This window comes from Brienomyrus brachyistius, chromosome 9 (genome assembly GCF_023856365.1).
Source record: "Brienomyrus brachyistius isolate T26 chromosome 9, BBRACH_0.4, whole genome shotgun sequence".
Classification (NCBI taxonomy): domain Eukaryota; kingdom Metazoa; phylum Chordata; class Actinopteri; order Osteoglossiformes; family Mormyridae; genus Brienomyrus; species Brienomyrus brachyistius.
In genome coordinates, this window is record NC_064541.1 from 5,627,011 (window position 1) to 5,699,099 (window position 72,089).

General features: G+C 39.7%; 1 protein-coding gene across 3 annotated transcripts; it reads right to left on the bottom strand.

The window, feature by feature from the left end:
- Positions 1-15,439: 15,439 nt before the first annotated feature.
- On the bottom strand, positions 15,440-31,417 carry irx2a (iroquois homeobox 2a). Of its 3 annotated transcripts, none has more exons than XM_049025907.1 (5): positions 30,959-31,417; positions 29,443-29,845; positions 28,466-29,164; positions 27,958-28,021; positions 15,440-17,489 (listed from the first exon to the last, which is right to left on the bottom strand). In XM_049025907.1, exons 1-4 carry the CDS (start codon positions 31,193-31,195, stop codon positions 27,972-27,974), a joined length of 1,389 nt encoding a protein of 462 aa, XP_048881864.1. In that variant the 5' UTR covers positions 31,196-31,417; the 3' UTR covers positions 15,440-17,489; positions 27,958-27,971. The 3 variants fall into 3 exon arrangements, with proteins under 3 accessions (XP_048881864.1, XP_048881863.1, XP_048881862.1); XM_049025906.1 differs by lacking the exon at positions 15,440-17,489 and adding an exon at positions 26,948-27,567 and having other exon boundaries at positions 30,959-31,416; XM_049025905.1 differs by lacking the exon at positions 15,440-17,489 and having other exon boundaries at positions 26,948-28,021.
- Positions 31,418-72,089: the final 40,672 nt, after the last annotated feature.

Consider the following 72,089-nt stretch of genomic DNA (forward strand, 5'->3'; position numbering starts at 1 on the left):
AACAACAAGGGCTATTTACAATTGCACAGGGGGCACGCTGAGACATGCGCCCCGCCGGTGCTACAATAGAGAGAGAGCAATTCACCCATTTTTGCAATGGGGAAGGAAACACACACAGTAACACACACAGACACACACACAGAGCCAGGGGCCCAGAGCTGTGAGACTATAGTACTACACACTTCTCCACCCAACTATGATGAATGTATCTCTTTGTTTGTTGCTTGTTTGTATGTTTTGCATACATACTTCCTGCCAAACAGCTCACAAAATATAATTGTTACAGAGGTATCACTAATTAAAAAGGAAAAAAAAATGCTTGGATATCTTCCTAAAAAGTTTTTTTTTTTTTATTACAGTTCATTACAGCTAGATTTCCTTTGTTTACAGTTTATTGTAGTTTTTTTTATTGTAGTTGCCTTTTCGCACAGGAGTCTTGTAAAATACTTTAAAATACTTTATATTATTCAGCATTCTTTATTAGTTATCACAGTCAATGTGTTGATTGATCTAAACCTTACTATTGGGTTAGCCATGACAGACTCTAGAGCCCATCCCTGCATTAAGCGGCCTATTCTAGGCCCTTCGTATAAGCTTAATGGTGGAGTTCTTGCCATGTTCAGCCTGCCCTGTAGATTACATCAGTATTTCAGCTGTTCACCCAAAGAAAGAGCCTTCTTGTCAGATACCCCAGAGCACATTAGGGTTGTCCCATAACTAGTGACAGCTACAAAGTCACTCTACAGAGTGTAAAACTGCTGGTGAAATAAAGCTGGTGAAATGAAATTGATTTTGATCTTAGCTATTGCTAGGCTAGGGCATCATTCTCACCCCACCCATCCCTCTGACTCCCCCACTTCATTTTATTAAAGGTATGAAGGTGATGATTTAGTGGGATATGATGAAGGTGGGACTATGGGTACCTCTTCGGAGCTGATGGCCATCTTAATGCGTTATGATAGCACCCAGCCCCCTCACAGGAGCTAATCTGCTAGGCCATGTAGCCCTGAGGATAAAGCAGGACAGCGGGGCTACATAGCGCAGCGTGTTCGCGGGAAATCCAATTATTCTTTTGAAGCTTTGAATTCAAAAGTGGATTCGGAAAGTCCTAAAGCAATTACGGGCTCCGCTGAAGAAAGACGTGGGCCAGTTCGGAAAAGGCCGCTAGCTAAATGCTGTATTGTTTTTTTTATTTATTTTTTTCACCCTCTTGCTCTTTAATACGTCCTCTATCCTCTTAGCGCGGCGACCTAGACACTTACCCTGGAAATACGTTCAGTCTCCACCAACCGATTATTTATTCTAAATGCCTCGGTTGGGGAGGAGACCCAAAATGTCGATGATGAAACTTAACGTGCAAATTCACTATTTTTTTTTTTGCTTAACTATTTGATGTTTGAAGTCAAGCTGATATGATCTAATATTGCATGAAAAATACTTAAAAGTAGATATCTTATCCGAAGGTCAAGTTCATTTTGTTCTAATGCACATTGGTGCTCATTTTAGCTGACTGGGACGCCAGGCCTGACGTTAGGCTATTTTCTGCCTCATATTACCATACGATGATTATTATTGTGACATTTAATGAGATAAATTTAGCTAAATTAAATTTCACTGCTATGCTTCCAGTTTCCAACAAGCCATAGCACATTAAGGGCAGCGCTTAATGATTTTAGAACATCATGAGGTATTCAGTGGTACTCATTTCGTTTCGAGAAAGTGTTGTTAGGCAATATATTTTAACCACGTGAGCCTCCGCACTGTGTACGGATCGCACTGCTATTTAGCTGTTGTGGGCTCTACCTGCAGAGAACTGCAGAGGACGCGGCATTAGCAGGTTTAGCGACAAACGAGCATCAATCTCTATCCCCTTCCCGGCAAGACACCCAGTTGTTCGCTGTGCCTCGATCGACACCGGCGGCGTTAATTCGGGGCCTGCCATTAGGCAAAAGACAGATTTAATTTGAAATTAAGACACTTCTAATAGTTCTCAATGTACCCGGAGACACCCAGAAATCATAATTAAATATACTCAGGTATTAGTGCCCCTGGCGTGGTACACATGATGTCATCTTGGGGAATCTTGCCTTTTATTGTTCAAGTCTGTTCCCTCTCATTTGTTGTGTCATTTTTAACATTCTGTCATTGCAGATGATGGACGCTCCCTGTCGTTATGAACTGGAAAGCCGTCGTTCTCCGCATGCATCTGTGTGAGCAAAAATGCGCACAAGCAGGTATGAGTCGCATGCATTGTAAGAGGAGCGGATGAAATTAAGCAACGCTGTATTTGTAAACACTCATGAAACCCTCGCATTAGTTTAGTCCTTGAATTTGTTTAATTTATTTTGTTAGTCTCCTCTCAGAAACACAGTAGGCTTGTTGTTATTTGAAATAACAAGCTTTAATATAACAAGAGAAAAGCTAGCTAGATATGATGAAATGTGTCCAAATATCATCCATCCATCTTCTATAACAGCTCATCCACTAGATGGTACCCTGGAGTCTATCCCAGAGTACACAGGACATGAGGCTGGGGACATCCTGGACGGGATGCAGGTTTTGTCAAAAAACCTACACAAATCTATAAGTTCTACTCATGCATGGCTCGGCAATAATAAATTAAAAAGCCATTTAAAATGTAGGCAAACCTGTGCAAATGCAGTTAACTTTTGATTAAAATACCACTTGCAGCATTAGAATAGACATCGCCAAAGAGGCTGCATTTATCACGACGGCCTGCTCAGTAATGCGGGGAAGGAAATAAACCATCCGCCGAACTTGACACTTTATGTGACACATTAGTCCCGAATCACATTTGCCTATCTTTTTGCCTCGTAACCACCCCCACCTAAAAAAGAAAAAAAAAGGAAAAAACGAAAAAAATGCATTTGTTACATCATACAATAAATCAACATGACAGATCTGAATTAAACACGATGGAATGAAGACACGGCTTCTTTCAGGTCCAGGTGTGTCTTTCATTCTTATCTTGCTGTAATCTGTCTTTACATTGACATGAAAAGCTTGCTGCGAGACATTGGTTGATTGCGTGTCATAAAGATCTCCTATACATTTATGAAGTACTCCTGCTCTGTGTCACTGGGCGCTGGACAGAGCGGCTTTACTTTGACTAAGCCTCTGAATACCAAGTTTTACAAAACAAGGGATCAGTAACTCTTGCAAACACACCCACTTCACATTGTTTTGAGTGATATGTCTGAGAACAACTTCAACTGCTAGCATTTCTCTTTGTGTGCGTGCCATATTTTTTTTTTTTTTTTCGGTCGTAAAGGTTTCTCTTTCACATCTGTGTGCGTTTTCACACAGTTCAGGTCCTTGCCATCACTTTACATCTTGGCTGCTTTACAGGGCTACTAATGTCACTGATCTGTGTAAGACCTCAATTTTCTACTGGGCATATTTTCAAAAACGATTTTGCGATCATGCTATACATTTCAGTACATTCAATACAAAAGATTTTCTGGATTTGTCTTTTTGTTAGATTTTTTTTTCCATCGAGTATAGGGTTTGGCCTCGTGATCCAACAATTGCATGTTTTATGAAAATGAAATTCATATATATTTGTATAATTCGTAGCTTGCTTTTTATCGCTTTTTATTTTTATTTAACGATAATTACAGGTGTCCACGTCCATTTTGTGTCTGTAGCTAATTACCAGCAGATTATAGTTACCACATAGTAGTGCAAGTTGTAATGAGGTCTTTAACACCGTGGTCCACTAATTTTTAAGCATCAAATGGATTCAGAAGTTTACCAAACAGGTCAAAGCAAAGGCAACGCCGGACAGCCGCCACCCTGCTCCCGCAGCTGCATGTTGAGCTGGGAGCACTGACCGCTGTGAGAATCATAAACCTCTCAGTTTGATGATCAACTGAGCAGCAAATTAATTAATCATCATTTTATGCCTCATCAAGCGCTTTGCTGAGCCACGCGACGGGGGCCATCCTAATTAACCAATGGCGGAGGCAATTGTTTTGTTTAGCTAGGTGCGCGCTCCGCAAACAGGGGAAGGCTTGACAGGCTAATAAATACGTCATCCATCTGTGTCAGTTGCTGTAATGTCTCTCCACCTGTAAAGTGGCAGGGATCTCTGCTCAGAGGGATGGGGAGTCACCTACAACCAAAGGGGTCAGAAACACGCTTCGCTGTGTCCACAAATAATCTGCTGCTCCTGCAAGATTTTCTCTGCCGCACTATTTTTTTTCCCCCCTCCTTCGCCCACTGCTTCGCTCAGGTAGTGGTAGCACAGTGGGGGGGGGAGGGTTCATGTTCCTCAGCAGACTGAATAATAAGCCTTTTGAAAGCCAGCAGACAGGAGGTTTACGCCATGGCTATGTGCGCTGGGATCGCTAAATGACTAAATGCGGTGGGGGCAGAGTTCAAGCGACTAATACCCACCCAACGATTATGTCATCCGATGCCTCATTCAGATAACTGTCAGCTTTCTTACTGTAAATGACTACAAAGGCATAGACGAACACGATGTCACTCATGTATCAGCTGCCCTGAATGTGTGTCTGATTTTAAATTTAGACTATGACATCGATGACATCCTGTAAGTCATGTAAAAGAATTTCCTTCAGAAAAGCTGCTCCCAAATGACTAATTTACCACCACAAGTAGCAAAATAGAAAGAATGCATTTTAATATGCCTAGCCTGTTTTGTCATACAATAATTACACTTCAAAATACTTTACACTTCAAATTATCACTTATTACACTTGACATGTTGGACATTGATAGCATTGGACATTATGTTACTCTGTTCAAAAGGCAGTTCAAAGTAAACTAACTAGGACGTGTAGCAAGTCCTTTTCCTGGAGTTGATCAGCGTGACACTTGACTAATCAACTGAGTGGGACGCTCGAGGGGAGGTGTGCATCTGCAGAACTTGAGAAAAAAAAATACCAAGAAATATAATGAGGGAGAATTTTAGAGTGACCCTCTCTTGCACCATTGATATCCGTGCGAATTAAAATGGGAATATAAGGCAAAAAAACGAACATATCACCTCACCGCTTTAGCTGGACCTAAGAGTCTTTTAGAACTGACAAAAAAATAAAAAACGTCTACGAGCCGTAACATTGTCAGTACAAATTTTTCTGCCCATGACAGAAAAATGACATTTTGTACTTCATCCAGAAGGGTCCTGGAGCCATGCTAGAGGCAGGCTGGGATAAGCAGATGCTGGGGCCTGATGTGAGAGCCGCTTGCTTGCTTCTCCAGAGAGCCTGGGGGTAGCACCAACAATCACATGTGCAGGGAGTTGGGCTGCAGCAGTAACCTTGCCCGCCACTCTACTATGGTATGCACTTTGCCGTAAATATAAATGTCAGTCTTTATCAAATGTGGCAAGCTGAATATCTAATTCTAGTGATGTGTAGCATGTCATTTAAGCCATGTATAATCATTTCAGTTATATATATATCTGTTTTTTATTATTTGTTCAGAGAAAAGTCTATATATTTTTCCCCATTGCAAAAGGCCTGAAATCCCCCTTGTTCATTAAACTGAATAAAATAATCTTCTTCTTTTGCAGGACCGCAAAAAGTCAATAGGAGAGCACTGGAGGACTTCAGTATGCTACGTACTAGCATATTAGCATTTCTACAGGTATTCTTTTAAAATAATTCATTAGTGACTGGAATAATTCATTTATTTATTTGACTGCTTTGGATGTGCGATAATAATTGCATTGAACCTGTAAATCTTTTACCAAAAATAAAATAAGTTCCACTATAGAAATAGTCTTCTTAAATGACGTTAGAATATATAATGCAAGCAATATTTAGATTAAACAACAAGAAAACAAATACATAGATCGATAAAAGAATGCAAGGTAGTCTTTGGACTGTGTTTGGAGGGAGTGATAGTGAGGATATCAGGGAGAGAGTGCTTTATACGGATTAGGTGGCTACGCTTTCCTGCATCACACATTCAGGTATATATGCAAATTAAAAATCTCAGTTAACACAGGCCACTCCGATTCACGTCTGAGGAAATATGCTGAACCCATTTTCATTGCATGCAATATTTATTACCTGTTCACTAAAAATAATGACCTATGTTGTTTACAATCCATCCATCTTTAAACTGATAATCCTGGGCAGGGTTAGCAGTGAATACGTTATTATTATTATTATTATTATTATTATTATTATTATTATTATTATTACTCCTGTTATTGTTATATTGTTGTTCATTATTATTGCTGTTATATATAGTGTATAACATTTATTACACAGAGTATAGTGTGTGTATGTATACACTATTTAGCAACTGCAAAATAATCTGACTGTCTGTGTCATAACAATTGACCCTGCTATTTCCCTTCAGGGACCACCCATTTGAAGGGTCAAAGAGCAGATTGGTCTCCTCACACATCAATCACTGGTCTCCTCTTTTAAAAAAGCTGGGGGGGGGGGGGGGGGGCTTGGAACTATTCCCCTGACACGCAGAGCATTGTGGTTACTGTGTCTGTGCGCAGGGACGAATGTCCCCTAAGGCTCATGATAAGAGGCAGGGCTTCTGAGGGCCCCAAATAAGGCAGCGGGGCCAGCTGAGCCCTGTACCTACACACTCCATCATGGACAGACTCTCTCTCCGTAACAAAGGCGTGGCAGGAAAAGGCTATGCTTATCACATTATTGTTATTACCACCGGACAATGTGCTCTGCTGATCAAATATCAAAGGAAAAATACAGGGCACCTTAGGACTGTATAGAGACATATGATTTCTACACACACACACATTATTCGTACTATTAGTTCTATTATATTACTACTAGTTTAATTATACTTTATGTTAATTTAAATGTTAAAACTATATTGTGGTTTAAGTAGAATGCAGCTTTAAATATTTCTTAGTTTTTTTCTAACTAAGAAATTGATCATTGGTTCAAATGACACCCAGCAGTTGTGAAGCTCTTTGATTGGCTAGATGTGGTTGCTATTATTTTATCTGATTTGAGACAGTGGACAATAAGTGTATATGTACAGGTGGTCTACTTCAGATATGATGGACAGAGACCTATCTATCCATCCATCCAAACTGTTTATACTGGTCACAGTCCGCATAAGGCACAAGGCTTACACTCTGGACAGGTTCAGTCCATTACAGGCCACTAACCCAATTTCTCGATTCCAGTTAGCTTAACTGCAGGTCTTTAGAAACACATGTAACCCAGAGAGAAGATGCACACTGGTTTTCTGTCAATTTGAGTCATATTTTTCTTCTTCCAAATATGCAACTTCATTATACTTTACATATTTGGATTGACATCAATTAGAATAATGTATTACAACATGGCACCATTGCATTGTGTCTTTTGTAAGGTTGCAAATTTTTTTATTTTTTTTGGAAAACAATAATAATATGGAAATTGATGGTAAGTGAAATTGATATGAAGGCTTGCATGGTATAACTTCCCGAATTTTCAGTTTAAACAAATAAATGGATTAAAAATATGAATAGACATTACTAGCATGCATGCCCTGTCCGACTGAAATTTAATTATTGCATAATTAATACATATTGTCTAGGCTGTAAACTTGCAATGGAGTTTGGAGTAAATCTCAAAACAGCTGGTCAGCAGTAGACCAATGGGGTGCAACATGAACTATTAGAACGGTGGTTATCAACTTGATAAGTTGACTCTGGGTTTGCGTTTGCACGTTCACACAGAAGGAGCCTTGTCGGCATTGTAAGCTAAGGATGCAAACTACGAGACACCCTTTGATAAGCAGGAGGTAGCTAATACCCTCCCCAGCTGGAAAGCTTTATCGTCAGCACCCCACCACCAGCAAATTTAATCCGCCCCTGGCAAGTGGCTGCAAAAGCAGCCAACATTTCATTTCTTTTGTATCAGATTGAAAAGAATCAGTGGTATCAGCCATCAAACTATTTAATCAAAGGGCGGGTCTTATACAGGCTATATTATTTGGTGAAAGGGCGGTTTGTATGTATATATTTTCGGTGAAAGGGTGGGCCTGTTTTAATCCAAACACCTACACTCCAAGCTGGTTAGGCATGCAGTGTAAATTACCATTTATACCCTGTTGAAAACTAAACTACGATTTTTAGTACGCAAAACTCTGAAGTAAGCGTCAAGCAACATTGCTAAGCCACTAAATTCACTTCACAGTACTTCCCTAAACTGCGTAGAACTAAAGCCGAGTAACATTTACAACATAAATTCGGGTGCCTGTGACAGGGGTGTGGGGATGGTGCCCTCACATGGTCTGGAGGACAAACAGCCGCTAGTTGACAGACTATGGACCAGTACGACTGAGGAGCTACCTGCAGTCAGGCAGCCTTCGACAGAGAAACTGTGGGTATATCTGTAAGGAAGTCACTCTTACAGATAACAACAGGCTGAGGCCCCGTTGGATGGCTGAGGGGTCAGGGGGAATACGATATAGGAATAAGCCTGCTATGGAAGTACCAGCGGAAAGAGATGAGTTCAAGGCCTGGATTTGGAGTACTGCAAAGTAAAGAGTTTTCACTGTAGTACTGCTTACCAACATTTTCTTGCAGTACACTTGATTAATCCCTACTATAGACCAACAAAATAGTAACCCCCCCCCCCCCCCCCTGCCCCACCTCCGACCAGCCTTTGAAAACACCCTAGAACAGTGTTTCCCAACCTGATCCTTGGGGACGCCCAGACAGCCAATATTTTTGCTCCCTCCCAGCTTTGGATAGGACTGTCTGGGGACCCGAGGACCAGGTTGGGAAACAATGTTCTAGGGCATCTCGCAGAGCATGACACCTGCCCATCATTAGGCTAACGAGTAGTATGAATGCCCTTTACAGCTACACACATTCCCTGACACCGACGCAAAAACAAAAACAAAAAAAACCCAGGACTTCAACTTCCACACCTAACTTTTGCTTACAGCACCTGCTTCCCAGTGGGGGTTTGAGGACATAACCCTGTCAACCTAGAAGCATAGGGGGGGCCTGAGGGGTCACTGCTACTTGACTTACATTGGCTTGTACAAAGTAGTATGAATTTCACAGAGTCCCTCCTTAATATGGAATCCACTAACTTCCATTGCAATGCAACAGGATACATCTGGATATATCTTGGGCCTGATACTTTACCGGATACCTAAATGGCTGTTTTGTAGCATTCTATTGAGGATAATGTATCTGGCAATGCGAAACAATCAGGTACCACTTAGAAGTAGGTTTATTTGTGCTTTTATTATGAATGACAGTTTTACAAGACACAAGTGAGAACAACTCCTCCCATATCCTTTTTATGTTTCAGTTATAGCCTGAAGAATTTTCTCAAAATTTCCTGTGAAATGTATCCTTGCCATCTGGCCTTATCTTCCCATCAAATATCCTACGGAGGCTTGAAGGTGGGAGGTTATGTGAAAAGTATGAAGCTGTGTTAGACACAATCAAACTATCCTAATACCCTCAGCAGTGATTTGTCAAAATGAATTGTGGTCAAGAATGCTCTTAATAACTCTGGATGAAAGTCATCATGTCTCACAAAGACCTTTCCCTTTCTTCAAGATAACGCGTAAACTGGTCTGAATTCCGCCAAAGGCACATCTCGGCAGTACGAACCAGGTGCCGCTCTCATTTGCCATGATTTAATCGACCTGTTCTTGGATAAACCCAGAGTCAAAGTAGACTGGCTTCCTACTTTGTAATGAGAGTATAGCTATTCTGAGAATATCGCAAAGCAGACCTTGACTATCAACTGAAGCCAACAGACGAAAACAGCCAATGGATTTAGAGGAAGTGAATTCTAAAGAGTATGTTTAACTAAGTACTGTTTTAATTTGCTGCGACACTCTTGAACCTAAATCTTGCTATGCCGTGATGGATAATGGAAAGGATCTAAGTTGTGACCAGAAGTCACAAAAGAGGTTAAAGCACCAGGAAGAGGAGATCTAGGACAGTGCTGAATTGTTTCATTACCGATGGTGTAACATTGCAATACTGCCCAAGGGCTCGTACCACGCCCTGTGTGCCTGTCCAAGCTGTTCTACACCTTCACACCAAACAAAATGTTCTGGGAGCTTGTAAATTCGTCTGATTTTTAATTTTCTATCTGTTTGTAAATTCCCCTTCACTTTTCTTTCTGGGAACATCATGCTACAGTATTACAAAAAGAGACACTCGGCCTGAAATGAAAAGAATTTCAACCATCAATTTCAACCACCTGAAATTTATGTTTTTTAACATGCATATTGTAACACCTTTTCTTGGACAGATTTAATATGCTTATGCTGAGTGTATTTTAGGTAATTTGTGCATGAATATCGAACAAAAACAATAGAAAAATATTTCCTTGAGGTCATAAAACAAACAGGATATCATCTAGAGAACCAGAAATTCAGGCATGTCCACTGAAACCAAGGTGACTGTGAATTACCACCCAGGTGTTTTCCGTAATGCATAACGAAACTTCATTTAATAGTCAAATCTGAAAGATTTATTGTTGGGGCAAAAAAGTTAAATTAAAAAATATATATAACTGACTATCAAGTTGTATCGTTTTGATGAGAATCATTACTTTGTTTTATTTTTTTCTCACAATCATTAAATTAAAAAAGATTCAAGAAAAAAAAACCCAGATAAATAAACAAAGATAAAACAAGCATAAGGGAACAAAGGGGAGTTGCTCAGTGCGATTTCGTCTCATTGTGATTTGGCATGTGAGCGAAACACCACAGGAGGCTTCTCCTCATCAGCATTTTTCCTGCTGACTACGCTGCAGACTCTGTAACATGTCGTCCTCCTGGTTGGTTAAGCCAATTTGAGGTTGCAAAGTATTCCATCCTTTTAATGTCAGATGAGTGTCTTGATGTGTGGCTGAACAGTTGAACATTCACGGCATGTGAGCCACGAAGGTAAACAGTAACAGAGTAAATTTCACTTTTTTGTTCTCTGTAATATTTAGAGATTTCGTACGATTCTTACCCCAGTGTGTGAGAAATTCACGTTCGATCCAGAGCAGGAGGTTTTCTACCTGTGACCCATAACAGCCCCCTACCCCCCCCCCCCCAGGGAAGAAAGGTATCATAAACTGATGAAATGTCAGAATAATACAGTAATTATGACAAATATTCCAGGGGGCATCCCTTTCTACTTGGAGCTAAAAATGATAAACCGGGTCCTCAATTAGCTCCCTTAGTTGAAAACCCCAGGTCTAGGGTACAACAGCAGGTTCACTCTCACAACTTGTAAATCTTTTGCTTAGAAGTCATGTTAAGTTCAGTTTGTTAAATTATATCTTATTCCCAGGTGAATTCTTGCCTGTCGCTACTCATACAATGTGTGTCTGACGCAGCATAGATAGCTGTATCACGCACGGGTCATTCTGACATATTTAACCTTCGTTTAGCGTTTAGTATTTTTTATATTACTGCTCATACATACTGCTCATATTTTATATTACTGCTCATACAATGTGTGTATTGCAGCATAGACACAGATATGTATCGCGCATGTGTGAAAAATGTAGCCTCATGCCTAGCATTTAGCATTCTTCTTAGCTTCGGCCCACAGCATACTCATCTTCATCCTAAGAGGCACTGAGCGTGCATCAAAAGTATCTGTCAGTCTCAAACTGCTTCGTAGCTCGACATCAAAGCCCAGGCTGGCCCTGTGAAGTAAGCCTGGTTTACAAGGACCAGGGCCAGTTAGTGACAGCGAGATACCCAATGCACCCCCCCCCCCCCCCCCCCCCAGACATACTTTGGGTACTTAAAACTCTGTGTTACCACCAAGTCCCTGCAGATGCTGCAAACTAATTCCCAGCCTGGGTTGAGATTGGAGGGTCCTGCCGTGGAGATGCGACTTAAAGGAGAGGATTTAACGGCTATTTCGAGTCCTGCATCTGTACAGCACTCAAGTCCTTCAGAGCCCAGATATGGCAAGCGTTACACCACTGGATCGGCATCGTTTCTTACAGGGTTCTCCTGGCTTATTTATTTATTTGTTAGTTTATTAAGAATGCTTCTGTACTGAAAAACTACTCTGTTTAGGATATGACATGTCGTTATTAAAAATGCTTATATGTTTAAAAAAAAAAAACAATTAAACAAAAAAAAAATGAATGTAAGATCTGTAATCGTATACGTGTTAACACATCAGTGAAATATGAGCCTGCGCCGCAGTACAATATGAATTAATGGCACAAAATCCACAGTAAAATAAGGAAGGCTTATTTTCTTCTTTGTGAAGACTTGTCTGAGTATACGTGACCAACCTGCAGTTAATGGGGCATTCAGAAGTAATGACGCTGAAATCCTGAAGAATGAGGAAAAAGTATGATGACATATTTCTTTGTTACAGTAAAACGATCCACTGAACAATTAGTGACAGGCTGGTGTTCTTTGTGTATTCCAAAGGTATCCTTCTGGTGCAGCAAATGCTAAATCTCATACACCTAACATCACATGTCACATGTTACTTACAACAACAACACTACTATACTACTACTACTACTACTACTACTACTACTACTACTATTATTATTATTATTATTATTATTATTATTATTATTAGTAGTAGTAGTAGTAGTAGTAGTAGTAGTAGTAGTAGTAGTAGTAGTAGTACTGTAGTATCATCAACTGTCCGCTTCAGTTCAAATTGTTTCTTGTTGAAAATGGGGGGTGGGGGGGGGCTTTCTTTTAAGAGATGGACATAGTTTCCGATAGAGACCAAGAAGCCAAATTCTTCTTATTTATTGTTTCTCAGGCTCGTCACAAAGAACAGTAAACGCTGCACTTCATTTTCATAGCTGTGCTGCAATTCACCACCGCAATAACAAGGCAAGGACAATGATGCTTTGTGACTTACATATGTCAGTGTTGTCAGGCGGCTTTTGGAAGGCATGCTAATTAATTACATTCTGCTTTATTTATTTTGCTGAAAGAAGAGTCATACCGAATTCCATTCCTTGTCAAAATGCACGAGAAGAAAAATGAAAAAACAAAACCAGCACTTTGTCATTTTGCCACCACTGCATTATAACATCGTAACTGTCTGCTTGACAAAACTGACTTTGGAATGTTAGGGTGGCTATATAGCTGGAGGAGTTGAGTTGAAATAAAAAAAATCACGCCTAAATTAATATCTCAACTCATAATACATTTCTAATACTGAGTAAGACACCTGCATTTTTTGACCTTGCTTGCTAATTAGAACATTACAAACACCGAGAGCAGAAAATAAACCTGATTGAACCTCATTGGCAAACCGCCTCACTCCACTGCACCAGCTACGTCTGAATTGTTTGCTTTCGGCAAAACAAGAGCACTACCTGCTACCTTTCCAACAACAAAGGCGGGTAAAGAGATTGCAGTCAGGTGATGTCACTCAGATAAAATTGTACTGACAAGCTTTTAATTAAAGTTCTCCCACACATATTTCTTCTTGTCCCCGGGAGGTATTATGCATTATATGAGGCACCAGTAGTGAGTAAAATGGCAGTGTTTTATTTTCGCTCACTGCTGACAGTAACAGGACACTTTGTTAAACAATCTGTTCACCTCCTTTACTGGTACTGTCTGGCTTTTGGGAAACGGCCATATATGTTGAGCTGTTTATGGTGATAATTGAACACATCGGGTGTTAAAAGGTGTTTTAAGGAACACGGAAAGAAGAATTGATTATCTGGGGCTGTGCTGACTGAAGACTGGGCCTGACTAGCGTGTCCTAACAGGTGTACGGGACTGAGGCCAAGAGTAGCTCAGCTACAAATATTAGAATGCAGGGAATAATTCCTGGCAACTCATCTTTAACCGCTGGCATTCACTAAACGGTATGATGCAATAAGATCGGGATTATAAAGGTGAACAACAATCCTAATAATAATATGAAAATTGATGGTAGGTGAAATTGATATGGAGGCTTGCATGGTATTGACCGTAACTGTATTCTACAAACATTCTTCTGTTTTCCCATATGTTTGCCATCATTTATCTAAGGCAGACATGGCTGCATAGTTCTCATGCATTGATGTCATACTTGCAGTAGATGACTGTGCAGCACTTTGTGTTTCTGGTAAGAAGCTGCTGTTCAAATTTGTGCATTCAAAATCCCAGAAAGTACTCGCAAGCCAAAGTACTCAGATACTCATAAGAGAATAGCCCATTACTGCCAGCAACAAATAGATCTTGTTAAGTGCCCTAAGAGACATCCATCCATCCATTTTCTATACCTACTTGTCCTATAGAGGGTCATTGGCATCCAGGTCCTATGACTAAAGCTAGGGGCACAGTCAAGGAGGAAAATAACCCAGGATGCAGAGCCAACTCACCACAAAGCACACAAAGCCATTATATATAAAAATCGTTGACTGCAATCAAAACCAATGCCAAAAGTCATGTATTTAGTTTGGCTACTTATGGTTAAGGTTAGGGCTGGGCAGGGGTTACGGTCATCATGTTGGGATTAGGGTTATGCCAGTAGAAATGAATGGAGAGTGTGAGTTGTGTGTATGTGTGTAAGGGTGTGCCCTGTAAGAGACTGGCATCCTGTCCAGCATGTGTCCCTGCCTCAGCCCCTTCCCCCCACCCACTCCCCATGTGCCAACAGCCACACAACCCCGACCAGGATAAGTGGCTGGACCATACACTACATGGATAAAGTGTTACATGCTGCCGATGCTAATTTCCCTACAAACAAACATACTCACTTATGACATCTTTGGTCGTCATATTAATGTTTATTCATATGATGAGTAATTGAAAAATATATAAACATCTTGGTATAGAAAAAATGATCATGCTTATTGACACTCGTACATTTTGTCTTACTTTTGGCTAATGAATTCTTCATTATTTTCCACGAAAAATGTATTCCCAGTAAATGTTCATACTTAAGGTCTTCAAATGTTTTTAATAGACAAAATCATATAAAGAATATCATTTACATATATTCATTATTATCAATCTTCTTTAATTTAATGCATTGTTTTGGCTGATAACATCATGTGTTAATAGTAAAATACTCCGCTGACAATACTTTTTAATGCACTTTAACTGTAATCTTAAACAATTTAAATTTGTAACCAATAATTTCACTTTCACCTGTAGTACAGAGGGGGCAGTAAAAGACAAGAATTTAGGTTTTTGGTGAGAATATTATCTAGACTTTGGCAATGCTTTTCTGTCATGCATTCAATAGCAAACTCTGAGATACAAGCTAAATGTTACATATGTATCAGTCATATTTCTTTTCATTTTCCAAAGAATCAGTATTATTTAGCTGGAGTCAATGCATGACATTGCCATATGATCTCATCGGTTAACCGCTTTGATTAAAAGAGTCTGTGTGCATTGACACACAAAACATGAACAACCTCACCAGCATCAATCATTCTCGGAAAAACCCCTTTCTCTCAGCTAGTCGTGTTCTTATGTCAGACACAGAGGAAGACGTCAGTTAAGTTCTCATGTTGTCAATTTAATATTTTTAGCATGAATAAACACAATATATGTATCGCTTTTACAGGACACTCTGAAAAATAAAACTCACAAATCATTAATTTTTAAAATATATGATTCCATTTATTTACAAAGGCATTGACAGTCTAAATTCTGCTCTTTCTGTCTCTCAATACATTCTAATTCAGTATGTCCATTGTATAAAATACTTTTAGATAAAGATTACGGATGGATAACCAACCTAAGAATACAAACATGAATGAACTTGGTACTTAGTACCTGCAACTTCTGCAGATAATAGAACTAATCGTGTTTTGTTATTCTTGTGTATGTTTACAATGGCAGGGCTTCAAAAAAGAAAAAACATCTGTAATAATTTGTAAAGCAGAACCCTAAGCCTAAAATCCTGTTTTGACCACAACTGATAATTCTAGTTAAACCACTGAGTCAATATTTTATCACATGAATGCAACAAACAGACGTGAATACACTTGCGACTTTAATCCCTTTTCAAACATCTCCTCCTTTGTTACCTACTCTGATTCAGTATAACATCAAATTTATGCAGAAAACAAACACGAAACAATGTATATGCCTGGGAAAAAAAGAAAGAGTAATTAATAATTTAGTCACCCACACCCAGTAGCGTTCTTTTGAAGTACAATTAATTAATCCAAAGCGTCAACATGCATCAGCATTATCTGAAGATAAATATCACATTCCTCTTGTTTTCTTTTTATTAAAATTTTAAATAAAAATGGTAATGCATGTTGAAAAGTAGCCATTAAGGAATATGATTTTGTCGTTCCTGTGAAGGCGAGCAGCAAAGCTACTTGCTCTTGCCGTCAGATCAACGGCCCTCAAGAAGTGAGGAGTGTAATTACTTGGCTGAATTGTGCTGAGCACGGCTAAGCATCGCTGAGGATTAGGTTTCCCGCCTTTCGCCACCTCGTCCTCGGCCAAGCGGCGGGAAACAGCTGGCCTCGATTTCTTGAGCGCCGTTAATGAATCGCGGTCTCTGCCATTGGGGGGGGGGGGGGGGGGGGGGGGGGGGGGGGAGTAGCCATTAAGTGAAATGAAGCTAATATTCCCGGTCAAGATAGCAAGGAGAGATCGTCCAGGAAATTGTGCTTGGCTCAAAAAAGTCGTTTCCCATCCCTAGTTTACAGCACGATTTGAAGAGTGTTTACTTATATGCGCACGAGGCAAATAACATTATTAACATTTAGAATAAACAGAATGGTAACAGTATAGATAGGGACTGAAAGCAGTATCATGGCCTACAGCAACATGTATATCGTTGTCTGTACCTGAAATGGAATTTCCATTCTATTAACTTCTTACATTAATAAATTACAGTTATACTGACATGAATTCGGAAGGGCATGTTGGCGAAAGGTATTAGCTTTGCATCCAGGAGGTTTAATGTTGCTTTACCCTGGAAGAAAAAGTCCAGGTTTTGCATAGTTATATGTTATATCTATTTATAGTTTTAATTGTAACTTAACTGTAAGGAAAGGGGTGGAGCATTGACAGGGTTAAGTGCTTCTCTTTCACCTGCAGTCATTTTCGCTAACGATAGAGACACTTTTGTTACTGGTGGACCAGACCACACATTCCCTCATTGTATTCAGGGCGGGTTTATTATTTCAATGTTCCCACCCAAAAAGTCACTTCTGCCCCTCTTAGTGTAGTGACTGTTTGTGGCCAACAGGGGGGCCCCGAAAATGCAGGGGCCTGATGCAAATGCGTGGTTTGAGTGGTGGCGAACACAGCCACGGTCTGAGCCCCATATTTTCCATGCTAAGACTGACGTCTTTCATTCCTTCTTCCCTGTGTCATGTTACATACATTACATAGGTCCGCCATCTCGTCCAAGACGCATCATTACTTCATTGGTCAGGCTTGACATTCCTGAGTGTGGGTTCCAAGCACATTTACAGTGTCGATGCTGCGCTTTACACCGGCTTCCGTGCTGTTGCCTCCTACCGAGATGGGACTCCCCCTATCACAGAAGTCACGGTGTCTTTATTAGGTGCGTCCAATACCTGGATAAGGGGGAGAACAGCACCACATATTAATAACTGCTTGTATATACTGTATCTCCTCCCTACGCTACACAGTGTTTTTGAAATGCACCTTTAATTTGAGCGGTGTCTGTTGTACGAAAAGCACGGTAACCTTTAGCCGCTGTGAGTGACCTGCAGTGTGGGATGATATGCTTCAAGATTCAAGCCTCTTTCATTGTCACATACATAGTCATACAAAGTACAACACAGTGAAATGCATCCTGAACCGCTCCTTTTGACTGTGCGAGTGAAAAATCCAATTATGTAAACTAGTTCAAATGCAAAAAGCTAAAATGCAAGCTTCTGAAATAGGACAATTCTTCTGTGTACATTTGAATATGTCTCACTGAATTTCAGAGCACCTTTGATAGACAGACAGACAACTAGATAGACAGACAGACAACTAGATAGATAGACAGATAGACAGATAGACAGATAGATAGATAGACAGATAGATAAAAAGTAAAATAGATAGATATCCTATTCATTTAACTTGATTTTTGATTGCTTTGATATCAGTTTGTAATGTTATACTGCAGCTCAATACCCAAGATTGGAGATGACATGTGTTTAAGGACTGGGAGGGGCTACAGAAAGGATTGATTACTATCATACTACTGTACTAATGTGTATCGTACTAATGTGTTACATTCCTGTACTTGGACCTGCACGAGTGGTACATAAAAGTTTCAATTTAATTTGCAAACTCTACATAGAGAGAGAGAAGGGATCTGAGCCAGCAGGTCCTGAACATGAGCATCACTGGTACCCAGTAAGCTGCCCTGATACTTCCTACATGAGACCTTCAGCTGTCTTACTTCCCTGACACTTTTACGACAGACCCAGGATCATCCTAAAGGAGTCAGTCATAGTAACATTTTCCCGCAATTAATTATATTGTGCATCAATTAACACTGTCAAGGGAAAACAAAGATCTGAGCTCCGTTATTATTTGCAATAAAATATATTCTGAGGGATTAACCATCATCATGAGCTGGCGCCCCGTCCTGGTTTATTCCCTGACTTATGCCTGTTGCTGCCAGGATAGGCTCCGGACCCCCGAAACCCTGCATCGGAATGGGTGGATGGATGGATGGAGGAAAGGATGGATGGAGCTTTATTATTGGAGGACAAACATTCATCATAATAACATCGGAAGTATATTTCTCTATCTGAACTATTTTAATAACATGCAGTCTGTTGGAAGGTGACCTATTTTTATAAAAGTCTATTTGAATTTATAGTATATAAAGTGTACATCATATGAAAATATTATGTAATAAACATGATTTACACTTACAGGTGATATAGTTATTAGGCTTCATATTTCTCTTAGAACATAGTTATTTTATTCAAACTTCTGACTGAAATATTATATATGTTATAATATCAAATATTATAGACCCATATGTTACATATCATACAGAAATAACAGCAGACAATAAGTTGCCTCTCGCTACTTGATCGGTTGTACTGGAGAATGACCTTTAGCTTACTCTGCAAGACTGCTGATGTATAGTTTTTGCTTTGTTTGTTTGCTTGTCTCCAGCTATGCTTATTTTATGTCAGAAGCACCGCAAATGGGGCGGAAACCCCTGGATGATTCAGGAGGCCCAGACAGGGACCCCGGAACATGCCAGCAGTGTGACTGATAGCTCTGCCAGCTTCGGTTTTATTTGCGGAGTGAAGCGATGCTTTTCTTCGGCTTTCTTTGTTTCAAGTCAAAGTCAAAGCCAACTTCATTGTCATTGTACGCAGAGCAGCACATAGCAATAGTACTGAAACAGACATTACAATGGAATAAATAAGATAACATTTAAAAAATGGTGCCACAATTACTATCCTAAGTAAGGTGCAATAATCATATATGTAGCAATCTATGTATGAGTTGCAAAAGCCTATGTACTTCTACTAGCCTACACCACTCCATGTTCCCCGGCTACTGTAAGTCTCGCCTTTTCTGCTGATTTGTATATTTCCCTTTAACTAGGTTCTTACTTAGCTTGAAAGATGTCATGATGTTCTTAGTCTAATGCTGCTCACACTCGAACCCGGGCCTTCGTTGGCGGCTCAGGCTTGCCGCACTTACGCCTAGTTGACTCCTCTTCGGCAGTATGTTTGTAATGTGTCGTTTGCCACACTTGTGCATTGCTTTAGACAAAAGCATCTGCTAAATTTAAAGACAAAATAATCACTCTATTAAAGCAGGTGAGATTGCGGGCTACTCAATAACGGGCATGTCAAGTTATTACCGTAATAGTTTTACCTGAAAGTTGAGGCCTAGCTTGACATTTGGACTGTGAGAGGAATCAGAGTTTGAGCATAATTATTTTTCTGGATCTATAGAGTACTATCTCGTGCACTCCCAAACGTCATATGCTTCCAATTTACAAGTATAGATCAAGAGTTGAGTAGTGGCTCAGAGACGTCTTTTATTTACATCTTATTTTAGATGTTTCTTTTCGTCTGGATCCTGTTTAGGTGCTCCACAAAGTACCCAGCCAGATGTCTCTACGTTTCCTGTGGTGTAATAGGCTACCATTTGCAATACACAACGTAACTCCTGTAGAAGTACTACAGAAAGATATTTTAAACATAGAGTAATCCCTGTACAATTAGCTGGTAGTACTTTTGTCAACATATAGCAAAGGCAAGCAGAAGTTGTACTTCAGAATGCTGAATGAAAGTCTTTAGGACATTATTCATTCTTTCGAGCAAATCTCACAGTCCACTGTCTTCAGTATAATTTCCATGTAGAATTTCTCTATGTCTTTGGCTGTTGGTATTTCATTAAAAAGTAATAATAATAACAATACACAGAGATTTTACAGTGGTACAGATTTTATAGGTGAAATAGTATTTGTACTATTATAAAAATGTACTATGTAGTGATACATAAGTTGAAGAGAAGAATAACTATTATATTAAAGTGTTTCTGTTAATCTGCTTTTCAGCCGTGGAAAAAAAATCAAGACCACTCTATATTTTTAAACAAATCTGCATTTTGAGATCATGGTTTAATTGTGGTTCTGCTGCCAGAAGGCTACGCTGCGCAGCAGGCTGCTTCCAGGTTCAAAATTTCTAAGACGGCAGGACAAGGTGAAGCAAGAGACACTGGGAATGATCAGAAACCAGCCAGGTAGAGGGCAGAACGCGACTTTCTAATGCCAGAGATGGGCATTAACTTATCTGACAGTTTTTCATGAATCATAGGATGACATCAAGTGACCTTCGAAAGGAATGGAAAACATTAAGTGCAGGTGTGAGGGGTACAGCTAGAATAATTTGTATCAGGCTCCTAGAAGCAGGACTGAGGTCTCATAAAGCAAGAAAGAAGCCCTTCATTATTGAGAAGCAGGGAAGGCTGCAGTTTGCAGATAAATATGTATTATTCTCAGACGCAAACCCATAAACTGAGAAATGAGCTAAAGAAAAATTCTGCTGTGGTCTCTTCATTTTTTCCGCCGCTGTATTTCCAAACTCCACCAGGAAGCACTACGTTGAAGCAGAGTAAACTTGCGGTGGGAAAACGATGATGCAGTGCAGTCATTAGCTTATGATTCATGAAGCCCTGCCGAGCTGCTCGGAAGTCTGTTAATGCAACTGAAAAATAAACACCTGAACTGCAGAGCGGAGCCTGCTTTAAGAATGTCAGTATTAAATAGCAAATGTACGTGGTGAACAGCGAGATCTTTTCCAAAAGCAAAGGGCCAAGATGCGATGTAGGCAAACGGGAGCTGTACTATGGGATACGTTTAGGCTTATGGCCCGAAAAAAAGGAGGGAGTGTGCCTGCTCATAGTGCCGGTCAACCATCCTCTGAGGGGGGCACCAACTTAGAACCCCCCCCCCCCCACCAGTAAGCTCAGCAAGGGCTCCTGACATGCTTCAACCAGCATGATCTGCTCATAGCAGTAGATCCACCTGTTGCGACCCCCTTCACAAAATGTAGCAGCATTCCATAGGCTGAGTTATGTTCGTAGATCCAAAATACATGGAGGACGTCAGCTATGTGGGTGGTATGGTTAATCTGTGTCTCTAAACTGTCCATTGTGTGTGTGTATGTGTGTCTGTGTGTGTGCGCGCGCGCATGTGCCATGTGATGGACTGGCAGCCAATCCTGGGCCGCACCCCTGTCTTGTGTTCTACACTGCCTGGGATGGACTCCCTCCCCCATCCCCCCCCCCCCCCCCCCCAAACCTGGACCAGGATCAGTGATCGGAAAGGAGGATGAATAAATGGCCAAAAACTATGAATCTTTGAGAGATGGTCACTGTTATATATCATAAAATGCTTAGAGTGGATGACCCAAGGATTATATATAATCAAGAGCACCCTTTCAGCATATGCGCACCATAGATATTTATGATTGTATTTAATGCCTAATGTCTGTAATATAAAATGTCTTGTCTCCGTCTTGGTTCTCAGACTTTTTTTCCATAGTCTGGAGCTCGGCATCCATGCATTTCACTGCACACTGTACTCAGTATAACTTTGTAAGTTACGAACAAAACTTTGAAACTCTGAAACTATAATCAAAGAGCATAAGCCAGTGAAACGTGTTACTGAGGTTAACAACTACAGGCTGGTGTATCTTCCTTAGCTCAGCTCTCTGTACAAATGTGACCCCTGACTGGTGATATTCCACAGAGAATATACTGTGTATATATATACTTCTTCCTGATCTTTTGTTCTCAGATAGGCCCTGTAAAACAGTTTTTTTTCCCCCAGATCTCCTCATATCTGCAGGTCCTGCTCACTTCCTTCACAGATTGGAGGTCACGGAAGAAATTTAAGGAAAGCGTGTGGGGTATTGCTCTGCCCCCACCATCTACTGGAAACTTGCAGGAGCCTGACAGGCCCCCTCCCACCGCCAAAAGACAGCAGGTGTGCTTCACCACCTCAGATGTAAATTTCTCAGCACTAGGAGTTATGGTTTAGACTTCCCTGTTAGTGGGAACCATTGGCCTGCACTTAGCAACATTGCATTTACCGCTGAGCAAGGTGGGAATCCCTCTAAAACGTGTCATGTAAAATAAGCAATACTGATGAGAGTAACACTGATATTGGGCGACTATACTACAAAACCTCAGTGCATCAGGATGCTGCGCCCGTGACTGGAAGATCACCGGTTTGAATCCCAGTGTTGGCAGAGTGATGTCACCATTTGGCCCCTGAATAAGGCCCTTAACCCCTAATTGGTTCAGGAGCTGTTTGAGCCTGTTTTCTCAAAAAAAATGTGTTTTACTTTGGACAAAAGCATCTGTTAAATAAACTGAAGGTACAACAGCTTGTCATATTTCAGATAAAGAAGGAAACATTACCAGAAGGGCTCATTGTGTTAATGAGACCTTGCAGTTGAGGTTAAAGAGATCTTGGGATTTGTAGTTTGTCATACTGGGCAGAGCATGGTGATTAAACTCGCCTTGTCGAGTTCCACGACAACCCGATTTAATCGTGTAAACTTCTATGTAAGCAAACCATTCAAAACTTCAAAGGGTCAAGGATCCCCCTCGGATTTGGGTTGGGGATTCTAATCTTAGCGTCGAATTTGTGCTATATTTTGTCCCAGAAGCAGGCAGCAGCAGACTCTCGGAGGCAGCGATAACGGGGTAATGCGGCACTTATCCCCTTTGAGAGTATTGCCTTCACGAGACTACAGGCAGCTACTCAAGGGAAGGTAGATACAGACTTTGACTAAAGAAAGCCAGCAAAGAATCGCTAAAGAAATTTGAGCTGATGACTTTGTAACGGACTTCAGGAAGAGGTATAGCAAGTGAGAGATGCTATCACCAGAACATGCCCTTTAAAATTCAGGCCTTACTTTCCCGGATCCGCACTCACTTGCAGCTGAAGCAAAGCCACATTAACATTCCATTCAGGGTCTCTAAAGAGAATCTTAATTAATCCCGATTCTCCTGTGCATGTAGTTTACTCATTGTGTTTCTTAACTAATGGCTGCTGTCAGGAATTATTTCTCTCTCTCTCTCTCTCTCTCTGTCTCTCTCTGCGTTCTTTTGGGGATATCGTGTTCGCCTGCATAACATGACAGAAATGTAACATGCAATGAAGAAAAAAAAAAAGATCTTAGGAAGAGAACAAACAGAAAGTTGGTCTGACTTCAGTCAAGCCTAATGGTATGGAACAGTTTACAGCCGTAATGAGCAGGTCCACACTGCTCTCCCTCAGAACATTATACCATCAACAAGTAAGAAGCTTCCACGATCAACCCAATCTCGAATACCTTGTCAAATGATTATATTACAATGCCCATGAAGGTGTGAAGGTATGGTGAGATATTTCTGTAATATGTAAACTTTACAATAGCACATACGATTTAGTAATTATTCATATTTTGTTATAGGTTAAAACACAGTGCTGTTTTAAGCATCATGATGCAAAATAAGCAGAAAAACCGTGTCATTAGGATAATTAATAATATAGTAAAAATTGACTGTTGCAAATTCCACTCGCTTTGGTCCCCGTTACCCATATAGGCTTCACCTGGTCATATACGTGTTTCCCTCAAAGTACATGTACGAATGGTTTGCCCTTGTTGCTAAGTGTCGCTGTACAGTATGTCAGTATACGACATACGTACACACAGGCAGGTTTCATTTGAACGCGAATGCACTGCTTCAGCTATACTCACTTGTTAAAATTTCTGAGCATGTCTGCAAGCAAAGTACGAATTTGCCCTGTTTCTGTTCATACTTCTCCCTCTTTTCAACTCGTTTGTGCAATTTCATCTGTATCTCGCTTCTTTTCGGCAAGACGCCAGATATGGGAACTAAAAACGAAAACACCGAAACAGGAATATTTGTTCTATCTGCCAAACGTGACCTCTAACTACCCTGAAAAATCTTAATGACCCTATTTGGATTCTGGTTTTAACAAACGTCATAGGTGGAAATCGGTTTTGCCTGCTCCTTTTCCTTGATCATCAGGAAGACTGAATATATCTTCTGGCACATTTATGAGGGGCTCTACCTTGGGTTTACTTTGAAAAATCCTCGCTGCTTTGATGTGTTTTATTAAACCCATCTGTACTCGATTTGTTCGTAATTTTTCCCTTTTTTGCACAATCATTATTTACGATCAAACTTAAGTTGTAAAACCAAATAAGAGAAAATAAATGTTACAGGGAGAAAACCCAAATGTGTTTACAAATGTGATAAGTATTCACTTGACGACTCAATTACGTGTCCCTTAATTCATTCATTGTTTTTCGGATGTAATAAAACATTATGAATACATATAACCATACAAACAACACATTTATTATTTGAACTTAAATCGTTGTAGGGTATGACCAAATATGAAAACGTTTTTCAAAACAGGCAACCATCTTGACAAAATGTTGCTAGGGTTGTTAAAAATATCTTTTAAATGCTTAATCCTCTTACACACAAGTTCAAAATGAAGTATTTCAATTTTCAATAACTGCATTAGGCTACCACAGGCGTTTGACAATTTAGCTTTTTGAAAGATCGAATATAGAGTGTTACCACCTTTTTGAAGAAAACGTAATTGAAATTTCGATTTTGTAATAATAATAATAATAATGCATAAATTCTCAATCACGCAATGCCTGAACCAACAAAATTTACTGTTTAATTGTTTCTTGTAAATCTATATGTATGTTATATTGGTATATTAAAACTTTTCTAAGGTTACCTATAGAACATCAGCATGACCTATACGCTAAGTTCATAGCGGGTTTAAAATAAGTAAATTTAGAATGAACACTTTAATTGTATAATTCTTGCATTCATTTCCTTATTTTCATTAAATTGATCATTTAAGTGAAATATAATCCAGGGCATGAATTGATAAAAAAATCGAATTCAATAATACTAGTGCTGTTTTCGAGATGGTCGTGTTAAACGTAGGATTGACCACTTGCGGTCGGTGGGCATATCGCGTGAGAAAAGCGATATTAGTGTATTTGTCCGGACTCACACTGCCGCTGCAATCTAGCTATTATGACATATTCACCCTCCATGAATTCCGTGATCCACACCTTTCGCGATCAGCTTTTGTTTGTTATACGCTGGTCTTGAGTTTCACCGGCCTCTGCTTCCAATCAAAAAAAGGTGGGTGAAGTTCTTTTCATGTTTTCAAAGGCAGCGGGTGAGCTGTTTTACAGAAACAATAACACTTTTTATTGAGAACAAATGTTGACATTTGAAGAAAGCAGAGAAAAAGGCACAATCCGTGGGCAACCTAAAGTAAAAACCGCCTCTGGTTGTGTTTGACAACAGGAGAAGTTCCCCCGGGACCCCACCTGGGATTAAAGCTTAAATTGCAATAAATCAGCTCTAATGAAACCTTTCGGAACCATGATGGAACCTGTTTGTCTTTTCTCGCGAAATGGTCAAATACAAAGATGTTAGACCTTTGAAGAGAAGTTTAAGGGCGCCGAATGCCCCAAGGACAACTTAGTACTAATTTTGCACATTACTTAAACAAACTGAATTCAATATAAGCCCATTCTCTTTTAAATTCTAGAAATGTTTTTCTAGTAAAACACTTATGTCCCATTTATAATCAATGTCATCTGTAGCAGCAAAAAGTTCGCATGCATATTAGGCTGTGCCTTAAAGCACAGAAAATTATTGAACAGTTTCATAACTCAAAAAAGCGGTTATATCTGCATATGAGTAGCATGAATATAATTTTAATTATTCCGTAGAAATATTTTAAATACATTGCTCCACTTTTATTGGTGTTTGAGCTTCACATTTCTAGGAAACGTTTGACGCTTGTTTAAAATACCAACGAGTACAATAATAGTTAATGACGATTCTAAAAAAGCGTCAATAACATTAATTCTGCATTCACATTTGGTTATCGATGCAGAAGGGTCGAGAAGCACTTAAAGCTTAAAAAATGCGTCATTAGATTTCTATATTCATGTGACATTTGGTTAAAAAAAAAGTGGATGGGTCATAATTAAAGCAGAGTGTTTATTCGGGTCGAAAGCTACGGCGTGGAGTATAACTCCACCGGGATCGAATAATGATCCCGCAACAGATGAATTAATCAAAAGCAAAGCGGATATGACATAGAAATGCGAGGTATCGCCACAGTTCCTTTATGAGACCCGAGGTGCGTCGTCTGACGTCTCCTAATACACTTTACCGCAAGGTCTGCAAAATAAGCTCAAAACACAATAAAAATCGAGCTACGTAACAAAATGTATTGATAAAATTTAAATCCCACTTGATTGTCCTACTTTTTGTTCCGATTTCGTTCTTGGAATTGATGACATTTTCCGAATACAATCGATTTTCACGCGTTACAGTCACGTCGGTGAAATATTGTTAAGGGCGCACTTGGTGGTATTTCGCCTGAAAATTAAACTGACTTGGAGAAATTCTTATAAGCTACTGCAGGTTAATTTTATTCTGACTCTAAGTAATGAAGAGCACAATGTTGCCAGTATATACCAGCCTGTTTTATTTACAATCACCGATATAAATTAGTAAAAGTATTTCTGTTAACAACCAACAAAGATTGTGTAACGTTCTATAACATTTCAAATAAAAATCCAGTCATTATTTATTTACAAAACAATATTCAGATTCCATTGCAATACAACTTGCATAAATTATGGGCTTTTGCCATCGTTACAAAAATAAATATCAAATGTATTCCACTTTAAGTCCAAGTTAATCAGTCTCATTTCTTCTGCATGATACATCTTTACAAAATGTTACTTAATGCTAACTATTTTCACACCTATAGTATACAATATATACCGTGGCAATGAAGCAATATAGGATCCTGAGAAATAACTTTTTTTCCAAATTCACATACATTGGGAAATCTACTTCACCAACAAATGCACATTCCTTTAAAATTGAAGTGAAATTAAACGATTTTAAAATTTCATTCTTATTGAAGTTTTTTTTGTCTATTCACTATCAATCTATAACACGCTGTAGTCACCGCCTACAGCTTAGGGCTGAATCCAGTATAAATAATAGTTTCGTTTAAAACGATGAAGAAATGATGGCTTGCTCGCTTTTTTTCAAAGCAATTGTGACACCTACCTGTGAACCAAGGAAACAAAACCCAAAATCAACCGAAATTTCACAGACTCGAACAAGAAAACAGTAAATTATACGTTTTACACTACGGTCATTTTGCCACAATTTCTTCTATACAGCACAAACATTTAAAAGAAAAGGAAAAAAACTGAAAATAAAACAAATCGTGAGCAATAATTCATTGGATTGAACAAATAATTTCACGGACACTTAAAACATCAAGATCGAGGCAATAGTTCGCCTAATTGAAATGGCCTCTACATTACTAACTGAAGATAAAATTGATGCAAAATACACATACATCTGCTCCACAGACAGAGTACAACAAAGCAACACCAAAAAAAATAAAAGCTATATTTTATTATTAAAACCAAATTCTAACAAGTAACTTACTTGCGCAATCTTTTTTAACTTGAGATGTATGGTTGGGCTTCTACTGCGCGCACGTCAATGGTGTCTGTCAAAAATACAACCCTCAGTTGAGTTAAACCATTTATCTATCCCGCTAACTTCCAAATTGTGCTCTTGCATATTATTAGTTGTCAATATTTAATTGTGTTGTTATCTGTACATACAAGGTTGCAAAACAATTTTTCAAGATTACAACAACGATTAAATAAAACCACAGGCCTAGCCCAAACGTGTCCGGTCCTGAAAATTCGTTAAGTAGTATCGTATTCTGTGAAATTAAAATACAATTTCGTATCACGCACTTTTCCATTCCTTACAATGTACATATAATCGTACGTATCAGTTTTACATTGCATACTTGTAAAAAAATCAATAAAGGCTTTGCGTAAACATTGTAATATACAGTAGGTCTATATATATATATATATAAATATAAAAATTACATTGATGTAATTTATATTTATAATAGCAGATATACTTTATTACCTACCTTTCTTGGGTTCTAAGTTAGAGGGTCTGAAGTGGTGCTCGAGCTGGTTTGCGTTACTTTTTACCGGGGACTCATTGGCCTGTTTGTGCAGGGGGGCCGTGCTGAGTACAGTCTGGGCGAGCCCCTCATTAGCAGTCACGGCGGCTGAATTGTACCGCAGGATTCCTTGGCTTTGCAAAGGGCTGAAGTTGCCATAGTTTGTATAATTAGTGTAAAACGGAGACGTGTAATAAATAGGCCTTGCCAAGATGGACGAGGCAGGATAAACGGTGCTGGCTGGGGATGCCGCCGACGTCGTTGACAGAAGGGCTGAAGGGCAGTTTTGTCCCAGGTGCTGCTTCTGGTCCGAAGTGGCGATCTCTGCTAAAGACCACAGTTTGGGTTTGATGGGCTGATTCTGTTGACCTGAAGAGACTCTGCTTTCCAGATTCGCTTTGCTACTGCTTCTGTTCGAGTCCTCGTGGCTGTGGTTTAAAAGCGGAGCCTCCGTCCCCGTCAGCGGCGACGAGGTCACCGGCTGGGGTGAGACGCCTCGCTGGGCCCCGTCGTTCTCTGCATCTTGATCGTCATCCTCGCATTTGTCCTTAGTATCTGCTCCAGGCTCACAAACCGTCTGCCCAGTCCTGCAACCGACCTTTTCCCCGTCGGATTCCGCAGAGCAAGAATGGTCTGTGAGAGTATCAACGTGCAAACTAATACCTTAAAAAGAGAATAAGTTCTTTAAAACATAAACTGTACATTTGTAATAAATCGGTAATAAATACATATACGATAAAATATGGCCTAAAAATGCATAACTACACTAAAAAAACGCAGCCGCAATAATCCGCCCATTTTACAACCAAACTGTATTATAATATTAATTAGGGTTCTTTGTCTGAGTCTCGGGTTTTGCACATAAATTAAGCGATAAATAAACGTTAATCGATTTAATCTGACGCTACCGAGATAATCGCTGTGACTCGGCCCTTATTTACCTTCATCCTCAGCCGAAGTTTCACTGCTGTCGAATTGTTTGTCCGCCCGATCGTCTTTTCTTTCACCGTCCCCCTCATCCTCATCCTCGTCCTCGCTTTTATTCCGAGGCGCCCATGTCATCTTGTTCTCCTTCTTCAGTCTTCTCCTGGCATTGGCGAACCAGGTGGAGACTTGAGTTAGGGTCATCTTAGTGATGATAGCCAGCATGATCTTTTCCCCTTTGGTGGGGTAAGGGTTTTTCCTGTGTTCCTGCAGCCAGGCTTTGAGGGTGGCGGTCGCGTCTCTCGTCGCGTTTTTCCGGTAAGCCGGGTCGTTAAGCTGGTACGGGTATCCAGGACTTCCATATGGATGGTAACTAATTGCTCCTGCCATGCCAGTTGTGTGTGGGTCGTACGGAGAACCCTGCAAAATAAACGTAACACGCTATTAGCAATAAGTCTCCTAATGGCTTGGTTATTGTTTAGCTTAACAAACTGAGAAAATATTTTAAACTACATAATGTATTATATATGGGACTACACGCGGCAGCATTATATAATGCATATTATACAACATATATATCATTGCAGTGAGCGTTAAAATAGACCCATGTATTGTGAAAAAACTACTAATTCCAGCAGTTTCCACGTAAATATTTGTTGTCCCGTGCCTTTCTGTTGTCAGAAAAAGAGACGTCATTTAGCATATCGCTTCACTAAAGCATTACAAATCCAATTTGCAAATCAGTGGATGTGCACCTTTGTCAACTGCTTTAAGTGTCACATCATTAGCATTTTAATTCACCTTTTTAACGTTTAAATTGTGCTTGTTTAACTTCACATGCGACGCAGTCTCATTCAGATACCCCCCCCCCCCAAAAAAAAAAAAAAAAAAAAAAAATAGAAAATGTTAACGTCTTTACATTATTATTGATCCAGTGGTTTCAAGTAATTGTTCAGAAGCTATTAGGCCAGTAACCAAACAATATTAACACGTCGGTTCTAATGTTTTTTTTTTTTTTTTTTTACTGTCTGTGCCTGTATATATGTTGTGTATATTTAATCTTAATATACCCAATTATCATTATTTAGGCCTAGACAAATGTGGGGTGGTATATGATCATAACATCTAGTCTCGCAGACTGCAAATGTGCACGCTCAGTTAGTATCCGTCAATCACATTCAACTAACCCGAACTGGTAAATAAAATCACATTTCTGTGTAAGTTACAGATCCCAGCCCATAGTTGACCCGATAGTTAAAGAGCATTGCTGTGAATGTTTAAAATTGCATAGTCTGCGTGTGACCTACGGCAAATTGCTTAATCGTTCATCAAGGGCAGACGGCTGCTTTCATTAAAGAAAACGTCAGCAGATATTGTTTTTTTAATCGATTTACTTGTCTGTTTGCGTGGGGTGCCAATTTGAGATCGGCAGTATAATCGCAACTATTTTTGACACGAAAAAAACTTAACCTCATTTGTTTTTGAGAAAAAGAACACTGCTAAACACAAAATAACTAGGGAAATGTTCCTTACCATATAGGACGGGAAACCCGTGGAATGGTCTGCGGGGTACGACAGCGGATTTGAAAAGCCACCAGCCGAAGCCGTAAAAGCAGCCGATCCTGGATAGGGGCTGAAGGCTGATCCAGACGAAGATCTCGCCAATTCCTCAGTCCTCGGAGCAGCCAGTGCCGAAGCCCCATAAGCCGGGCACGAGTACAGAGCCAAAGAGCCTGGGGGCTGGTAGAGGTAACCCTGAGGATATGACATCGCCGTGTGCGTGTGTGTGCCTGCCTTTCGCTCCCTAAAAAATAAAGAAACGCGATTCAAAAGATATCAGTTCAGCAAGGTAAACTTAAAAAAAAAAAAAAAAAAAAAAAAAAAAAATCCAGCCGCAGCAGCTCAGCAAAGCGCCCGCATAGAGGCACCGTCCGGATCCCCTAGCGCCTGCCCGATGTTTTTTAGTACTCAGAAGTATGGAGTGAGGAGTTAAAGGAAGGAGCGGTCGGGTTTCTGTGAGCATTGGAAAACAGGAGCTGTCAATCCAGCTCATCTGAATATCCCATCCCCGCCCATCGCCATGTGAATAAGGCGTCCAGAAACAAAACTGATGAAAAGGAGGCAGGGTACGCGGGAGCGCTCGCTCCTCCGCTCTCTTCGTTTCTGCTTAATATTGTTCTGAAATATTGCGTCTTATTTCGCGATTACCATAATTGTATGAAAAAAATGAAACGTTTAACAGCGATGCAAGTACTTCCTGTAATGTAGAGTTGTACCTTGTTGTGTGTGGATATAATTACAGGAATAATGCGTCAAGGAATTTATTCTGCACGGGTAACTTAAACAAATTATATATATATATTATTTATTTATTTATTTTCATTACTGTTGGATTAGTCTTAGTGGCAAAATTAAAGTTTCACAAATGAGCAAGGCAGCGGTTCCGCGCAGAGCAGTGCGCCCAGCGGCCTGTTGGCGGAGTTCGGCTCGCACGAAGCGCATATTGCACTCCTTTGGCATAAGCCTCAGTGGCTGCAAGTTCAATGGACCTGGCGCACTCGGAACTACGGATTCTCAAAGTACTCTGTGAAATAATCACACTGAGATCGTCAGAAAAAGCACGACATCTTTATTAGGTGCCATGTCAGGTCGTATGCTGAACAACAATATAGCTGTACTTGGAGCATGTCAGTTATAGGTTACTTGTAAATAATGAAATAATGTAACTAATATGTATTTTGTCTTACAAATACACAATTAAACAACTGCTAATGGTTTCTTTAAATGTAGTATCACTTAAAAGACGGACAAGCATTTGTAGTGGAATTTTAGTATAAATACACTTTATATCGTCCTCTGCACGTGGGGTTAGAGTCCAGTTTAAATGTCTTGAATTTATAGAGGTGGGTTTTTATTCGACATATTATCACTAACACATGCCATCACTCAACTACCAAACATATATGGACTACAATAATTCAAGTTCAGGCTGGACAACAGTCTGTCTGCTTAGCGTTATAAAAACTGAAAGAAAAAAAGAGACCAGATTTGTTCTATAGGACGGCTGGATATACTCCGCATTTTTTCTGCACAATACTAATTGCGCAGGTAGCGTAATATAAGTTTATGACAAGACTGTATGTGTATATTATCAATAAATGCTGTATATGTGACACGTTGCCAATATTGAGGATCGAGGCAGCGGCTACAGTACTGCGTTTCGACATTAAAACATTAGCATTATATTCTTTAATGAGGGTATTGATGTGTGTGTCTGTATATATATATATATATATATATATATATATACATACATACACAGACACATGCACACACTGAGATAGATAGATAGATAGATAGATAGATAGATAGATAGATAGATAGATAGATAGATAGATAGATAGATAGATAGATAGATAGATAGATAGATAGATAGATAATTTCCTAATATCGTTAAAACCAAAACACTGCGATGGTGAAATGCGATTTGATGTGATATAAAAGTGCATTATTTCGCTTTCACAAAAATATTTACCACACAGAATTACAATGTAGATCAAGGCCTTGGTGTATTGTTTGGCTTACTTCAATCTGTAACGCTATTTTCTCAAAACTTTCATTTAGCATGGTCATGCTGATTAATACATTCTAAATTAAACAGTGTATAACTTTCAAAAAAATGTAGTTCCGTGCTGTTTTGTCAATCGGGCTGGTATTAAAGCACCATTAGACAGACGATATAAAAGCAACAATTTAATTTCAGATAACTTTTTTTGTATTTCTCTTAAATAATAACGAAGACCTATTACAACCCGCCACACAATTTTAATTTCCGTTCTGGATTTCAAATGAACTTGAGTAATCTACAGGTAGTATTTCTAGTTTTAATATACGTTTGGAACTATTTTGAATAGCCAGGCTGCGCTTAGCCATAAATATCGCTATATAAATATTATTGTAAATTATGAGTTTTGGAATGCGCACCGCCACCTTCAGATACTGGATGTTTAAAATTAATTTCACAGTAACATAAGACAGGTACCTGTGCAGGAATCCTGTCAGCATTTAATATTTGTCTAAAGATTTGGTAAATAATGTGCGGCCAACCGGCCGGCCGGAGCGGGAGCAGCCAGCAGACTGCGGGCGCTGGGTCCGCGTAGGCGCACAGCAGAGGGCAGTGTCTCCTCTATCCTCCAAGCTCCACCGGAGAAACACCAGCTCCACTAGTCCCACCAGCCCCCCAGCACCGACTGTCTGGACAAAGCTTCAATGTCAGTCGCCCGTCAGCGCACACCCGGGTTAAGTTTCGGCCCGTGTGATATTCCAGTCCAAACAAACACAGCTAAATATGTATAATTCCTGTAAGTCACCCAAGTGACTCTGCCATTTAGATGTGCGTGAGATTTTCTTTTTTCATTTAGAGGTTCGCACTGTTGTTTCATCACTGCTACTAGGCTGCTGCTGCTACTACTATTAATAATAATAACAATAATAACAGTAATAGTAGGATCACTTTGATCGACTTGTGCTTGTTAGATGTAACCATGTCAGCTGAAATCAGTCATGATGGTACCGAAAACGATTCAAACTGCAATAAAACGGCAGCGCAGTGCCAGCGGAGCTCCCATCCGACGGGGAGCGGGGTGTCCCGCGGGCGAACGGCACGTTTCTCTGCTTCGCCCAGAAGCCAGGGAGTTCACACAGCCCCGTCAAACAGCGTCCCAAAGACCAAGATTTGCTGGTTGGGACTGAATCAACTCAGAAGCACTTCATGAATTGTAATAACTGACAACTTTGATGACGGAGTCAGTGAAAACTAATATTTGTGTTGTAAAACACGCGCTTACTACTTATCGAAACGAGACATTTTACGTTGTATGGGGTTTGTTTAATTTCTTTTTTTTTCGTGCGTGATTTTTTTAGGACGTACAAGTCCATATACGTGTTTTTGGGTACTCCACGGTGTTGTCTGTTGTAAGTCACTGCGGAAGTGGCGAGGGGCCTTTATTTACAGTAAGTGTTGTGCGGGCTATTAAACCTGCGTGAGATTGTCAACAGACTGATCAACAGCAGCTTATGAAGGAATGGGTTCCATAACATTATTGTGCTTAATTATGACTTTTCAATACTTAGCTTGTATTTAATGTGTTTTTTAATTAAAATGTCTTTTATTTTTACTTATGACCTTCAGTAGACATTCTGGTCAAATGTAAGACATTTAAATTTAAGGAAATTACGACAGAAAATGTATTTTTCTTTTTTTAATTTTTTAAATAAAATTAATTGAAATATTTGTGTGTGTGTGCATATATATGTGTGTATATATATTATATATATATATGTGTGCGTGTGTGTGTGTGTGTGTGTACACATATATTATATATATATATATATATATATATATATATATATATATATATATATATATATATATATATATATATATATATATATATATATATATACATATACACACACACATACACATATGTATTTCAAGCAAAAATTAGTCATAGACATAACATACAGTGCAAAATATAGTAGAATCTATTGGTATTACTATATAAAGTCTTTTGGCCTTTCTGTCATTTGTACTCCTTACTGACAAGTTTGTAATTAAACTGTATAATGAAGCTGAATACATTGAGCAGCTAAAAGCACTACGCAATCCTGCAGTTGTACATGCTCACAATAGACTTTTTACAATGTCAGATTTATGACAGACGTCATCTCGCCTGATTGAAGGAAACAGCTATCGATTTTTAATATTTTCTCCAAACTTGTTTACTCGGGGATAATGCAGTGCGCTTGCTTTCCACAGAGTATGGGATTATTACTACAGCCTTTTGATGAGATAAATGGCAGAGAGCGACGTCAGTGGCTAAGGGCTATACTCTGGTGTTATGTCGCTTCATTTACCCTTATGACTAAATGATTATTGATTTTATATTTTTTTTAAGCTCCTGAAATGTGAAAATTACTCAGTCAAGGAACCAGGCAGTGTTTGTTTTATTAATTTATTTCTGGAAGGCATAATTCAGTTTAGCCTGGGCTGTGAAGTTTTATTTATTTTATTTTATTTATTTATTTATTTCCCCCCCTCGGGTTCATGACCGGCCTTAGATACAGTTGCGACGAAATGGCCTATTTATATAGTTATAGTAAGTAGGCCTAAAATCAATACGGCCAGGGTCCGGATGATTAAACGCACTCCCTTAGTCGCGTTCGACCCTATAACAGCTTTCAAAGTGATCTTGACTGAAGCAGATTTATTTGATCAGTGTAACACCCTGAGAGTTTCTCCATACTGGGAATGGGTTTGGTTCACCTGTCTATCTGTGCCCAGTATAGTCTCTCCCTTAAGTTAGCTGCCCTTTTATATGACTAGAAACCCGGGTATCCTTCTGTAGGTTTTATGGTGTCAAGCACATTTTAGACTTGAGGTGAGATCTAAAATAAAACCTCATATTAAGCTATAGACATCCTGAAGATGTGTTAAAAGACATGTGCTGAAATGTTATTAGAAGAGTCCTTTAAATATAATATCTTAAACTGCAGTGCGGGTATTTTATCAAAATTGCTGGCTGTAAAGGAAATCTCTCGAGATTAAATGAGGTATTGAAAGTGTCATGTATTAAGTCATATTTCTTTAAACATGAAAAGGATCTTCTTTGAAGCTTCTTTTAAATGCTGCCAATGGTTGAATCATCAAGGAGAAATAAAGGCCACTAGGAATGTATGACACAAAATTTCCAGAGGAAGTCTGTCCTGGTACAAATGAAAAGGATGTTTGTCTTAATTTGAACATCATCCTAAGAACTATAAGGAAAAGTATTCCTTTATTGACTTGTCATAGTGTGTATTATTATATTACATTTTGCTAACAAAACATCTATCCGTGCCTATCCCAGACAACACAGGGCACATGGCTAGGACCCACCCTGGACACGGTGCTAGTCCATCACAGGACACACACACACAGGAAGAACATGCCACTCTCTTTCGCATACACAGTGGAGGTGGGATTCAAACCCATGTACAGAAGGTGCAAGGCAATAGTACTGCCCTACTCAGCCACCTGCTTACAAAACAGTGTTTTATAAATTGTGTACAACATATGGTGGGATTAATACAAAATTATCTATTCCTTATTTTTTGTAATGGAGCACAATCTCTTTTTCAAAATAGGAATAAATAAATCATTACAAATGTTAATTGCGATTGCCATCACAGGGGCCAATAATACAAGAAAAATACTAAATGCAAATCCAAAAAGACAGTCTGGAGTGGTAAACATCAGAGTCAGAGTAATTCTGATTGTCATACCCGTGTGTGAACCAGAAGTGTTTGTATTGCTCAGTACAGCCCCAAAGATTTATGGGAATTTTCTCTTGGTTGGTGGAGAGAGAGAGAGTGTCTTTGGTCGTCCACAAGGAGCCTCGCAGGAAAGGTGGGGCGGAGGCAGCCGTCGCCTCCCCAGCTGCCTCCGCAGCCTTTGCCAGGCTCCTAATCAGCAGGCTTCCATGTGGTTGGCAGGGAAGGCTTTCAGACTGTTCCTTTGCCCCCGGTTAAGAACCCTGAGCCCTATCACTTTGTAATCGAGTGTCACATGCCTGGTAAACCAGGGCCTCTGATGTCGAGTGTAGCATTCGATGTGTGTCCTTCCGTTTAAGGGTCTCAGATCACACACTTTCAATTTGCTTAGTGCTGTTGCATGTTGTGCAAATGGTTTTAGGTGGTTAAAAAGTTACACACTGATTACAATTGTAACCTTCAGAAAAGACACGAAGAAACAGATGGGTTGTGTTGCTTTCATACTCCCCGATTCACTATTTTAATAGATTTTTTTTTTTTACTTTTTTAATCGTAGTGTTGTCCTTTTATAGTAGCAGTTAATTGCAACACTAGTCATTCTTCAGCACCTCTGTGTTCTTGTTTCCTTTATGCCTAAATGGAAAATAATCTGACTGCTCGAGATTCCCAGCATGTTTTTTCACATGCAATTCACCTCCCTGCCACCCCACAAAAAAAGGCTTTACAATATTCAGTGAACTATTTCGGAAAAACCCCATGCCATACAGAGTGAGCCTATTCAACTTCACGGCTATTTCACAAGTGTCAATCTGTTTTGAGAACAGACATGATGCATGTATCCACACCCAGGTCTGAAAATCAATCTCTTGAATCAGCTGTGAGCAACTCAAGCTTTAGTTTTATTTCATTAAGCATCTTCTCAGCAAAGTTCAGGGAGCAAGTTCCTGGGCCATCTCAATGGGGAACTTTTTCAGTTCCTGGCTATTTTCGTGTGACTCTTTCCCAACACGCACCCAAGCAAAAACAGAGTTTATTACTGCATTTACTGTAACTGATATGCAAAAAAAATAATTCCATTTGCTCAATTTTTGCTCTGCGACTTCTGTCTCTTTCCTGCAGTTCTGTGTGACTTCCAAGTTAGCACCAGTGCGTATAGTCAACAAATCGGCAAAGTTCATCGCTACAAGCACCAACCAGTAGTTCTTGGTTGAACGAAAAGTACCTATTACAAAGTAGAGAGGTTCAGGAACTACAACGAAGCCGAGATGGTGCGGTGGGCATGCAACAGAAGTTCCTGGTTCATGAACATGTACCTATGGTATGAAAGTGCCTACTAGCAAGTCAAGAAACAACAATCTTGGCAATGTATTTTGCAATGCACCTTTCCAAGACTGATTGCCTCAGATTAAGTAATTTCCTATTTGAATCAGTTACTTTCCTTTCCATTATCCTCTGTTATAGTTAAGATTAATAATGCATAGTAAAGTGGATATATAAATTTACTAACTCGTAAAGTTATTTATTACTATTATTAGATCTGAATTGACCCTAACATTTTTCCTCAATCATTTACTGCGTAAAACAGTAGCTAGCTGACTGTACGATTTGTCCAGAGAGAGGCACAGCTACCTTGTAAATGGCTTATGAATATTTATAGTCAAGTAATGGCAAACCAGCCCAAAGTCATATCTCAGTACCCAACAAAATGAAAAAGGCGGAAATGGAACTACAATGGGATTCAAAGGTGTGCTGAGGAGCATGACCAGAAACTTGTTAAGGCATTTTGGGGATGTGGCAATTATGTAAACAAGTAGGTAACGATTTCTAAGAGTCATTCCTACTCCACAAACCACAATGGAAAGCACTTCTTGATTTCACAATGGCCTTGACACGATGCATTTTATTTTCCGTAGTTAAATCCTTCTTTCAATTTAGTGTGGGACCAAAGAGGTTGCTTTTAGCACCTATATTATTAAATCTAATAAGCTCATACTTTTAGTGATTGTTTGTTTCTGCGTGTGATCCTGGGCAATCATAGGAAACCCATATCAAGTCAGTAAGAAGCTCCCACTGATCCTTATTGTGGAAGAGCAAGTACAAGGGAAGCCTTTCTGAAGGTGGAATAACCACAAATTATGGGAATTATGTGATGCATGGATCTGAAAGACACAGACATCCAGGCTTGTTTGACTGATGAACCAATTGAGCCACCTAAAATCAAAGTGAAGGAGAGAAAAGGAAGAGAAAGCCTTTCCTGATATCCGGGCCCACTAGCCCTATAACTGTGGTCTGACCAGATTGAGTTCCCCACAAAGAGACCGCTGACAGTTAGTGTCAGAGGGCTTTGTCAGCTTTGTGCTGGAACTGATAGGGTTACTGGTAGGTAATCCACGTTGACCTTGCTTGGATTTTTGAATGAAGATGCCTTTGTACAGTTCGAGCAACTGAAAGGTATGACGGTCCTGACATATAACCATCCATGCAGGGCTTGTGGCCACTCTGCTATATCGGGTTACGCGTATAGGAAGGCAAGTAAACAGCGTTTGGAGAACAAGAATGGTGGCATTTAAAAGTAGCTATGAGGAAGCAAGTCGACAGCGGGGTTTGGTGGGGGGGGGGGGGGGGTCAGGGTTGCTGTGCTTGAATGGGGAAACTGTACAGAAACTGCACTTTGTCTGCAAGCTGATATAAATGCCGTTGACAATGTCTGTCTCTCCATCCACACACCTTGTTCATGTATTTATGTCATCCATTGAGTTACCTTCTATAGAGTAATGTCTGATTCACTTACGTCCCATAAGAGCCATAATAAAATGTATCGAGAGATGTCCAAAGCAGATGTGGTGGACATTAGCGGATGTGTTTTACCACGGTTGCAGCAAGCGACAAGTACCAAAACAACCTGATCGCTGTGTGTGTGTGAGTCTGTACATAAACACACACACACACACACACACACACACACACACACTCATATATGTAATAAAGTTAACTATGCACAAAGCACAGCGGCGGTGTGCTGGGGGATGTGCAATGCTGCTTATGTATAAAGCAGACCCGTTGAGCGCAGAGTGACTGCTGTCAGCGAGAGCAGGATATCACAATTGTCTGGAGAAACACAGGGCTGTTTTGTGAGCTGGAAATCACCTTCACCTGGAGGCTAGCAGAGCAGACGGCATCTGCCAAGGAAAACTGTAAACGGAATGGGATTCACATCCCCTGAAGCTGGGAATAATCCAAAGCAGGCGGACGGTGTGAAGCCCAGCACATCAGGTGATGTGCCAACAAGCGGCGGAACGGGCAGCGGGAACGAGGGAAGATGACTCTAATTAAGTCACATTTTCAACAATGCACCTAATAGACTGGCACGGTCCTGATTTTTTTTTTATTCTGCTACATTAATGTATTCCAGAATGCTGGAATACATAAGTCCTTTTCAATACATATATTCAGCCCGCAACACAAACATGGGAATAGTATTTGTCAGAATTTTCACGCTTAAAAAGAGATCTCTTTATGTGATGGGTGTCAGATGTTGGCTACGTTGCAAACTGACACATCTTTGTTGAGTTTGAAAATTCACTAAAATTCACTCAGATTGGTGTGTTCTCAGTATTACAGCAAAAGTGGCCAGGAAATTGTGGTGATTTACGCATAAAAACCCCACTTATCAGATTAACACATAAATCATCAAAAAAGGACAAGAATCATATAATGAGGAGTTAACCAACAGGATTTGACACATGAAAGACATTGTTTGTGACACTGATGCATTTGTTTAATGAGTAGGCAGGAGAGGATAGGTCAAAATGTTTTTGTTCTGCATTTACAAATCAAAATCTATTGTTATAATCTATATGTATTCCTACTAAAGCTATACTTCAGTGTTTCACTGAAATTTCAGAAGTGTTCATCTTATTTAATTTTGCGTCCAGAGCAAGACTATAGACTGTAACATATTTAGAGAATGATTATTATTTTTAAAATATTATTTCATTATTCATGTATTTATTGGAAATCGGTGTTCATTTAGTTTGTTTCACAAAATTTATTACAATGCATCGTGTTGAGAATATGAATGTGCTTATAAGATTAAATAAAGACACCGATGCAACAAAACATGAAATCATATATTTTTGGATATATTAGTTGGAGCTGAATCCTACATTTATATTGTGAAGTGCAATCAGTGTAAGCATTTACATCTTATACAATGTGTTCCTGCAATGAAATATATCAATGATAGTAGTAAGAGTGCTAATATAAGAAAATCATCCTAATAATAATCATGACGACAACACAATCACATCTGCCTTTAATTGCTGCCAGCCTGCAAAATCCCCTGGATGTTTCCAGACGCTTGAAGGTCGATTGAGTTTTCAGGTCTGTTATCTATAAGGGCCTTGATGGAGTGGCTTAGATAACAGAAAACGCCATGATGGAGGGAAAATGAGCATCAAAAGGGGTTGTTCATTTTGTTATCTGAACCTATCTGTTGTCATAGTAACAGGTTTCTTTTAACCTCTGCCATCAGATGATTTGTCTAAATCTGCACATCGCTAACCATACAGAGCTGTCTTTTTGAGTGACTCCATAATTTTGTCAGAATTTTTCTCAACTGATTTCATGCATCAGTAGTACAGCATAAACTGTGAACATTTTGGGAAAGGTGAAAGGCAGTATGATCTTATTTTTTAAACTCAGATATCCGTTTTGTTCATGGGTGTCGTCTTCATTAAATCAGAGGGGGACGTGTCCCCCCTCACATTTGATAATTATTCGTTTGGACCCCCCCACATTTATAAAAATATTTTATATTTATGAAATATTAGTTTTATGCCAGTGTGTCCCCCCCCCATTCAAAATAATTCTGATGCCCCTGGTTTTGTTATCCAAACATGATGAATGACTACATAAAGTACTCTCATTCTCATTCATTTTTCATTAACTATTTCCAGTTTCCAAATTAATTTTAAGCAACAGTGTTAATTATGGGAAATATGTCACCTATGAACTCCCTGAATTCAAGAAATGCTGCAATGTGTTTATTTCTGTAGCTAGGGGAATGGCAGTGAAGAAATGAGCTGCGGTTTTGACATTGGCTACCTTTGAAAGAAGGCTTGGTAGCCCCTCTACATGCCGTCCACACGCTCAACTGCTGCCAGCATCGCAGATGAGTGTAGAACGGTGCCCAACTGGCAGACTTTGCTCAGAGAATGCCCTGGATTGCATGTGAACAATCCTCTTAACCAAACCAGAGCCACATTTTATCGTCCGCTGCAGAAGTGAGAAATACTGTTTTACTTTTGTTCAGCAGTAGATTTATTTCAGACCATGTTTAAATCTCCAAAATAAAACGAAGAGGGGATAATTATAGTCTCACTGCAATCCAAGACTGCTTTTATTGAAATACTTCAGTTAGCATTTGAGATAGTTGGTTACTCGTATGCTATATAGACTGAATGGAAGACGACTGTCCTACGATGGAACAAATGTCACTATTTCCTCTGTGTTTTTCATTCACTTTGTTATTTCTTATTTGATTTCGCTCGCAGTGCATTTACACATGCTCACAGGTTACCTAATTCCCATTAATTACCACTACAGCGTAATTAACAGTCCATAGCCTCAAACCACCAAAACTGAAAAACAGAAGAAAATTAATAACAAAACACCCGTCAGCTATTTTTTGTGGTTTTATATCACACAACACATTCACTGACAATTAGTCAACAAACTAAACAAATCAAATTATATATACTCATTTACATATAAACAAAAGTTACTCAATAAGTCGTAGACTTACATAGTCAAGCTCTCAACAGATATCAGTAAATATTTTGGCAAATACCCGCTCCTGTTAATATTAGCAATGTTTAAAATGTTTTAGTAGCATCCATATAAGATCTATCGGAAGTTTGCTTTGATGCCGATAATAATATGTCTAGTTGTTTTAGCATTTATATCTTTTTACGTTGTGTGCACAACAAATCAATAATGATGGTTTTTAGGTCTGAGTGGATAGTTGGCATCACAATGACAGCAGTCTGTCACTCGCGACACACTACCTCTCGTAAGACGGCTGGACCACAAAGCTATTGATCCAGCTATCGAGGGTTGATACAGTTATTTTGAAAGTGGCTGCTGTAAAAATGCGTATACTATTGATTCTACAGGGGCAAAATCTAAATGTAGTACATTACATTCGACCATGCAAAATGAAAATGCATCATGTTCTGTTTTAATAAAAATGTAAACTGAATGCCTGTATTTGCCACAATTTGATATGTTTAAAGTATGCAATTAATTTAAACTGCTTAATTAAAATACCCAGCTGTACAAATGGGTAAAATAAAAATTACATCCAGAATGTTTCCCAGCCCCAAGCTGCCTGGAGTAGGCTTTAACTGCCCCGGTGACCCTGACCAAGATAAGCAGGTAGAAGATGGATGGATGGATTGTTCTGGATTGTTTGGACCATTCTAACTACATGGGGCTTCTGCATGACATACTCTGTTGAATTCTAAAGGTGATTATTATTTGAATTCCTATGCTCTGAGTAAAATGTCTCTGACTTTGCCATTAGAATGTAGGGTGCAGCATGCTGCCCGCCATGTTCGTTCTGGGACAGGTTCTCTGTGATCCTTTATTAGATAAGAGCTAATGGACAAATGGGTGGATAGTTGGACTAATACCACAGTGTAGTATAGCCCTGTGCCCTGCACTGCCTGGGAAAGACCCTTTCCATGATCCTGAGCAGAACAAGCAGGAAGAAGATGGACGGGTGCATTATATTACTTAGCAATTTGCTTTGAAAATCCTTCACTTCACTTAAAGTGAACTTACTTCTCCTGAATTTCTATTATATGTGTTAACTTACGGACTCCTACATTATTCTCCAGCTCGTGGATCTCATATCCTGTAACTCGTCTATGCAATAAATAGCTGAGCGAAACAAAATCAAAACACGTCGTGCTAATGTTTATGAACAGACGGTCTACAGTGGTGGCATTTAACCAGCTAATACGGGCTCTCATGAGGTTGCGGACTCCTTTGTTGCTAAAACACAACCTTTACCGCCTGCAGGCTGTCAGAGCAGGGCCTGGGAAACAGAAACCCAGGTCTTCCTGAATCAGAAAGAAGGCCGCTGAACCACTTCTGTACAGTACTTGCCGCGTTTACAAGCGAGTGGGGGCATCGACAAGTCCGGCTAAGCGGCTAATCCCACGGTTTGGCGGAAGTTCGAAGGCAAAAATCAAAGAGGATGCCATAAACCAGGAAAAGCTTTAGGATGCGCTGCTTTGGTCGTTTGAGTCGATGCCATCGATTCGTTTAAAATCAGTTGGCTCTGAAAAACAATAAACTAGATTCTATTTTGTGTAATGCCTCTGGCAGAGGCCCTTTGGATCTTTATTTATTCATTTTCTTTACACAAAAGGGTTAGTGAGCACTTGGGGGCAGGACCTCGGAGTGAGAATATTTTATTAATTTATTATCCGAATGATCTTGCAGCATTAATATTAATGGAACCAAATTGGATTTCATTTAGAAGGTGAAATAAATATGTGCAGTATTAAAAGTGAGAGAGGAGGAAATGTCATTAGCACTTAAAATAGCTAAGACAGGAAGGCTGGTCACCTTTAGGGTAACGTTTCCTGCTTTTTTAATTCTTTAGAAATTTTTAACCTGAGACAACCTTTTTTTATTATTTAGTTTTCTTTTGTGAAACCAAAACCTGCAAATTATAGAAGCCTAGCTGATATTAAGTCCAAGAGAATGAGTATCCTGTTAACACCACATATGGGTGTGATTTTGATATCGTTTGCGTTTCTGCTTGTGTTCGCTTTGATCTCTTTTCCTGTATCCTTTTTTGCTTGTTTTTTTTTTAAGGAATCTCCATTTCCTGTTGAATATCTTCTTATGTTAATCATTCATAAACTAACCTTTTTGTCCATTAGCTTTCCGATTGCTATCATGATCTGGAAGGTCTGATGTACACCCTGGATCGGATTCTGGTCCGTCAGACGGTGCCCATGAAACATACAGTTGAGAGACATTAATTGGCTAAGCTTATGTGGTTAGACTCCAGGATGCAATCCACATGGTACTGGGAACACATGCAAACTGTACACACACACACCCCTATCTAAATGAGGATCTTCCATTTATTTCTATGGGAAAAACCCTAATCCCAACATGATGATCTTAACTGCAACCCAGCAAAGTAACCAAACAAAATGACAGTTTTGGCATTTTTAATTTTTTGATTGCATTTACAGATCTTTGTGGGGATCTGAAAAATGGTCCCCACAATGTCAAAATCACAGATTTTTATTACATTGTGAGGAACATTTGGTTCCCACAATGTAATATAAACATAATACACACACACACACACAGCAGAGGTGGGGACCCTCAACCACAGAAATGTGAGGGCACAGTGCAAGCCACTGAGCCAGACCAAAAAAAATTCTGCCATGATTTTTATTGCCGCTGCAGGATGGCTATTTATTGTACAGTGGGACAAGAAAGACCCCGGACAAACATATTGTGGCTGTATAGAAATAGACAGTGACAGAATTTACTAGATAGCATCAGCAGAAGCAGTCATCACTGGTCTGGCAGATTTGAGGCCATCAGACCATCTTCAGGCACCGATCAGTGTGATGGCTGACATCTGCCGACGATGTTAACTTCAGCCCTGAAAGGGTGCTGTGAACTCTGATCAGAGATACAGACCCAGAAATAGAAATCCATTCTGCTGCCATGTGGAGATCATCAGTGTCCCGGGCCCCTGGGGCCTCCCTTGTTCTGAAGGTTTTGCATGGATGCCCCCATGATGTGACTTTACCTGGCCGCAGAACCTAAAACGAATTATCAGAAATCTCCTAAACTGGGGATTCCAGACTGGGTGCTACACATTACAGTAAAACTGTTTAAAGTACACATATTTGCATTAAGAGAGAGAGAGAAAAAAAAACATCAGAGGCTGATCTGAATGTCCCTGTTGGCAGATCCCGGTGTTTAATCTCTGAACAAGGTGGTACCATTTCTGTCTCAAACAATGAGGAGCTTTTAACTTGCCTGTCACCCGCCAGCCGATATCCAGGAAAATTTAAATTAAAATGCTCACACTGGTATTTTTTTTGATCCCGCAGACACTGCGTTTGAGAGACCTCACAGTTCTTTCCGCATGTAATGTTGCTCTTCAGGTTGTTCAGTGGCATGTTTTTTTAATTGGGCTTCCCTCACAGCTTCTCTGGACCACGCAACTTAAGTCGTGCCCCATTAGAAGAAAGTTAATGACAAAGCGACTATTTCGGTTATAATTAAAATCCAACAACAAAGATTGTGTAAAATCTTACACGAAACCCACTGTGGCCCAGATACAGGAGCACATGCAAAGCACACACACCACGAACATGCCGACTGCTTACTCAGCTATTTCGAAACACGGCATTAAAAATAAATTTCTCCGTTTCTTGATAATGTTTGGTTTTGCTGCTCCGTCCTGTCAGCATTTAAGCATGTTTCTTTAAATTATTGATCCCGAGACCGCTTCATCGAAACGTCCTGTACTACACTGGCCTGGCATTTTCCAACACTGGATTTACCGAGAAGTGACACTAATGTGTTCATGTCATCGGCACTTGTTTACAAATAGAGGTGAGTCAGGCTTCTGGCCTTATATCCAAAATGTCCACATGCTGCCTGAAAGCATTGATGAGAAGGGAAGCCAAGTTAAAAAATGTATGAAGAACACTGCCGTGTTTTTTCTGCTCTCTGTTGAGAAAGAACAGAAGGCTCTCTCACTACCCAGGGAGAACGGAGTTCAAATAGTTTGAAGCTGCAGGAGCACATCTGAGAGGGATATTCACAGTTCAAGCCTACAAGGCAATTCCTCGCTCTGTCCCAGGTGAGAATGCTCAAAAAGAAATGAACCGGAGGACCCAATTTGCTGAGTTTTGTACAATAGACATGCTTTCTTAAAGTCATGAGCTCAGTGATTTACACAAGACAGATAAGCTTGGCCTGCGAGTAAAACTACCCAAGGATGACTACTGTACATATCCCCTGTCCCACCTTTCATATTGAACAGAAGGCTGATATTTTTACTTAGTTTTTACACTATATTTACACAATTTATGTCCCCTTGGTTGCTTGCCAAAACACATGTTATCATTTGATAATGTAAGATCACTCTGATTCTTAGGATAAACCTTTGCCTTAGATCACTGTCTATAAATGCTACAAGAGCTACAAGAATTATCCGCAAGAAAGCTTTGCTAATATTTGTTTGGAATGGTTTCAAACAGAATACCTCCATTTGAAGAATAATAAAAACAAACAATGACAAAGAATTATGCTAATTATGCTTTGTTCACATTGTGTGTTAGGTGCCAAGAATTTTTCAGCACACTTTTTTGCAGATTAATGCAACATTTTCTTACATATTGATTTCCCGCTAAGTTTGAGAAGTAAGGCAATGCTTGCAGTTTTTAAACTAAATTTTCTCATCTCACTCGAGCCCTTAGCTGCTGGGTACATGTACCACTACCAGGAATCAAAATTCCCAAGTATGTCTCGCTGCCATCTGCAGGAAGGCACAGTTGGATGTCTAGTCTGGCTCACAACCAACCTGGCCTACCATACATCACCTCACAAGCTTGTCAATCATGCCCTTCATTCAAGAAGCATATATTTGCAGTTTACGCCAGATTGTGTACCACAATTGGTGTTGCTAACTCTCATCTCAGCAGGCACGATAATATTTCATGACATACGAAGTCTTTAAGTTCCCAAGCTATTAGTGTTGTTAACTTCATGGTGGCTCCATTATCAGTTATTTACCTACTTTTAGTTGGGTAATTAGTGGGCTAGACAGGTAGCTAACTAAGGGAAATGTACTGTATGACTAGCAACAAAACATCCACATACACGAATGGGACATGTGGTTTTATCTAATACAAACTAAAGATTTGTTTATTGCTGATATACAAGTAGGTGGGGTGGATTGTATGTGGGCTGGGTTTGACGACCAGGCCACAGCGAGAGGCTTCTCAAAATTCCACTTTCTGGGTCCAAGTGTTGTGGATGTGTTCTCCCTCTGTCGTGTGGGGTTTATCTGGGTATTCTGCCCGCTATCTACAATTCAAAGACCCGATATTTAGCTGGACTGATGACTTTAAATTGCCCTTCCTAATTCTGCATGTAAATGTGTGTATCTCTGCAGCTTCTGGCTGCCCTGACATGGTCTGACATCCTGTTCAGGCTGCACCTGTCTCGCACCCAATTTTCCCTGTGATAAACTATGCATTGCCGCTTCCATAATTAGATGAAGAGGCGCTGAACATAAACGATATGGGATTGTGGGTAATTGTGGAGCAAGAACAGGAAGTTCATCTATCATTTTCCATCTTAATTTTCCTGTGCATCTCCTGTGTACACAGTCTAATCTACATTTTATTTATATAGCAGACGGTTTTATCTAAAGTGATACCCGATTGAGAAGGGCAGGGTCTGCCAGCTCCTGGAGCAACTGGAGGATAAGGGCCCCGCTAAAGGGCCCAATAGTGACATCATTCTGCCAATTCTGGGATTTCAACCAACAACCTTCCAACCACTGACAGTCTGTTAAACCGCCGAACCGCACACCACTCGCTCAACAATATACTTCACAGCAACTCAAGAAGAGCCAGATCACCTGAACCAGAACACCATCCATACCTGAAAATTGGTCTCTGTCATGAAAGCACCTTCAGACCCTAAGCTAATTTAGACACCCTAAAGATTTTAAAATAATTCATTGTGCAGATGTTTTAGGCACTTTGGAAGACATGGCAGCGTCAGCTTTCAGGCACACCTTGGATATTTGATCAAAGACGTTCTCTAATCACACACGAGACAGCAGAATTACCACCCAAGGGAGATTCTGGTACTCGTTCTTTTTTATAAAATCAAATATAGCTTGTGAGTGATTTATAAGATTCTTAAACATCGCATTATAGGTATAACGTGAGGCTCCGAACACTTCCTATGTGCCATGAGGCAAATGGGTCCATTTATATTGCAATTTCATTCAATAAACACTCATCAGAATACTTTTGTTTCATATTTCCCTCACACCAGGTGTAATGGTATTCAGAATTTCATGGAGTCCCGAAAATCTTGAGCTCCAGACATTGATTTCTATGGTTTTGGAATGCCAAAATGCTGGCAGTTCACCCAGGGCTGAAGATGGATCTTTGAACATCCACCTCGGAAAAAACCCCTATCACCATCACAAATTATATTATGTACTTAGCATTGAGCCCGACTGAAACATGCTCCTTGTGTGCTGAATAATGCTGCGGGCAGTATGGGCTGCACTGAATACCGTGGATTGTCCTGTAGGCCCATCTTTTTAGGGGGAAAAGAGAAAAGGACTCCTGCCGAGAGATCTTTGGTGCATTTCTGTGACTAAATCTGAATAATGTGCAGTATGTGTGTGTGTGTGTGCGTGTCTTTCAGAAATAGCAGAGATTTTATATTGATACACACAAACACACACATAGCTGTCATTTCTAAATTCACTTATAGGATCTTACACTTATAATTTCAGATTTTTGAATTGTAGATGTGATGCCTGGGATACGATGATGTCACGATGTTAAATATTTTTAATAGAACAGAATGACATACTTGTGATACTTTAAGTGTATTAGCCTTATTTATCCATTGTCGTACCACGGCTGAAACCAGTTTTAATGAAAATAAATGAAACCTTGATTATATTTCTTCCTGCTATGGCATTTGCCATTTCTTCATTCGCCTGAGCAACAGATGTCATGCAGCTGTTTAAAACAATACCTGCAATTAGGATATGATGCTGCAACATGTGGCTACATTTTAAATGCTAAATTATTGAAAATTCGAACGTGAATAGAGGAAGATCAGGCTACTTAGTATATTGAATTTCCACCCAAACCATCCACACTGTCTCCACCTCCTCATTTACATGATTCAGGAACAAACTAATAAATCAACGAAGAAGATATTCAGAACAAATTCAATTTTTCCCCGAACTATAATACAATTGAATGACAGACTAAACATTTTAGCAAAATTTAAAGCACCTCCAGCCCACCCTCCCTATAGCAGACCACTGACTGGCATCAAAGAAAAAGAAATTAAGTAATAAGGGTTCTTACTTCTATTTTCAAAATATTTATAAGCATTACACTCAACATGTAGTTTTCAAAATCAAAATAGAATCGTGACTCTATAACATCACGCATAAACAGCTTCAGCTGGAGACGAGTTTTCTTTTATTTCGATAGATCATCTCGCTTATCATTTCACAAAATCATTCTCCTTAACTTAGATGTCAGTTTTAAAACAGTTTTTATGACTAATTGTGAAAGAAAACAAACTCATGTGAATGTGGAAGGACTGGATCAGAAATAAATGAGCTGTAACAGATGGCTTGTCTTGCTGAAATTAAAAAACTTCCATTTATCTTTGATTGTGCAGTGGTAATTTTCAATGCAAACAGCGTCAGTCTATCGAATGACAGCTCTGAACTATACTGACTTTGTCAACAAAAAGGACTGACAGGCAGTTTGCTGCAAATGTGTCATTCCTACAGTTCTGTGTTCTGATTTCTGTCCTGCGGGAAACTAAAATCACATTCTGAAAAAAAGATTAAACCAGAGCAAACATCATGTTTCGTGCTTTAAGGTGTTTTTTTTAATTGTGGACACACTTTAATTATGCTTTTTTTCCTCCTTCCACACGCACAACACTGTTCAGTGGCTTATGCTTTTTACAATTATATTATTTGTGAAGGGGTGTGGGGTATGTTTTGCTGCTATAAAATTAATTCCCATTTTGAGGTATTGTCAGGATTGAGAATTGCTCTGACCCCTACTTGATCTCATCAGTTGAAATGAAGTTGTTCACTGAACTGGAGAAGACAAAGCTTTAGTTCCAAGAAATTAATCAACTCCATCCAGTCCTGCACAAGGCCTAGGAAGGAGAGCCATCAGCTTGACCCTGTGAGGCTCTAAGTTCTCTCTGCGCATGAAAGGCATCATTCCTGATGGATAATATACTAAATTATAGGTTCTTAAATTATATTTCTCATGTTACGTGCATTTCGTGATTAGTGTGCCATGTTTCATAAACCACGCTGTAGATTCCTGCGCCGTACTCTGTGTTGTCGTTTTCCCGGTAGCAGGATGTGCACAGTAAACAAGGAAGATCTTGCACTCTATCGCATACACTAAGTGTTAAAAATGCAGTGTCAACATTATTATTGATTTATTAAAAAAAAAAAAATCTATCTGGGGCAAAGGAATCCCAGACTAGAATGAGACTAGATTTTAACAAATACCAAACTGCTTAATTCTTCTCTTTGATCTCTTCGATACTTGGGCTTCTGATATTTGAGAGAAGTATTAAAACCACCCTGAACAAGAGATAACCTCAAATCCTAAAACTCTCAGAGCACTGAATTTAAACAGGTGACCATGACCAAACACCAAGAAAGAACTGCTTCCCAAACTGAGCTTACAAAGACTGATGATTGATGTCAGGTGTGTGTGATTACAGAATGGAACCATCTGGAAGGTAGGCGTGGTCAAGGAGGACAACCATGCCTGTGGCAAGTAATTTGTGAACCAGATTATGGACTGAATGCAACATTAATAAGTATGTGAAACACAACATGATAACACTTTCTATGAATTCCCTGTCTGTAGGAATCTATGAACCCATTCATAACACATAATAATTTATTCATAAAGCATTATAAACATGGCAAAATATAAAAATATAAAAAGGCATAACACATTATAGCCATGCTTATTTTTGCATTATGAATGCTTCATGAAGCTTTCATCCATAATGCATTATAAATAACTTCGTAATGCAGCACAAAGCATCCTTAATTCTTATAGCCACCCTTATAATGCATTATGAAGGTATCTATAGTGCATTATAGATGAGAGCTTCATTGGAGCTTGTGAAGTCCATCCATCCATCTTCTACCGCTTTTCCAGGTTGGGTCATGGGGGCAGCAGTATAAGCAGGGAAACCCTCTCCCCGGCCACTTCGTCCAGCTCCTCCGGGGGAATCCCGAGAGGTTCCCAGGCCAGCCGAGAGACATAGTCCCTCCAGCATGTACTGGGTCTTCCCCGGGTTCTTCTCCCAGTGGGACATGCCCGGAACACCTCACCAGGGAGGCATCCAGGAAGCATCCTGACCAGTTGCCCGAGCCACCTCGTCTGGCTCATTTCGATGCGGAGGAGCAGCGACTCTACTCTGAGTTCCTCACAAATGACCAAGCTTCTCACCCTATCTCTAAGGGAGAGCCCAGTCACTCTGCGGAGGAAACCCATTTCGGCCGCTTGTATTCATTACCTCATTCTTTCGGTCACTACCCACAGCTCATGACCATAGGTGAAGGAAGGAACGTAGACTGACAGGTAAATCGAGACCTTAACCTTTTGGCTCAGCTCCTTCTTCAGCATGACAGACCAATGCAGTGCCAGCATCACTACGGCCACCACACTGATCCGCCTGTTGATCTTCCACTCCGTCCTTCCCTCACTCGTGAATAAGACCCCGAGATACTTAAACTCCTCCACATGGGGAAGGACCCCCTCCCCGACCCAGAGAGAGCACTCTACCCTTTTCCGGCTGAGGACCATGGTCTCGGATTTGGAGGTGCTGATTTTCATCCCAGCTACTTCACACTCGCCTGTGAACTGGTACAGTGAGAGCCGAAGGCCACGGTCTGATGAAGCCAACAGAACCACATCATCTGCAAAAAGTAGAGACCTAATAAAAGTTATGAACAGAATCGGTGACAAAGGGCAGCCCTGGCAGAGTCCAACCCTCACTGGAAATGAGTTCAACTTACCTCCAACAATGCGGACCAAGCTCTGACACTGGTTGTACAGGGACCGAACAGTCATTATAAGGAAGCCCGACACCCCATACTCCCGGAGCACTCACCACAGGACTCCCCGAGGGACATGGTCGAATGCCTTCTCCAAGTCCATAAACCAGATTGTAGATTGGTTAGGCAAACTCCCACGCACCCTCCAGTACCCTCCTGAGAGTATAGAGCCGGTCCACTGTTCCACGGCCAGAGCGAAAACTACACTGCTCCTCATGAATCCAAGGTTCGACAATCCAGTGGACCCTCCTCTCCAGGACCTTACCAGGGAGGCAGAGGAGTGTGATCCCTCTATAGTTGGAACACACCCTCCGGTCCCTCTTCTTGAAGAGGGGGACCACCAACCCGGTCTGCCAATCCAGAAGCACTGCCCCCGATGTCCATGCGATGCTGTAGATGCATGTCAACTAAGACAGCCTGCAACATCCAGAGCCTCGAGGAACTCCGGGCGGATCTCATGCGCCCCTGGGGCCTGGCCACTGAGGAATCCCCAGACTCTGCTTCCTTATTAGAAGGCATGTTGGTTGGATTGAGTAGGTATTCCAAGTATTCCATCCACTGACCCAAAATGTCCTGAGCTGAGGTCAGCAGCGCCCCATCCCCACCATAAACAGTGTTGATGCTGCACCGCTTTCCTGCCCTGGGCCGCCGGATGGTGGACCAGAATCTACTCGAAGCTGTCCAGGAGTCATTCTCAATGGCCTCACCATGGCCTCCTTCACCCAAGTTTATACCTCAGTGACCACTGAAGTCGTATTCCACTTAGCCTGCCGGTAGTCCCATAGGTCAAAAAGGCCCGATAGGACTCCTTCTTCAGCTTGACGGCATCTCTCATCTCCAGTGTCCTCCAGTGGGTTTGGGGATTGCCGCCACGACAGGCACCGACCACCTTATGGCCGCACCTCCAACCCATTTGGACTCCCCTGCCTTCTCCAGGACATGGGTGAAGTTCTGCCGGAGGTAGGAGTTGAAGTTCCTTCTGACAGGGGATTCCGCCAGACGTTCCCAGCAGACCCTCACTATACACTTGGGCCTGCCAGGCCTGACTAACTTCCTCCCCCTCCAGTGGAGCAAACCCACCACCGGGAGGTGATCAGTTGACAGCTCCGCCCCTCTCCTCACCCGAGTGTTCGAGTGACAGGAGGTCGCAAGTCCGATGACATGACCACAAAGTTCATTGAACTGCAGCCTAGGGTGTCCTGGCAACAGTCAGGAGGCTACCCTTTCGTCCACCGCGGTAAACCCCAATGTACAGGCACCCAACCATGGAGCATTAAGTTTGCCTACCTCTGCTCGGTGCTCCTCCCTGCAAGCAACCCCAGAGTGGAAGAGGGTCCAACCCCTCTCAAGGTTCCAGAGCCCAAGCCTTGCGTGAAGCTGAGCCTGACTATATCTAGTCAGAACCTCACAACCTTGTGCACCAGCTCAGACTCCTTCCCCGCCAGAGAGGTGACATTCCATGTCCCTAGAGCTTCTGCAGCTGAGAATTGGACCGCCAAGGTCCCCGCCTTCAGTCACTGCCCAACTCACATTGTACCCGACCCCTTTGGCCCCTCCAACAGGTGGTGAGCCCATTGGAGGGGGGACTTACGTGCCTTCTTCGGGCTGTGGTGCAGGCCTGGCCAGCAGGCGCTCACCATCAAGCCCCACCCCCAGGCCTGGCTCCGGGGGGCAGTGACCCGCGTCCAGGCAAGGGAAAACGTGAATCTGTGTTGTTAGTCATCATAAGGGGTCTAAGCTTGTGAAGTATTATAATCAATACTATAATGCCTCATGACTGTCAATAGAAGATGCTGTAATGCGGAATTGGAATCTTGAACATAAGTAAGTCTGCTGTTCCGTAAAATAATAAATAGAAATACAGATTTTTTCAGTTTTAAGGGTTCTTGGTACAGCAGCCAGCTTGTGAAATTAATAAAAAAAAAACTTTAAAGGAGATCACTGACATATTCTGGTTCAAAAAAAAGTATTTAAGTGTGCAGTGTGGGGAGGCAGGTATCAAGCTGATATGCTACACTTTAGGTCTGGCGAAAGTTCTTGCACCTGCATTCTGTACCAGTTGGAGAGACATCAGGGCAGCACTCAAACCGGCAGATAGTGGAGCTTTACAATAATCTAATCTTGAAGTAATGAAAGCATGAAGCCACTTTTCAGCACAGACAGTGTTTTTTTCTGACACTGTCTATATTCTACTAGAAAAACAGTCCAGTGTGGCAGTAAGATGTTTCTGGCCGGTTGTAATGCTGAGGTCTTTTACTGTAGTTTCAGCAATAACATAGAAGGCTCGAGTCAATGATGGTGCATGTATATCTCAATGATTTATAGCTTGCTAATATCATAGCTGTCTGGTCTGAGTTCAACAAAAAAATGAAATACTGTGGAGAATGTCTCTTATACAAGCATCCGGAGGGTTGTAATATTTCACAAGGCATGAGAGAGAGAAACTAGTACATGCAGGTTATTGGTATGCAGCGGTAATTAACACCATACATGTTAACAATACTCATAAGGTTTTGGGGGTCCAACACAGACCCCCGCGCCAGGCCGTAACTTAAGAAAGAATACATAAGATACTTGGATACATTTATCGTAACAAGTCGATAAAAACTCTGACAGTGGTACCTTTTTGCTGAGACCTACGGAAATTTCTTATAAAACTGACAAATAGAGATGTTGCCGCTATCCAAAGAAAGAAGGGATGAATTTAGCACATTGACGTAGCCTGTTTCCATGTGATGATGTCTTTGCCCAGATATTGTCAGTCAGCACGCCTGAGTTTTTGAAAAGTGCATAAAATAACAGCCTGAAACAGTGGGGTGAATTCCATGGTGACACGATAATCAATTAAATATCAAACATACTCCTTAAACATAGAGGCACTTGTGCAAAATTATTCTAAACTCCGTTTCTATTGTAGCTGTCTAGTGCAATATCAGGTAAGCCAAGACTCCTTAGTTCTTCGAGATATCACACAACATTGGCTACATTTTACCGAAGAACCAGTTTTGAAATGGTTAATAATAATAATAATAATAATAATAATAATAGTAATAAAGCAATACATTTGGGCTGAAAGTCTTCTACTTTTATAACAAAAATAGGTATGCTTCAGAATCAGCAGAGAGTAATTGATGCTTATTTTTTAAGCAAAATCGAAACTTACAGATTAATATTTTTAAGCAATACATTTGAATACACATATAGATAATATTTACACAATTTTGATATAGACGTTGGTGCACATAGCGGATGTACGACATAATTCATTACAAAACAAATGCTCCTTTGTCGTCTGTCTTTCTGGTGTCATGTAAATTAAATGCTACTAGCATTACAGAAGGACAATAACACTGATTTTTGCATATGCATTTATCATGCCATCCATTTTCTGTGTTTGTGCATATCTATTTCTGCATGCATATGTCCCTGTATTGACATTGGTTGGTTCAAGTCAAGACAATAATTATTTTTGTTTTTATGTAAACACCTTTAAACCATTTTAAACAATTTATAAAGATAAGAAGAATGACTTTCATGTGATTGCTCAGGAAACTTTCAAATACTTTAAAGTCAAATCCATAGACAAATATCTTGGTATTTCCCAGTGCCTGGTCCGCTATCATTTGGCAGTTTGAGATAGCTAAGTTAATGTCATTATCTCTGGCTGTAGTACAGTCTTCATCATGCTAGAAGCCATACATTGTATAGCCATAGGCTAGATGCTCTGTGAACTCCTTTATTTGGGTGTTCTGGATACTCAGATGTGAGGCTGCTTTTGTAAATAGTTTGCAGAAAGAAGGGAATTTAAGAAGCAGTTATTTCTTTGGCTTTACGTAACCTCACCCATATCATTCACCAACTACTATCAAAACAAAGTTAAGATTGTAAACTGTAGTTATTGTATCCCAGAGCATTAGAGTTTGCAAGACCCAAACCCAAGTGCAGAAAAAGGACGGTTTCAACATCGCTGCGTGACTGGATTCGGTTGAAATGGATGTCCACGCTTTTAGAACTTCCCAGCGATGTTTCCAGCTGGAAAGTCTTAATCTCACAGCTAAAAACTTTGAATTCCAAAGCTTTTGTCTCAGTTTCTTCACAGGATCTTAGATTATATGTATTCATATACTTTACTCAGTTGATTACAGACTGCTGTTGGGAACATATCAAGTGACTTCAAGTACACTACCAAAACACTTTGCAATAGGCCGCTTTTGGCATATAGCTGAAATGAAGGGATAACCCAATTTCTAAGGGTCTCTTTCCTTTATTCCTTAAAGAGCCAGTTCTAAGTCATATAAACAAATGTCTCTGTACGAAATATTAGAATCCAACATTTTACCTGGTTTCTTCTTCAAATGACAGTACTTAAGAACCTGTTGTGAAAATAATACCATGTACTTACACTGAAGTGTTTGAACCAGAAATCTATTCATTACAGGCAGAGTAACTTAATTATTACACTAACTGAACAATTTAAGCAGAAAATAGTTTTATACACTGGAATTTATGAACCATATCTCTGCACTAAGTGTCTCATTTACATTCTCTTTTTCTGTGTTTTAGTTTTAATAGAGCCGTATAAGCTCTATTATGTAGAACTATCTATAATTACATAAAAGTGCTTTTATATTCAGAGGAACAAAAGCAACTCTAAAGAACCATAATAATATAAAAAGACACATCTTGATCTTCATTGAATAGAAGGGATGAGATGCTTGCATATTCGATTTTGTTTCCCTCTGCTTCAGTATATGGAGTATTTTAAGACTCCATGTACTGCAAAATGTGTTTCACTGTGTGTCATACACACCATTGTTGAAGTACTTACAAAGGCTGCAGATTATGTCTCCCTCACTGGGCATTACAGTGTTTTCATTCTGCCTTATGCATTATTCATGCTGAAAATTAATTGTCAGAGTTAGGGAGAAAAAAAAACACAACATGTATTTTGTTCTAGGCAACAGCTTTTTTACCTAAGAAATAATTTACTGTTTCCATTCCCCAAAGACCCTATGTTGACCTTCCAGAATTTCTGACTGTTGCCTTTAAGATTTAACAGAAAAGCCCACTAAGGACTGTTGGAAGTTACTTATTTTATCTGAACTGTCATATTTTCTTAGAATTGCATTTTATTTGAAGATTTGTCACAAGAAAGTGTACATCTGTTCATGGTGAAATAAGAATAATTAGTCCATTCATTGTACTGACATACAAGGTTATCCTCTTTTAAGCAAAAAGAAAAGTAGGACATTCATTGACCTTGGAATAATGTTGAACTTACTTGACTTTGGCTTAAATATAGTGCATGAACAGCAAAAAAAGTCCAAAATCCATAAAATCCATGATGTTTTTGTCTTCACTTGCGTATTTTCTGGTTATATATTTTTAACCTAATAAATATTTATGGAAAACAGCAGTGTGCAAGCCAGTGAGATATTGCATTTGCTTTCAACTGTGTTTAATACCAGAAACATTAACATTTGATAGCCTATTAAGAATGAGGTTAGAATGCTTAGTCTTCGTAATTCCTAATTTGACGGCGAGGCTTACAGCAATTAAGATGTTTAAATTAAATATTTAACAATAAGCAGTCATATTAGTGGGAGACTGGAGAGCGAAGCCGAGGTGAACGTGACTGCATTTGAATGTCGGTGGCCCTCGTCTTGAAGTCTCCCAGGGATTCGGGATGTGAAGTGCTGATCGTCGCGTCGCACTGATAAGCAAAATATTTCCAGACCGTAAAGAATTCCATGGTGTGTGAGAGGGATAAACCGCAATCTGCAGCCGCACACTGAACTTGACTGCTCGTATTTGCATTGGAAATCAGGTGGAAGTTACGCTAAGCTCTCCATTACAGTCTCATGTATGTGAAAGGTCTTCCCCCCCTCATTTTAATATGGCCTCTTGTGCATCTGAAAAATCACATTAAAAGAGAGACATTTCACTTCATGAGAATGCAGCTTTTTTAAAAAACAGAGTTTTCCAGGGCAATAAGGTATAAATGTGATATAAGGATCATGGACGAAGCGCTTTCCGGAAGCGTAGACAAACAGGGTCAAGTATATTACAGGCAATTTAAGAGGAATGCCGACTTGAGTTTCATATGGAATTAGACAAGTACACTGTGTGTTATTTCGAAAATACACATTAGTATGTTTTGAAAAGTAATTGGGAAAACACACATTATTATGGTGATAAATCATGTCAAAAATAACATAATAATACAATACATTTACATAAATGCAATCATTTGTTAATTATTAGATACTTATTTTTAAAAGACACTTGCCACTGCGGTGAAATTGTTGCCACACACGCTAATTTGCTCCTCACTTACCACCACCAGGTTTTTGCTTTCCAGGTTTTATCACAACATAAGAACAGAGTTAACCTTTTCAACCCTATCCATTTTTCAGTGTTTTCTATACCTTTGATTCTAGGCTTATCACATGGTGTGTACATGATTTAGCCACATAGGCGGTATGTTTTTGTTTTGACATTCTGGGCTACTCAAATATGTCATAATTTGATGTGTAAATGCTGACATAGTTTTGATATCATCCTTTTTATGAGAAAAAACTACTTGCGCAATTTTTTGTCTCATATAATGTAAAAATTTGCAGGTACTACAAATATAATCTAGTAAATATTGAGATTAGAGTCTCTATGATGTGGGAAGGCAGGGGTTTCATTGGGGACTTTTCTGTGGCTTAGTACTGTGAAGGGATGCAAGGGTAATGCCAGGCAGAAATTAATATCTTTGGTTTTACATCCATTTGGTAACAGTTTTAGAGTACAGTGCTGAATATTTATTGCTATCGTTTTCCCACCTATATGTGCTATGACTGGTGAAAGTAAAGACTGAGAATGAAACTTTTAGTTGGTATTGTAGCCTCAAACAACAAACCAACGGCGTAGCAGGTCACTGTGTTTACATGTGGGAGGTGTTCCAGTTGCACGAAGGGTGCATGTCGTTTCAGCTGTTTTGATGGAGAACATACACATATAAACTTTTGAGAATAACTAATACGAAGATATTAAGTAATTGTCTTTCTAATAAATAGACTGCTGCATCTTGTTATGTCTAGTAAAACTCCAGCCAATTTCTGAGTGTTTCTCTATCCCTTTATTTATGGACTTATAACAAATAAATTATAAAATAAATATGTTTTTCCCCAGGACGCTAGTATGTGGAAGCAAATATATGCTTTGTTTTTATCTTCTAATGTGAATAATATCGATTTTTTATGGAGTATTAGGGGTGCGTTCTGGTGGAAAATGTTGAAAATATATGCCTCGTTGCACACAGGATTACTCTGGAATACATTAGCACACAATATAACAACTTGGATAACCGGATCGAGTAAAGTCTCTGGATTCCAACGATATGCGACTGATGTCTCTGTGTCATACCTATCCCAGTTACGAACCTGAGATTAATGGGTGCAAAAGCTGACACATTTTGCATTGGTCGGGTTCTAAAGGTTTAAGAATATAAAACTTTATTAATAGGGTATACAATAGTCATGGAATCAGACAGTTTTCACAAGAAAGATACTTAAGTTTTTTTTTTTTTGATTGATTATGAACCCTCCAGAAGTATTGATATTATGGCTAGCAGCTCCCCATTAGATACATCAGCTTTTTTCTGCAAGAGATACCTGACAAGAGAAAAAGACTCATCGGTAGACTTTCCCATGCAATTCCGCCCCCACATCTGAGTTACCCACCTCCACCACAAACTCTTTCTCAGGGTCCAAGTTTATAAGGACTGGAGCCAAAGTGAACATATTCTTTCCTGGAATGAGGACAGAACAGGCCTGTAACTTATGTACATCAGTATTGCCGCTACAGATTTTGGGCCCCATGAAAGCATATTATACTGGGACCCCAACCCAGAACAATCAAATTATGTAAAAAAATTTTTAGGGGCCTTCCTAACTCGCCACCCCCCACACCGTGCCCCCCTGAGCACCCCTGATGCGGATTAATCCCCAATTCATACAGATCCAAAATATACCCAAGGAAGGCTATTGTGAACACATGGAAATTTTTCTGACCTAACATACTCATTCTCTAACAAATGCTACAAAATTTGACTTGTACATCACCATGATCGGATATTGACTATGTGAAGAAGGACATACACTTTATGGACAAAAGTATTGGGACGCAACTCCTAATCACTGAATTAAGATGATTCATTTAGACCTATTGCCACAGTTATATAAAATCAAAGACCTAGCCGTTCAGTCAGGTTTACAAACATTAGTGAATGAAGAGCTCAGTAAATTCAAGTCTGGTACTGTCATAGGACGCCACCGTTGCAATAAGTCAGTTCATGAAATTTATTCACTGCTAGATATTCCAGTGGTATTATTGCAAAGTGGAAGTGTTTAGGAACAAGAGAAGCTCAGCCACGATGTGATAGACCATGCAAAGTAACAGAGCGGAATCACCAAGTGCTAATGCACAAAAGTCGCCAACACTCTGTTGATTAAATTGCAGACTTCCAATTTCCCTCTGGCATTACCCCCAGCATAATAACTGTACGCTGGGAGCTTCATGGAATGGCCTTCCATGGCTGAGTAGCTGCACACAAGCTTCAGATCGCCGAGCGTAATGCCAAGAGTTGGATAGAGTGGTGTAAAGCATGCCGCCACTGGACTCTGGAGCAGTGGAAATGTGTTCTTTGGAGTAATAAATCGCACTTCTCTGTCTGGCAGTCTGATGGAAAAGTCTGGATTTGCTCCTTAGTTCCAGTGAAGGGAACACTGCATTGTGCCAGCTGTAAAGTTTGGTGGAGGAGTGATAATGGTATGGGGATGTTTTTCAGGGGCTGGGTTTGCTCCTTAGTTCAAGTGAAGGGAACTCTTAATGCTTCAGCCTTCCAAGACATTTTGGATAATTCTATGCCTACCTTTGTGGGAACAGTCTGGACAAGGCCCTTTTTTGTCCCTGCATAACTGTATCCCAGTGTGCAAAGCAAGATCCATAAAGGCATGGTTGGATGAGACTGGTGTGGAAGAACTTGGCTGGTCCACACAGAGCTCTGACCTCAACTCCACTGAACATCTTTGGGATGAACTAAAACAGAGATTGTGACCCAGGCCTTTACAGCCAACATCAGGGCCCGACCTCACAAATGCACTTCTAGATGAATGGGCAAACATTTCCACAGACACTCCAAAGTCTTGTGGAAAGCCTCCCCAGAAGAGCAGCAGCTGTTATAGCTGCAAAAGGGGGACCAACACTATATTGATGCCAGTGGGTTTAGAATGTGATGTCATAAACGTTCCTGTAAGTGCAATGGCCTGGTGTCCCAACACTTTTGTCCATATAGTATACCTGAAATTAACTGAATTTTTATTCGTCATTTAAGGAAGTACAAGTACAGGTACACTGGAATTCTTAAGTTCTTATGTATCCCATCTTGCTATGCTTTGAGACAAATACATACATACCCAACTGACAGCAAAGCTCAGGTCAGCTGTATATCTGCCATCCCTGGAGCATTAAGGGGTTAAGGGCCTTGGTCAATGGCCCAAAGGAGATGTGGCTACTCTGCTCAGGACCTCTTTGATATATTCTAGAGTACATCATTGCCTAGAACATGGAGGCAACATTTACCAACTCAAAAGGCATCACCAAATATTCATATTTGATAGTCATCTGGATGGTAGCTGCAAGGACCCAACTTGATGAAGAATTAGTTGACTAAACCCTCTCATCAGATGATGGGATCAGTGACAAGAGATTAAAAAAATGCTTGATTTTCATTTGTAACTTTATCAAGGCCTTGGTAATCTTTACAAGAGCATAAACCTTTATCCTAGCCTCCATAGTGCATATAGAGAAGTATTATCATAGGCCACTTTTACCTGGGGCTTAATCAACCCAATGGTTGTGTAAATGGAACCTGTATGGTCTTAGGGTTGATGGGTCTTAAAGTATGCAAATAACTGAACTGCATCCATACAAATTCATACTACACATGGTTTCAGTAATCAAACCATTACCTAATCTATGCCCCAAATGGGCAGCATCTTAAATGATTCATCAAACAGATACCCTTCCGACCTATAACTGATGAAACATTACACAGAAATTTCAGCATCTCTGATACTGAAACATGCAGGGAGTAGGGATTGCATGGAATGACTATTTTGGAGAACCATTCAAATTGCTATGTAATTATTCTCCCTTTCCATTATTGTAAGTTTTGGCTGGAACTTTCAAGTACAGATACTTTTCATTTAATGACCGAGTTAAATTCCTGCAACTAGGTCGTTAAGAGAATTGGTCAAAAAGAGAGGAGCCTCTGCTTACTGATATTTCAAGCCTACTGTACCGGTAGTGGGTTTGTGTCAACCATCTTCAGATATTTTAATCTCAGTTTTGTATCATTTACAAGATGTTTAGTATATTTATAGATATTTATAGTGTAGTATACTGAATACTGTAATAAACAGAATAGAGCAAATCAGCTCTAATATACATTACTTAGGTTTGCATACTGTATATACAGGTAGTCAGATATTGCAAATGCTAGTGTAGTGAATGCTGAGTGACTGTGGGACCAAGACTGAGAAAATGTGATGCAATGAGATGTTTGATGTGAGTGGCCACACTGCCGTTTCCATGACCAAAGTTCTCGTGCAGTGTACAATAGTGACTGGTTGGAGATCTGGCTGTAGGTCTGGGTGGTCGTTAAAAAGGTAGGTTGTTAAGTGAGGAGTGTCTGTACTCAGAACTGCAAGGAGCCTGAGAGGTGCATAGCTGAAGCATTATTGTTCTGACTTAACTACAAATTTAACTTAAAGACACACTTACGGAACTGATCTTGTTCGTAAGTTAGAGACTGCCTGTGATTAGTTATGTAGTGCTGGGTTATGGAAAGACTGTTACTCCAACCCAAGAAGAACCTGGGATAGGACACCTAAGTATCACAGGCTGCTGTGCCAGACCTGGAATCAAACCAAGTTGTGAGTGGTGAAGCCTCTGAGCTACCATCAAAGATGGCATAAACCAAGGAATTGTAAAGCCCATACACTGTAATTGAGGGAAATAATGAACAAAGTGGATGTACGTATAAGGAGCTTTTAAAAGGGTATCAGTTTAGGGCGCGTTTAGTATTCCCACCGATGCAGATGGCCATTGGTCAAAAATATAGAATGAGAGATGTGTAAGAGATGTGAGAGCCAAGGGATTTGTCACATTGAGAAAAATAACCGGGGACTCAGAATAGAGCCCTGGGGCACTGCTTTGGAAAGAGTAGAAGGATCTGAGAAGGAATGTTGCCAGTGGACATTATATAATCAGTGACTAAGGAGGAAACAATCGAACAGAGGGCAGCACCTCCAGCATCCATCTGTAGGCCTATAGTCACATTGTCCATAGAGTGAGAGTGTCCTAATGAAGACGTATCAAATATGTCATAAGGAGCACCGACCGTTGCGTGAAGCCTCATGTTTTTCATGCATATGTCCTTTAGGACATCTCAGCGAAAGATGTTTCTCAACTTAGACATTAGTTTTGTTCACAATAAGTTAAGCAACTTATGTTCCTTCCCAGCTGCCTGCATTTCATTTATCAGGATTATTCAATACTTTTTGATTTGCATTCGTAATACGCGTAATATTTAAAATATCTCTTAAAAGGTAAACAAAAAAAGATGCACAGGAGCTATTTTCATGGCAAAAACGTGAACTTTGTGCAATATCACATAATTATATATATATTTTTTTGCACTGGAAGCTGGTAATTCAAATTTTGTTGTATCTGCAATAACAATAAACATATATTCTTCTCTATTCTTCAATTAATCCTAGATTACTGTATGTCTTTCACACACATGAAATGTCAGCCATGTACACTGAAATAACACTGGTGAACAGAATCAAGTTCAACTTATTTTCTTAGTTAAATCTTGTAGTCATAACAAACTGTCTTGATAGCATGCTCTGCAGTCTGCATAGTGTGTGTGTGTGCGTGTGTGTGTGTGTGTGTGTGTGTGTTTAGAGGTGTTGTGGAAGAGGTGTGATATTGTTTTCAAATGCAAATTATATCTCGCGAAAACAGGAGGATAATTACCTTATGTGTTTTATTAACTATAATATGTTTTATTAATAACAACAGCTCATATGTAGGAAGGCTGGTGATATTTGTTGTTTCATTTTAATTTGATAACAAGATGCAAGCAACTCGTGACATTTTTACGTATTCTTGGCAAATTGTTCTGCAACAGAGCAGATGGGAAGGTAAAGACAGCAAAAGAAGACCCCAGGAGATTAAATAGCAAAGAATAAATAAATAAATATAAAAATAAAAAACGTAAATGAAAATGAGTGTAGCTTGGGTTACAACAGACACCCACTGCATGTGGACTTCAAACAGAGCAAGACATAAGCGATCTAAAAATCATCATAGATGATAAAATACTTCGGTCACTATGATTAATATTTTACACATGACTGAAGACTTCCATTCTGGTTTTATACTTAGTATATTTAAACATTTGGTATGCATTAACAAAATGTAAAATGGACAGGATATGTTACACAGTCACAGGCTCAGAATATGATAAAGAGTATTTGCTTCTTTTTCAGAAAATACGGGAGTAAACCCAACATAGTGTTTTAACATTGTCTGCATCCGGATGTTGATTTACATGCACACAACTGTGCAACCTTATGCTTTGCGCAAAGGCTTACAAGCTCATAGCGGAAGACTTCATAATCTTTTTTTAAAATACATTATTGGAGTTCACTTATAGGACTATGCATTTATTCATTTAATAATGCATCAATTTATTAACAAAATAATTTTCTAGACTGCAACACTTATAGAAAAACTATCCAGTGTGCAAAACCCTCACCTTACAGTTTCAAAAAGTGATTTAAAGCTGATTTTGTAATGGCAGAGAATTGCATAAAACTGTGTGAAATTGTGCAGATAATAAGTTAAATCTCTCAACATGAAAAGATAATTGCTCTAGAAATTAGCTGTACCTGGGGTTTATTCGTTTGGTCATGGCTAGTTTCTTATATAGTGATGATATGATATTAGAGCTAATTAAATCAGGTCAGAGTTGCTGAAGGTCGGACATTAGTGCTCAGGATCATTGAAATGGTAATTATAAACAGATCAGAAAGTTACGGTCCTTTATTGAGGCTTATTGGATAATTACTATGAGTGTGTATGGTTTAGAGTAATAAAGGATTATCGACTACAGAGTGTATGTCTCAACTGGAGATGACTTGGTGCTTAGAGGAAATAAGCTCTGGAGCCTTTACTGGAGCAGGATGGCTGAGGAATTGTGGTCACAGTGAAGCAGGACTATGTTAATTCTAGCCCTCATTCTGGGGTTTTCCAAACCTGTATTCATTCAGTTCACTCAGTAATTGATAAGGTCCTGTTCTCTCTGCCTCATTCGTGCATCGTTTTAGATAAAACCATCTGCCAAATAAATTAAATACAATGTAACGTCTGTTCCGTAACCTCTTATTGATTTGTGCATTTTTAAAGGCATGCTTAACACAGGCAGTGAAGTACGTGGTGAAGTATGTCTTGTGCAATGCATCATATGGCATAAAACAAATGTTTTTTACCTGTCCGACACTGAACTTTGAAAGGCATTCTTGCAGTTTATTAATACCGAGATGTACTGGCATGATGTTGACTTTGAATGATGTGATAAAACGATATCATCTTCTCTGTTTAAGTCCACACACCCAACAGTGGTAAGATTAGAGAGAAGACTGAATTAATGAATTAACATCTCACCCATAAAATATGGAAACAGATGAATTAACCATGAATTACATTACATATATTTAATGTGTGCTAAACATATCATTAAACGTATTAACAGAATGTTCAGCAATTTCAAATGCTTAAAAAAAATGCATATACATTTTTAATACCATAGTTCAACAAACGTCAACAGGACGCCTCATGGCAGACACTCAGAGCTGTAATGGACCGTATGGTTGTGTGTACTGCTCCCATGCTATTGTTTAATGAGGAGGAAAATCCAAAATCCAAATTTTGGACTGCGCCCCAGCTTTGGAAGATAGCGGAGGGCCAATATAATGAGAAAATCTGTTTCCTCTGGGACTGGGTGTTTTCCCCAGTGCTGTTTTGTTTCTTATGGCAGGTTGTTGGGGTTGGGGCGAGGTCACCTCATAATTACTGAGCAGTGAGCAGTGGGTGCCCTGGCTTTATTTAACGGCAGATACGAAGCTGGCACTCAACTGAAACGCATAAACAAATCTGCCAAGAAGAGATTCGTTTTAGGGAAAACTCATTCAGTCATTTGTTCCTTATGGTAACACCGACCCCTAAAATACCATCACTGGTTTAGTGCCTTGTGCCTGGATAATACTATTTTTGCATCTATAATGCTGACAAAAAGCTGACAGTTGACAAAAAATGCCTCCGGTGGCTTGTCACTCAGTAGCAGTAACTACAGAAATGCAATAAAAGATTCAATAATCTTCAAGGAACAAGCCAAAGTAACAAGAGAAGACCTACAGTACAAATGTAAGCATTGACGGGTTGGATTTAATTCTCCAAATGCAAATAGTTCAGAAAAGTCATGCATTTATTACATTTAGCTAGCAATAAAGCATTACTCAATAATTAGGCCTCAAAACATGGTAATTGTTTTTTTTTTTTTTTTATATCTGTTTTAGTGTATATAGTACTTTTTAAACACAACGTACATATGTCCACAATAAGCAACACAATGAAATCGTAAAGCACAAGTCTGAGATCTTTGGCTTAACTTGGGGGCCAGTAGGGAACCAGCACAATCTGGTCATTGGACAGAGATGTGAGGACCCCATGTGGACCTTCTGGAATGGAGAATGCGCTAATCCTGATTGTTGGATAATGATGTTGGACTGTGGTCCTAGGAAGCGAAAAGGCCTGCCAAGCACAGCCAGGGAAACCCTAAAGGAATTCCGACGAGGACCTGTCAAGAGACGGAAGCTGGGAACGCGGGGTGCAGGAACAGCCTGTCAGCGAAGAGGAAGAGGGGGGTGATTTCCACAATTCCTTCAAAAAAATCATCACCTCTCAAAACGTCCTCTCGTGTGAAAGGAGCACTAAATGGTTAGCCATGTTACATGCCTACTCTCTTCGTTTTTTTTTTTTGGTCGAAATGAAATTTTGCAACTTTGCTACTTCGGAAGAGGGCTGTTGGTGTTGGGCATTGATTGTGAGATGGTAAGAGGAAGGTCTTGGAACAGGGCCTGTGAGAGGCAAGGCCATGGCCAACGTCGAAGAAGTGGACTGCAAGGCAGAGGGGGCTGAGTGGCTGAGGCATTGCAAGAACCCGCTTTCGTCAGACAAGTGGATGCATGTATATGCGGGTAAACGCTGCGGCTACAGGATGTCAACCAGCAGAGGTACACCGATCGAGAGCAAGTGCCGATACACACAGGGATGAGGCAGAGCCCTTGGAGGAATCTGACTTCCCTGTTCCAGTGAAGCAGTTGGAGGGAGTCTACTTAACTTCACCTGTTGTGCGACTCGAAGGAAACGTGACAGCGAGCGATCTGCAAGGGAGGGGGGAGGCAGGAAGACAACCGAGCAAGGAGACGAAAAAGAGCAAGAGACACTGCGTCACTCAGATAAGCAACGACCGGAGCCTCCTGTCCCGTGTGAATGTGTGCTTGCGTGATTGACGTGCAACTCCGACTGTAGCCATAGCTGGCAAGAGCCCCACATTCCCACACAAGCCGGTGTGGATGCGAGAGCGGTCGTCGAACAAAAGCGGGCCGGCCCGAACATACCGTCTGGGAGGATAGATGGGACAACAGAGAGGTAGAAGACAGAAAAGGAGAAGGTTACACTAAATGGGTCAATTAGTAGAAGCTCACCGCTAGCGTTTGCTATGGGATGACACAGGATTCCAAGCTGTCAAAATGTAACAAGCGGTAATTGTTTCTAAATATTACAGAGCACAGCAGCAATGAAGTTTTACATGTTGGATTGTCAAAGAAACCAAGCAGGCTAAATGCTGAGCAGAAGATCATTTTATTGCTTTTCATTTGCTGAATAAGACATGAAACTGAAAGCAATAGAAAATATTTATTGATAGCTAAGTATTAATTTCTATACTTTGCTGCAGAGAATAAAAATGCGATTTACTTTAATTTTTTTATTATTATTAGTTATGTCAGTTAATTTTGATTAAGTTAATGAGGGTCGTACAATATTCTGGGAAAAATCTGACTAACATCTTTGTCTTTACATTTTACTAAGCAGTTTAAAGAAGCTCTTAAATGAAAGGTTAGTTGGCAGATTGTCTTTGTACCCTTCAATAAGGTAAATTAACCTTAATTGCTCCAGTAAATAACTGACTCCATAAATGGGAAATGTATAAAATCTGAGTTTTCTAAGTCACCTTGGAGAATAAAATCACAATGTAGAAAAAAGTAATGTTTCATTAACTTTGATATTTTCTTTCAGGAAATAATACCACATGAAGTCTGTATTTTTCAGGAGTAGTTTTAGTGTTCACAAATGTTTTTATAGTGAATATTTGCATGAGTTATGATTGTAAATCACTGAGTGTGGGATTATTGAGGCAAAACTGAAGGACACTACAATGATTAAAGAAGATTTTCACCTAAGCTGTTAGGTTTATGCTGAAGTTGCAATGCAGAAAAGTTAAATATAAAACAGAAAATCCTGAATATGATTCTTTTTAAATAATAGTAGAATACAAATCTAAACCCACATACAGAATGTATGAGGGCATGAGTGTTGCAAGTTAAATGGAATTTTAGTGGCGAAAGTCAGGCACCAAATAATGATATATAATGTCTATGATTTCAGGTGACTGAACAGTTGAGATTTATTCTGTAAAATATATCTGGTAATTAGCTATAATTATAAAGGCACAGAAGACAGTGTTATTAATTTTGGATGTTTATTTAATATAATGATTCTAAGATGAGTGCATACTTTGCCTGATAGCTTCATTTTATTCATCTCTCGGTAGCTTCTGTTGACTTAATAGTTTCAGTTTTAAAATTATGCGATAAACATGGATGTATTTAAACACTCCTAAGCACCTTTGTGTGTTGAGAAGTCCTATCCAACCGGCTGTTTTACTTTATTGATAAATATCAGTTGAATTATGTTTTCATTTGATAGTTTCATGATTAAGTTGCGCTCTTTTCAATTAAAAAAATGTAACTGCCAGCTGCGGTAATAGACGTGAAAACTTCATCAAGGGATAAAATTTTCAACAAAGACGTTGTTCTGGAAAGAATAACGTAAAACATATTCTTAAATTTTGCAGAATGACTTGCTTGTTCTGATGGTAAATAAGTGCCGATTGGAAAGAACCGGAATGCAATTGTAGAACTCTATGTTCAATAAAAGAGAAAAGAATCTTTTTGACTAATTGAAGAGCTGACGTTGCCAAGGGGCAGAAATGTCACGGTTCACTCCTCTGTGACTTGGAAACAGTAGGTATTATGACGAAAAGCTCGGAAGAATAGGAGGTCACTGGCCCAAGTTCTTCTCCTGCCAAATTACTGATTCTTGCTGGGGAGCTGAAAGGCACAGTGGAATGCGTTCAGCTTGCGCCCGACTCAGGCAGGGAGGGAGGGAGTGATGTCTTAAGGGACCAGCTTTACCGATCACATCACAGGAAGCTACACTTACGTATTCACATGGCGGATCCAGATCAGTCTCTATACAAAGCCATTTACAAAAATATTGCATATAAACATAATGCATATGGATATTGAATTTTATATTAAGTTTTTTTTTCTTTTAATTCATGATAATATATTTAAAACCAGGCAACACTGCTTAAAGCCAATAGCAAAACTTTCATTTTACACTTTTACACAATTTTAATATTATTCATTGACATTCGTTAAAGTGGTAATATCACGGAGATGCCACCCCCCAAAAAAAACTGATCTGAAGAGGAATGGATGGACACTGGTAGTGTAAAATTTGTATAACATTTTGCATTTTTCCATTAAATGTGAAAGACAGTTTAATAGGCTGGTGTTAAATCGGTATATTTAAGGCAAGGAAGGGAACCACTTGTACTACTTTATTGCTGCAATAAGGAGTGGTTACGCATCAGTAAGACCTCCTGCAATATGAGTGGGAAAGGTTTTTCACAAAATGGTTTCAGGAACCATTGTACTGTCAAATTCTCTACCTTTGTGGCTTAGTTCTACAATATATGACCCTAGTGGAAATAAGTGAGAGAATATATTTTTTTTTGCTATGAGATGAAAACTAATTCTCTGCAACACATGATGAACTAATACACTAATTTGATCTGATAGTATCATAAGATACACTATGTACTATGCACTATGATGAAATGGTGTACTGAAGTATTAATGTTTTTCTTGCCGAAAACATTTTCCAAGATCTCACAGAAAGCTCAGATTGATATAAAAATAGATCTCTATATGATTTTGGAGAAGTATCTTCGGATACATCAACTACATAATCTTGAGTACTCACATATTCAACATTATTTATAAATAATTAATTTATTCATTTATTTGGTTTACTCGATCTCCATTAGTAATTTGAGGGACAGAAACAAGGGTTTATCAGTCTGATCAATCGGTTATCATTTGAGAAAATAATTATTTGTTTTTATTTTCAATCTCTATTTCTTGTTCAATACAAATAAAATTGAAACCAAAAAATATAACTGTGTTGCTTGTCTTCAGCAAATGAGCATGATAAACGGTCTAAGAATATTATAAAGATAAGTTGCAGTATATTGTGACATCACCTTCTCTGAGAGGGCCACCTCATGTTTGTGTCTTCCATGAAATTATGCGAATCAGAGTAGTTCCTTAACGTGAATGGCCTAAATGAAGAATGTTACCTCTGTTTATCTCATGCGGAGAAAAAGCTCTACATAGCTGATTAACAGCGGCGGTAAAATGCAGCACGACTGACTGCCACCGACGGGTTGGGCGCACCACGGCCGCTCAAATCGCTTGTACTTAACGTTTCTGCATGAGTGAGATTAAGACCAGTGTGAAGCAAACCAGAAGCATTTATCCATTAAAAATGTATCCATTTAAGTTTCAATTAAAAACTGAGCTACAAACATGCTGCCTTTTTTTTTTTTGCTTATATGAGCTAAAGAAAGATAAGAAGGTAAATTAATCAGCGTTCCTGGAATGATGCAAACACAAAAGGGAGACAGAGAAAAACAAAAGAGCCTCTCGGTCGAGCATTTTTTGCCGGATGCTGTGATTGAGATGCAAGACCGGTCTGAAGCTGCAAATGAGAAATTCAGGACTGCACATTACGCCTTACATGCACATCATGGACAGTCTGTTTCCTTTCTATGTATTTTCTCATTCTCTCATTCATCAGTCGGACATATAACTCAAT

Coding starts and splice junctions, on each gene's coding strand:
- irx2a (XM_049025907.1), bottom strand. CDS start 31,195: ATGTCATATCCTCAGGGTTACCTCTACCAGCCCCCAGGCTCTTTGGCT. Junction 29,846..30,958: donor CGGGTTTCCCGTCCTATATG/GTAAGGAACATT, acceptor TTTATTTTGCAG/GGTTCTCCGTACGACCCACA. Junction 28,022..28,465: donor TAACTTAGAACCCAAGAAAG/GTAGGTAATAAA, acceptor TATTTTTGACAG/ACACCATTGACGTGCGCGCA.